The sequence below is a fragment of the Humulus lupulus genome, chromosome 9 (assembly GCF_963169125.1).
Source record: "Humulus lupulus chromosome 9, drHumLupu1.1, whole genome shotgun sequence".
Classification (NCBI taxonomy): Eukaryota; Viridiplantae; Streptophyta; class Magnoliopsida; order Rosales; family Cannabaceae; genus Humulus; species Humulus lupulus.
Genome location: NC_084801.1, coordinates 1,353,131 through 1,425,219, shown reverse-complemented (window position 1 = coordinate 1,425,219; position 72,089 = coordinate 1,353,131). Strand labels below are relative to the sequence as shown.

Here is a 72,089-nt window from a genome sequence, read left to right as displayed (position 1 = left end):
CTCCACCTCCTCCTAAGTTTATTCAACCTCTCCTTTCTTCTGTTCTCAAGTTCCTGTAAAATCAATCAGAATAATTACATGTCAGGAAAACAAGAACAATGAGAATAATTTATACAATCTTAAACAATATCATCCTTCTCTTATAGCATAAAGATCTATTTAGAGATTTAAAAACTCAACACTATACTTCAAAACAACAAATGGGAACCTCTCAATGAAAACTGAACACTTCTAAATATAATAGGCAATAAAAGTCATCTATTTATAACATGCCACAAATATCCTAAAATAAAAGGAAGCAAAACTGACCTTGGTAGTGTCATAGTGACTCTACCAATCCCAGATAAAAGCTGGCCCGACAAGCCACTACTACAAATATAGGTTTTCTCTACGCTTTTTTTCTAGCATTAAACTAAAAATGCAGAGAAAAACAGAGAAAAGGTTCAAATGAGTCAGAAACACGAAGTGGGAAAAAAATAGACTTTTCTCCGCGGTTCCATAAAGAAAACCGTAGAGAAAAGGGTACCTTTCTCTGCGGTTTTGTTTATGGAACAACAGAGAAAAGTGTACCACTTTTCTCTGCAGTTTTCTTTATGGAACCGCGGAGAAAGCCCTTACCCTACATAAAACCCTCGACTCACAGCCTTTACTCATTCTTCTAATTTCTTCCACTTTAGCAGACCTGAGAGGAACGGCGCAACCCTTCTTCCCCAGCCACGGTTAGTGCCCTTTTCACTTTTTTTTTAGTTTTTTTTTTCATTTTCTTCCATATTTAAGCTACAACTCATGTAAATATACATATATATTGATTTGTTTTGAAGTTTTAGGGCAAAAATGAAGATATATTGATTGAGTATAATGTGTTTTGAATGTATGTTTATAGGGTAATTTTCAAGCTTTTTTTTAACGTTTGTGAAGGATTAAAAGACGTTTTTATTGTTCAAATCAGGTATCGATCACTAAAACTTGACTTTTTTTGTTTTTTTTTTAATTATTTTGGTTTTTTGTTATTTTTATATTATTTATCTAGTTTATATGTATTTTGATTATGTTAATATTAATTATGTTTACTCCTTAAAATGTATTGTATTTGACATAATTTTTTATATTTTTTATGAAATGTATATATAATATTGAAAATTAGTTATCAAATTAGGTTATAATATTGAAAATATAAATATATATATAATCGGAATTGAAAATAATTATATATAATCGAAATTGAAAAATATTTTTTTTTTATTAAAATGGCTTTCTTTGCGGTTGCATTAACAAAACCACAAAGAAAGGTACAATTTTCTTTGCGGTTTTCATACAACTTTTCCCTGCAGTCGAATACACTGCGTTTTTCAATACTCTCGAAAACCGCAGTGTATTAAGTAAAAAAACCGCAGAGAAAGACCTTTTTTGTAGTAGTGAGCCCAGCAGTATTTGGGGATTGTGAAAAAGTACCCTCAAGGATCCAGAGCTGAGACAAGCTGAACTCATTTGGCAGTTCCCAAGCATTTTTGTTGCTTTGCTCCAAAGTACTTGTCTCCTTCCAGATAAGCTACTGCAAGATAATCAAAACAGGAATACAGTATTAGAACACAGAGAGAAAGACATCAATTATATACAATTATTTTGAATTTTTGTTTTGAACAATTATTACCTGATAGACCACTCTCATAGAAAAGATCAAGATCTGCAAACCTGGGTTTGGGAATGTATCTGCACTTCTTCTCTCCATACCATTTGACTGACTTACTTCTCTGCACCATTTCCTTCCATGGTCTCATCTAACAAAGCACAATCTTCCAACAATCAGAAGAATGTTCTATTAACCAACAGAATATACAATAAAACTAATGTAATTATAAGCAAAGAAGACAATAATATCAATCTGCCATGTTTTACATGAATTTAAATTGAAAGATAATAGTTCAATTGTAAAAATTGTTTTTCTTGCAATGGCCTTGCCCTGTTGTAATGCATATCTTTATATTTTAATTGGAGTTCATATCTAGTGGTACTAGTAATGTAATTATAACTTAGATCTCAAGAATCTTGTCAATGAAACCAATGCACTAATGCAATGGTTATATGATACAGTACAATCAAATTAAGTATACACGGAATCAACCCATCTTGTTCAGCGATATCTAATGCAATCCTATACCAAAACATGAGTTATTTAAAAGTAAAGACAAGGACATCAAATGCTTTACCAACAAATTCAAAATCTGCCAGTAGTCCTCTACATTTTTTGTTTTTGGTGGGGAGTAGTCACAACATTAAATAATAAAGACCAGGCCAAACTGACCTTGGTAGTGTCATAGTGATTCTATCCAAGCCCAGATAAAAGCTGACCCAACAAGCAGTACTTGGGTTTGGCTTGAAGTCACAGCAACCATATTATAGAAATGGGCTAACCTGTTGTTATCAAATAAAATCAATAAATAACTAGATAACTACAATTTGATTACTTCAAATCTAGAAAGGCTGTGAAAAAAGTACTCGCAAGGATTCAGAGCTGAACTCATTTGGCAGTTCCCAAACATTTTTGGTTGCTTTTCTTCAAAGTACTTGTCTCCTTCTAGATAAGCTACTGCATGATAATCAAACCAGAAATACAGTATTAGAACACGGAGATAAAGACAACAGTTAAATACAATATTCGATCACCGAGATTGTAATACTAACGCAACCAAATCGAGGGTACTCAAGAACTTGGCTCTGATACCATGATAATTTTGCAAAATAGACAAAGGAGATTTGAGAGAGAATCAAAAGGGAGGCTAGGTTTTCATTATGTAATAAGAGTACAAGAGCAACAAAATATATAGCCAAAATAATGAGAGGCTAAAAAACTAAACTACCTTTACATATTAATAAAACTTATATTATTAACATATATATATATATATATCTTTGCCTCTTGTTATAAGCTAAAGCATCGAACAGTAATGGCTACTCTTACTTTTCCTAAAGCATCGAACATAAATTTATCAAGAAATGCTGATCAGACTTAGAAAATGTAAGAAAATGCAAGAAATTCAAGATGTAATTACCATGACTAAGAAGTAGAACCATGTCATTGTCAATAACAGAAGTTATTCGATGTGCGATTGTAATGACCGTGCAATCAGAGAAGTGTTGTCGAAGTGTTTGTTGGATTAGATGCAAAGAAAATGCATATATGAGACTGATCGACAAAGAAAATGCAAGAAAACTTGCCTGTCCTGTGCGTGCTGAAGCTTATTTTAGCAGAGCAATGGTGGAGAAAAACAATGTGAAAAGTGTTTGAACTCTTAGTTAATAAATCCAAAAATTATAATAATCAAGTCACTACTACAAATATAGGGTTAATCTGCGCTTTTTTTTCAATCTAAAATAAAAAGCGCAGAGAAAATGATTGAAGGACACTTAGGAACTATGTTACTGCGGTTTTTTTTTTAAATGCAATGTAAAGTAGGAAAAGTGGGAAGTGAAAACTTTTTCTCTGCGGTTTTCTTAAAAAAAAACGAAGAGAAAAGTTGCACTACTTTTCTCCGCAGTTTTTTAAGAAAACCACAGAGAAATAAAGACTTTTCTCTGCGGTTTTATTGAAAAAACTGCAAAGAAATGTATTGTAATTTTTCAAAACTTTTACCAAGCATAACTTTGTGCTCGATTGTCCGTTTTGGGTTTTTTTTTTTTTTAACTTTGATATTTTTTTGAGATCTATTAAAAGAAAATAGTCTTTTCTTTGGATAGATCTCGAAAAAAATATCAAAGTTAAAAAAAAAACAATCAAAACCGACAACCGAGTACAAAGTTATGCTTGGTAAAAAATTTAAAAAATTACAATACTTTTCTCTGCGGTTTTCTTAAAAAAACCGCAAAGAAATGTCTTTCTCGCGGAGAAAAGGTTCCAAACCTATATATAAACTCATTCTTCCCCACAAGGTTCGTAAACCTACTTCATTTCGCGAAAAACTTCTTCAACAGCGGCGGTATGTCTTTCAACCTTAATCTTACTATTTTTTTCATCATTTTTAGCTAAATCTAAGTTAAAAACTGAAGTAGATGCTTGAAATTTGTCTATTTTCAGGTTTTTGGTAGTAAAAATGGTTAGGATTTGGTCGAAAAATTGTCCATTTTCACTGTATTTTTGGGCATACATTGTGTTCTTGAGCTTCAAAATAGGTAATGATCTATATATCTTTGTTTGTATAGTTTTTTGTTTTTTTTTCATCATTATTTTTAGAGTTTATTTTGTGTGAAATAGACAAATAGAAATCAAAATTTTGAAAGGTTTTTCATAAATCATTAATTTGGTTACTGAATTTTTTTTCTTCAGATTTTTCGATGACAAAACCTGAATTTTTTTTTTCTTTCAGGTTTTCAGATTTTCTTTGTATGCAGCTAGATAGATTTCAAAAAAATACCAAAGTTTAAAAAAAAAACACTAAAAACAGACAACTGAGCACAAAGTTATGCTTCGTCAAAGTTTTGAAAAATTACAATACTTTCCTCTGCGGTTTAGTTCTGAAAGTCACTATTTTATAGATAAATAGTCAATTCCAAAATTCAAAAAGGAAATTTTTGACTAAATTGCTGTGTGTCTATATATATATATATCTTTGTCTCTTGTTACAAGCTGTGCTTGACAGGATCTTAACACTACAAATAAGAGTTTTCCTACAAATCATTACACTATTATAATGTACCTGTCAAATTGGTGCATAATATATGTTTGACTAAATTGTTGTATGTATATATATATATAAATATATATATCTTTGCCTCTTGTTATAAGTTGTGCTTGTATTATAATGTACCTGTCAAATTGGTGCATAATATATGTTTGACTAAATTGTTGTGTATATATATATATATCTTTACCTCTTGTTATAAGTTGTGCTTGACAGGATCTTGACACTACAAATAAGAGTTTTCCTACAAATCATTACACTATTATAATGTACCTGTCAAATTGGTGCATAATATATGTTTGACTAAATTGTTGTGTGTATATATATATATATCTTTGCCTCTTGTTATAAGCTGTGCTTGACGAGATCTTGACACTACAAATAAGAGTTTTCCGACAAATCATTACACTATTATAATGTACCTGTCAAATTGGTGCATAATACATGTTTGACTAAATTGTTGTCTGTATATATATATATATATCTTTGCCTCTTGTTATAAGCTAAAGCATCGAACATAAATTTATCAAGAAATACTGATCAAACTTAGAAAATGCAAGAAAATTAAAGAAATGCAAGATGTAATTACCAGAACAGAAGTTATTCGATGTGCAATTGTAATGACCGTGCAATCAGAGAAGTGTTGTCGAAGTGTTTGCTGTATTAGATGCAAACAAAATGCATATATCAGACTGATCGACAAAGAAAACTTGCCTGTCCTGTGCGTGCTGAAGCTTATTTTAGCAGAGCAATGGTGGAGAAAAACAATGTGAAAAGCGTGAGTGAAATGAATGATTAAGGCTACTCTTACTTTTTATATTGAAAGTGTAATTAACAGTCACAGATTACAACTAATTTAAAGAATATTGCTGTTACAAAGCTAATAACCATTTGGGCTGGTAGCTATATCACTAACACTGCTAGTGCTAGAGCTTCGTTCGTAAAACGAAGCTCTCATTCACGAAAAAATAAAGGTCAGTCAGTACCTACCTATATTATATAGCCTATTGATATGTTTGAACTCTTAGTTAATAAATCCAAAAATAATAATAATCAAGTCACTACTACAAATATAGGGTTTCTCTGCGCTTTTTTTTCAATCTAAAATAAAAAGCACAGAAAAAATGATTAAAGGACACTTAGGAACTATGTTACTGCAGTATTTTTTAAAAACGCAATGTAAAGTAGGAAAAGTGGAAAGTGAAAACTTTTTCTCTGCGGTTTTCTTAAAAAAAACGCAGAGAAAAGTTGCACTACTTTTCTCCGTGGTTTTTTAAGAAAACCGCAGAGAAATAAAGACTTTTCTCTGTGGTTTTATTGAAAAAACCTCAGAGAAAAGTATTGTAATTTTTCAAAACTTTTACCAAGCATAACTTTGTGCTCGATTGTCCGTTTTGGGTATTTTTTTTTTTTAACTTTGATATTTTTTCGAGATCTATTCAAAGAAAATATTCTTTTCTTTGGATAGATCTCGAAAAAATATCGAAGTTAAAAAAAAACAATCAAAACGGACAATTGAGCACAAATTTATGCTTGGTAAAAAATTTAAAAAATTACAATATTTTTCTCTGCGGTTTTCTTAAAAAAACCGCAAAGAAAAATAATGGGAATAGGGAATAAGAGATAGCAGATGGTTGATCTCATATCTTGTGAAGTCCCCACTGCCCTCTCTACAATTTTACTATGTTTCTAACGGAACAAGGAGCACAAATCTGTGTGTATAAGAAAAATAATGAACTTACTGCCACCCGATTCCAACACCAATGCAAAGACGTCGACAGTTGTCTTAGGGAAAGTTTCCAAAATGATAGCACCTTCCAAAGCCTTATGAAGAATTGAAGAAAACTCCTTGTTGTCTGATCCCTAACATATGAGAGCTCAAATATTCAATGCATATTATCAATTAAGGCTAGAGGAAGGTATTGTACGAGTCAAAACGTGATAGACCTAATACCTGTCCACGGATTGGGGTGGCAAAAGTTGTGTAGCTCACATTACAGTTCAACCTTCCAATATCACTGTACATCATTGCCTTCTTACTCTCTCTTGGCCCAAATCTAAAGTGAGAATACACAAGATTAAAGATAGTTATGTCTTTGTTGAATGCTAAAGCCTAAAACAACACATCAACATATAATCACATGTACATAGATAACTCACACAAACACAATGACTTTTGTATTCCCAAACTCTGCATAAGCAGATCCTACAGCAGAAGTTACAGCCCCAGTCCTAAAAACTGCCAAAATATAACATTAATTTACTTTATGAAATGACATGATATCATTGGTATGTGACAGTAAACTAAAACACATAACCAAAAGGAAATAATGAGTTTGTAGAGATCCTCTTCCAAATGAAACATAAGAGTCATAAGGATACTATATTGAGGCAAACCTTAGGAAAGCACCAACCAAGAGAATAATAAAAATTCATTTTTAGAATAGAACAGCTTACAGGCAAGTCTACATTGTTGGAAACCTCGGCCATCGGGTCGGACCCAATCGACGTCGTCGTTTTTGGAAAGGGGAGGTTTCTTTTTGTGGGTTGTCGGTGACGGAGAGTATGTAGTTGTTCCAGCCATTCGGTGCAGTTTTCTTGCATAAACACATGTATCATTATATATTATATATATAAGAATAATATAAATATAAAAGCATTACTAAGGTGCAGACTGGCGCCGAGAGTGGAAGAATGAGTGGCGTAGTCTGATTCAATTGAAGAAAGTACGGCGGCGCCTCCTCACTTGTGGGCGGTGTTTGAGGGTTAGGAATGGCACTCAGTGGAAGAAAGGTGGTCTGGAGAGAGTAACGGCTGAGTTAGTGAAAGTAATAAGTGACTTCAATCACAAAAATGCCTAAAAAACAAACATGAAATCTTAAAAATATTACAAAAATATGCAATAGTAAATACAGAGTTTTTTTTTTAAAACAAACTTTATAAATTTATAATATATTATAATTTTGTGTACAATATATACATACTAAATAGGAAATTATTACAAATTGTTACCTGTATTTTAATATTTTTTGTAAAATTCCGTAATTTTTAATTTTTTTTATAATTCACTAAGGATTGCGTGCAGAAGGCATCCGAGCTCTCGGTCGCACACTGACCGACCTCTAGGATCTTCGCTGAGGCCCTGGCTGGGGCAGAGGATTTTCAAGCTCTTGGGTAGGTTGTTGGCCACCCTCTTAAGCCCTTTGAGCCCCACTTCCTCTGGCACTCGGCACTGAGGGGACCACCGGGGGTACCTACTGGCCTTGAGGGGTCTCTAGAGTCGAAAGATCTACGAGGAGCCCTTATGCGGCCAACGCGACTCGCATGGCGTTCAGGCTTTCCATCAACATGGCCATGTTGTTGGTCTACTGGGCTGCCAACTCCACTTATTGCACTTCCACCTGATTTCGAAGGTCAATTAGCTCCGAGTCTTGAGGACGTCCAGTGCTAGAGATGTCGTCCTTTGAGAGGTAATCTTCATTAGAAACAAAATCATCTTCTGGTCTTGAGTGTATAAAATCATGCACGTTGTTTTTTCAGCTGGCACATCGCCTAGTACTACATGTTCATGCATGTTATCAGCATGAGCTCGAAATTGAGCTTGAGCTTGAGCTGGTACTGGTAGCTTTCCCTAGTGGCAATCGAACTTGAATCCGAACATATTAACAGCTGTGTAAATCCCATCGTCCGTGTTCTGGATTTTGGTACTCCCACTGGGAAGAACATCGCATTGGGTCATATAAGAGAAGGGAACATCACACGTTCCTTTTGTCCCAACCAGATTCACTATTATTTTGGTCATTGGAGCCACTTTGGTGTTGTAGATAGCCTCGCTTGTAGTTTCGATTGTTTTTGTTTCTCCCCACTCAACTGTCGCAGTAACCTTATGTGAAAGTTCTATCTTCGAACCCATGATCTTCGGAATAACTGTAATTTTGATGCTTGTTTCGAAGCTTGACTTCAGCGAAACACTACCACCTATAGTAGTGGAACTTGTTTTCTTGTAGGAAAATGCGAGGCTTACAGTATTCTCTACCTCCAAGAAGTTGTTTTCCTCTGCGTGGCCCTTCTGGATGACTATGAGGATGTGGACCCTGTCATGGTCACAATGAAAAATGATGTTGTAGATACTCCTCGAGATGACGAGCTAAAATACTCAAAGATGTCCAAATATTAGGGAAAAGGTTGGGGAAATTGCCATTGAAAAGTGGAAAATTTTCAAATGTGGGAATAAGGATCTGTTTCAATGCAAATAGAAGCATTTACCCATGATATGTCATGTGGAAAAATATCGAACAAGTTGAACACTAGTATAATACATAATCTTCAATTACCAAAGGGGTACCCCTTTCAGAAAAATTTGATTTCTATATTATGAATTCGAGGAATATTTTTAAAATGAAAACTAAGGAAACTACGAGGGTATTGAGCACGAAAGTTGTATCCATATGTCTTAAGCTTCTAAGTATAAAATTTCGTGCAATTTCAAGGTGTGTGGAAGGAGATACGACCAAAATACTTAGAGATGTCTGAATATTAGGGAAAATTTTGCGAAAATTGCCATCGAATAGTGGAAAATTTTCAAATGTGGTCGTTTCAATGCAAATAGAAGCATTTACTGATGATATGTCATGGAGAAAAATATTGAATGGGTTGAACACGAGTATAATACATTATGACAAAATTAGTGAAATCCTCAAATACCAAAGGGGTACCACTTTCAGAAAAATTTGATTTCTATAATAAAAATTCAAGGAATATTTTGAAACTTAAAACTAAGGAAACTACGAGGGTATTGAGCATGAAAGTTCTAGCCCTATGTCTTAGGCTTCTAAGTATAAAATTTCGTGCAATTTCTAGGTGCGTGGATGGAGATATGATCAAAATACTGAGAGATGTTTGAATATTAGGAAAAAACTTGCGAAAATTGCCATCGTGAAGTGGAAAATTTTAAAATGTGGAATTAAGGCTCTGTTTCAACTCAAATAGAAGAAATTACCCATAAGATGTCATAGGGAAAAATATCGAACGAGTAGAACATGAATGTAATACATTACAGCGAAATTAGTGGAATCTCCAATTTACCAAAGAGGTACCCCTTTCAGAAAAATTCGATTTCTATAATATGAATTTGAGTTATATTTTGAAAATGAATACTAAGGAATCTATGAGGGTATTGGGCACAAAAGTTATAGCCCTATGTCTCAGGCTTCTATGTTTAAAATTTTGTGCAATTTCGAGGTGTGTAGATGGAGATACAACTGAAAAACTGAGAGATGTACGAATATTAGGGAAAAACTTGCGAAAATTGCCATCGAAAAGTTGAAATTTTCAAATATGGACTTAAGGCTCCATTTCAACTCAAATAGAAGCATTTACCCATGAGATGTCATGGGGGAAAATATCGAATGAGTAGAACACGAGTGTAATACATTACGAAAAAATTAGTGAAATCTCCAATTTACCAAAGGGGTACCCCTTTCAAAAAATTCGATTTCTATAATATGAATTTGAGAAATATTTTGAAAATGAGTAATAAGGAAACTACAATGGGAATGGGTACGAAATTTGTAGCCCTATGTCTTAGGCTTCTATGTATATAATTTCATAAAATTTAGAGGTGTGTAGAGGAAGATACGACCAAAATACTGAGAGATGAACGGATATTAGGTAAAAACTTGTGTAAACTGCCATCGAAAAGTGGAATATTTTAAAATGTGGACGTAAGGCTTTGTGTCAACTCAAATAGAAGCATTTACCCATAAGATGTCATGGGGAAAAATATCGACCGAGTAGAACACAAGTGTAATACATTACAACAAAATTAGTGAAATCTCCAATTTATCAAAGGGGTACCCCTTTTTAGAAAAACTTGATTTCTATAATATTCATTCTTGCAATATTTTGTAGATGAAGGATAAGGAAACTAGGAGGGTAATGGGCATGGAAGTTGTAGCCCTATGTCTTAGACTTCTATTTATAAAATTTCGTGAAATTTTGAGGTGTATTAAGGGAGATACGACAAAAATTCTCAGAAATGTACAATATAAGGGAAAAACTTTCGAAAATTGGCATCAAAAAGCAGAAAATGTTAAAACGTGGACTTAAGGCTCCGTTTTAACTCAAATAGAAGCATTTTCCCATGAGATGTATGTTGGGGTTTTATGCCCTAATTAAAACTCAATTTCTCTGTAATCTCATTTTATTATCAATAAAAGAATATAAATCATTTTTTGACTTGGCCAATCACTTTGCTCACATGTTTTATTTTCATGATTATTTGTTTAATATAAACTTCTATTAAATCCCGAGCATATAGCTAATCGTATTTATAGTGACGTAATTATAGTGGAATATAAATATGATTATGTAATGCCTCAAATTTCCTAATAAGGTTGAGGACCTTGATTAGGAGGCCGGGAGGGCCATAATTGATTTATTACGATATTAAATGGTTATATGCATGTTTATGTGAATTATATTATAATATGATGATAAATGCATGCATATGGGTTTATTTTTAATTATAAGGGCATTTTGGTAATTTGGCCCGTTAAGGGCGTAATTGTGTATTTTCGTGCATGTGGGTGAGTTATGAATGGTACCAAATTATAAGTGGATTTGTTCGAGCCTTTCGACATGAGACGATCATGAAATGCAAGTGTTCAGTCTGGTCATAACGGGTTTAAGTTCGGAGCTCGGGGGAGTCTTGGGGTGATTTTAATGATTAGAACATCACCGGGAATTAAAGGGTAATGGGATATGATTTATTGGTATTTGAGAATAGCAGGAATTGGAGGGTGTTAATTATGATTAACGAAATAGGTTGAAAGGACGATTTTGTCCTTGGTGGCTGTTAAGGTTTTATTTTAGACTTGAGGGTATTTAGGTTTTTTCACCCTTAAGAATTTATATCAGCCATTAAGGCTATAGAAGCTTACCAAAAACAGAGTGTTGCTTCCCTTCTCTCCCGATGTTTATTTCTCCCCCATTCCTCTTTGAATTTTCAAGCTCTTTTTGAGGAACCAAGCTGTGATAAGCTAGGGTTATGCTCTACCATTGAAGAGGGTGTGTTGCTGAGATTGAGGTGAGTTTTTAGCCATTAGAACTCTTGTTTTTGCTCTGTTTGCCTAGTTGAGTTTTAGCTAGGTTTTGAGTTGGAAAGTTGAGTTTCAATGGATGTTTTTGGCCAGGGTTCTTGGGGTTGTGGTGCCTAGGACATGTGGGGATGGTTTTTGGGTTCATTTGGGACTTAATTTGATGTTTGGAAGCTTTTGGTTTGGGTTAGAAATGGTGGAATCGAAGGAAGAGGTTTCTGGGCATTTTCTGGCTGAAGGTAGCGCTACAGCGCCTAGAAGGGGGCGCTACAGCGCTACCTGAAGGGGTGCTGGGGCTGTTTTGGTTCTGTGAAGAGCGTTGGGGCGCCCGGAGGGTAGCGCTACAGCACTACCCTATTTCTTCAGAACCCCGTTTTGAGTGTTTTTAAGGGTTTTTGGCTCGGGGTTTCAATCCTTAAGGCCCGGGATCGAATCTACTCACCGTGTGGGTACATTTCGGGGTCCCGAGAGTGGGGTTTGGATCAAGACCCTATTATTTTTTATTTTCATTAATCAGAGATTGTATTTGGTTATGACTAGGTGACCGCTAAAGGATTAAAGGATCGATCGTTCTCAAGGATCGTTCTTGTACTAATTCTCGCTCAAACCAGAGGTAAGAAAATTGCACCCTGTGTATATGTGACATGCATGGTTATTCTTGTTGCATGTTGGATGTTTAAATGTAATGCACGAGAAACATGTGATTAGGACATGCAATGAATATTGAGTATGAGATTGTTCAGAGCTTGAGCCTCTGTGTTTATGCACGATCCTAATTGTGCTAGTAATTATTGAGTAAGCATGTTGAATGCCCTGTATTAGAATATTTGACATATGATATATGTTTGGTAGCATTGCTTACTTGTGTATGGCACTGACTAGTCAGGTTCGGTACTGGTCACGTATCACTGGCCTAAGAGCCAAGAACGGCATAAGCGTCATGGACGCAGAGCCGATAAAAGATTAAATCTAATCGATATCAACGTTGAATGACTCTAGGAGCATTAATGCTTGACCGACCTTAAGTTCGATGAAAATTATAAGCTCTTGTCTAGTCTAAGACTAGTTACTCAGAGCCAGGGCCAAAGGCCTAGATGACTGTTCGTCACGTGGCTAGGGAGCGGAATCCCATGGTTGTGACTCTATGCTCATGCGGTAGGTTATATTGGAGACTAGTTTATCGAACACCTATCTTGTTTAAGTTAGTGAAAGGATCACTTATATATAAAGGGAATGGAACCCACCTTAGCGACTATTACAACTGTCACTCTTCTATTTAGGGCTATCAGCCCGGTATGGTTACCGGAACCACCAGTGTTAAATCACTTATCTGATTGAGATTGACTTGATAGTCATCCACTCAGGAGGGCAGGGTTCCTTATCCTAGATACCCATCATTACGTGGATTTGTTTTCCTACTTGAATAGGGCTATATTTACTAGGCGTGTGCCTTATGATTTGATGTATTGTTATTACTGTTCATGAGCATATTAAGTTTTCTTGTTGGGCTTCGACTCACGGGTGCTATATGGTGCAGGTAAAGGCAAAAGAAAGTTGGACCATCCTTGAGTTGGAGAGCTTAGGTGATGATGTGTGCATATTCGGCTGCTCGACCGCCACGGCCGAGGGTTGAAAGAGGAACTAGTGTTAAACCCTATTTTGCCGCTTAGATCGGCCTGTTGTAAATATTTTCTTGTAATAGACCTTTAAATTATATTTTTTGGATCCTAATGTATATAGTAAACGTTATAATGAAACGTTATATCTTAACCAAAAAATTTAATCCCTAAACCGCTAATCATACTTAGTTACACAATTTTGGCCAAATGACTCGATTAGCGAGTTTAGCACTGTTTATAAGGCACCATAACGGTCCCTGGAGTTTAGGGCGTTACAACTTGGTATCAGAGTGAGCCAACGTTTATGGTTCCAAAAGACAAGCCGGGCATGTACATTCGTCACTGAAGATAGCTTCACTCAGGGAATGGTAACTATTTCTGTAGTTATGTGCTTAACTACTTAAATAGTGTAATGACCCACTAATCTAGACTCTTGGATCATTATCGAACTATACATACAAATTCTTACTAAAACATACATTTGCGAAAATACCACAATTTATTATAAACTTGTAGAAACAAAGGTTACTTTCATAAAAATAAGTAGGATATGGGTACCCATTGTCTTTAAAACAAAAATAACTTAAAGTAAAAAGAGTTACATAGAAAATGCGGAAAATACATTTAAAATCATAAAAAACATAAACAAGACTACATCCTCGAATCGAATAACGCTCGGCCCCTTGACTCCATTCACCATCGATACACATCCTCTAAGCGTCACGAATCTTACCGCCTCTAAAGCTTATTTTCCTGCACATAAAACAGAAAGGAATGAGCCTAATGCCCAGCAAGGAAAATCTAACACATAGTCATAAACATAAACTTCATAATAAACGTAAAGACATATCATAACACATAATACATACACTTATTATAATGGTCATTATTACTTGGGGTCCCATAGACTAAACAAGCTTATGCCCATGAGATTAGTGGGGTCCCACTAGCTAAGTGGGCATATGCCCATAACCTTTTTGGGGTCTTGTTAGTCAAATGGGGCATAAGCCCAAGCCTACAAACATACACATTCATAACATATTCATAGCATGTTTCATAACATAACACATAAAATAACATAAACATAAACATATAGATTCTAGCCTATTTTCCTTACCAAAGTTACCGGGATGTGTGGACTGAGTTGGGACTTTTTGGAACACTCCTAAAACCATAAGAAAGAGTGAGTCTAAAGAAGAAAGGAGATGAAATGAAAGGGATGGAAAAACTAAACCATTTGAGAAACATGCTTACCGAAACTTATGTGCTCAAGAACTTAGATTCCCTAACCAAAATGAAGATTAAGGTTAGAGATTGAGTAGAAGACTATGAGAAAGAAAATAACATAATACAGAAATGAACTAGAGTTTTGGTTACCTCAAAGACTTGAAAGACCAATCTACTCCTCAACCGAAATACTATAGAACCTCACTTCCCAAAGTGTTTAATAAGCTTATGATGTTTAAGCTTATGATTTTCCCAAACCAAGTGTTTACACTCTCACACTCACTTAACACTAGCAGCTTCTGAACTTAGAGCAAAAGGTGAATAATGGCTGGGTACTAGGTCCTATTTATAGAGTTTGGGAATGACAGTATCTTGATTTTACTTGAATAAAAATAATGGCTTTTTAGGTGAAAATCATTTGAATAATCGTTCAGCAGAGGCTGAAGACTCGTTCAAAAGATGCTGGACTTATGGAGGAGTTTGAATGGCTGAAAGGAAAAGAAATCAAAAGTGTTTGAATTTATGCTGGAGGAGGCGATATATCGCCCCCTGTAGGCGATATATCGCCTGGGCTAGTATGCCCGAGGCGACCGTGCATCGTCTCGTGTTTTCCGTATCTACGTGCTGCGATATATCGCCCCCCTATAGCTGCGATATATCGGCACACGCTAAATAATTAAACACGAAATTACACATTTTTAGCTAAGTTTGAATGGAGTAAACAGCCTTGACTAAGCCCTCAACGTATTCAAAGCTGCTGACTGACCCTATAACATTCAAACTTTACTCCTTATTAAATTTAATCCTCAAAAATACTTAATCCTTAATCACCATTCATAACATGTGCTTAAAATCCTATTGGTTGATGTCTAAACCTTATAATATAATAAATATAATCCTTAATATCAGTCACATTAATCAAACCTTAGGTTATACTTAATATTCTTAAACTATAGATTAAACTTAGAAAATCTATAAGTACTACTATGAGTGTCCAAATAATTCCCGGTCTGAACCAAAAATCCACAGTAACAAAGATAATACTAAACATACTATAATACTACTGAACAATTAGCTAAGTAAAGTTCTTGGACTCTACAAATAGAATGTAAATGCTTTACCTGCACATTGTATTAGGGAGCATGAGATTCTGATAAAGCCTGGCTCTTGACTATATGATTATATGCTCCGTGAATATGTATATGAATGTGATTATATGATTACCTGCTCCATGAACATATATAATTGTAATATTTGCATGCTGGAGTTGGAGGCATGGTGTGAATGTTGGAAGAGCAGGGATCTTGATTGATGTATGAATGTCATGGGCATGTTGTTGTTTTTTTTGGCACTGCAAGTGGTTTGAGGATGTGGTGTGGTAAGATCGATCCCGTGGGGGGAAAGCTCTTGATATGCTCATCATGATTAATGGGTCAAGTTATTGACTGTAGATTCAATCAGCAGGTATATATTCAAGGCAGATAATGAGGCCTGGTGGTGGTTATACATAGGCTGGGAGTTACAGCCAGGGTTTCAATTCTTCATCTGCTCCTATGAATTTTCAGTAGATGTTTACAGATTTGCAATCAAGATTGCAGAGGCATGAGGAAGAGATTAGGTGTTTGAAGCAACAACAGAATCTGTTGGGGAGCACCTCTTCCTTTGTTATGCCAGGAGTGGCACCAGCTTTGTCTCAGCCTAGAGTTGAGAGCAGGTGGGAATTCCTCTGTGGAAGATTCCAGGAATATTACCCTTCAGTCTTTGAGGGAGGCCTAGATCCATTCGGAGCTGAGCAATGGGTGGGCATGATTAGTTCCATTCTTGATAGTATGGGGCTAGTAGGTCACGATAGGGTGGCTTGTGCGACATTTGTATTGTGGGATGATGCCCGGACGTGGTGGGAAATAGTACCCCGGACACGAGATACAGCTGTAATGGACTGGAAAGAGTTTAGGCAGCTATTTAATGAAAGATATTATTGTGATGCAGCTAGGACTGCTAAGATGAATGAGTTTCTGAATCTCGTTCAGGGAAGGGCAACAGTAACCGAGTATGTTAACAAATTTGAAGGGTTGGCCAAGTTTTCTTTAGACATGGTACCCACAGATGTAGCTTGGAAGGAAAAGTTTGTTCAGGGATTGAATCCTGGAATAGCTCAGGGCATTAGAGTTGCCCCAGTGCATGAAGTCTCTATTATGCTCAGGTGGTAGAAAAGGCTCTTGCTGTTGAGAGCATAAGAGATGAGAAGAAGAGTGCTAGGGAGCACGGAGCTCGGATAGTGGTACCTCCACTTATTGGAGCAAGCAAGAATGAAAGCCGGAAGACTTATCTAGTATGCGCTCGGTGTAAGAGGCGTCATTTGGGAGAATGTCGAGCAAGGGCATGTTTCTCATGTAAAATGTTTGGACATCATAAAAAGGATTGCCCAATGCGAATGAAGGATGAGAAAAAGGGGATAGATAGCTCGATTCCAACTCGGGTGTTTATTCCGAGGCAGTCAGAATCTGAGACCGAGACTAGTTCCTCGGGGGTAGCAGGTCAACTTTTTGGTCCTGATCTTTATTTTGTGCTGACTAATTTGGTGCCATGATGTTCTTTATTTGTTGCATATAGAGAGGCATAAAGTTGATATGCAGGCCATATGGTTATGCTATGATGAAAAAGTGATACTGTATTGGTAATTTAAGAGATCAAGTGAATTATTGTGGAAAGGACTCATCGGTGGTTTTGATGAGTTGGTTATGACTGACTAGTTTTGGTATGATCGGGAGTATGGATTGGTTAAATAAGTATGGGGCAATTTCAAATGGCAAGAAAAATATAGTAACTCTTGGGTTTGAGAGTGGAAAGCCTTGTGACAATTGGCACTGTGCATGGATTTGATATGTTTATGACATTTATAGTGAGAGCTAGAGTTTTATGGCAGAGGGATGCGTGGAACTCTTAGCTAGTGGAGTGAATACCACCTAGATTGTGCCAGCGAAGTTAGGACAGACTGGATTAGTCAGTGAGTTTCTGGATGAGTGCTTCTAGGGGATTTGCCAGGGTTCCTTTATGTGAAGAAAATAAAATGGTGATTTGATTGGTGCCAGAAATGGAAACATGTTTTAGGGCACTGTATTGAATGGCTCAACAGAGTTGTAAGAATTAAAGGCTAAGTTAGTAAGTAAGATGGTATTCTCTAAGGTAGATCTTAGATCTGGTTAGTACGAGCTAGAGATGAGGGAAGAGAATATGCAAAAGTTTGTTGTAACGCCCTGGTTACCCCAGAACCGTTACGGTGAACCGGAAATTTGACCCGCTACCTGAGTCCTTTGGTTAAAAACGTGTATCTAAGTGTTATTAACAGGCTAAGGTGGAAAATTAATAAAAAGGAAATGATACATTTTATTAAATGAATAAAGTTGTTCATGGGCCCACAAGAACATTTACAAGTTATTTACAACTCAAAATGGTCATTACCGCTTCAAAATTACATACCCGCCGACCTAAGCGACAAAAATAGGGTAAACCCCCTAGTTCCTCTGAGAACTCCTTGGCCGTGGTGGTCAAGCGGTCGCATATGTACACATCACCACCTAAGTTCTCCACTCAAGGCTGGGTGAGCTTTTCTTTCCCTTTACCTGCACTACATAGCACCCATGAGTCAAAGCCCAGCAAGAAAACACAGTAATGCATAAGGATATTAACAACTGATTATAATTATAATCACACAAAGCTTATAGCTCTTATACAGATGAGTGATTCAACACTTGAGGTTCTGATAAACATAATAAGTGACTGACAAGCAAGTCACTAATTTAAACAGATGAGTGATTGCTGGATAAGTCACTAACTTAAACGGTTGAGTGACCGCTGGGTAGGTCACTAGCTTTAACAGATGAGAGACTGATGGGTAAGTCTCTACTTAACAGATGAGTGACTGATGGGTAAGTCACACAAGCGCTTATAGTATTCATCAAACTTGAGGTCGGTCTGGCATTAATGCTCTTTGAGTCATCCAATGCAGATATCGATTAGATCTAATCTTTATTGGCTTGCGTTGAACACGCTAAGGCCGTTCCTGACTTATGAGTCAGCACTGTGTGACTAGTGCCCAGTACCACTGCCGAACTTGACTAATGAGTCACAGTTTCACAGCTGATACTGACACCTTTGCAAATTCTGACTAATGAGCCAGTACCACGCACAAGTGAGCAAGATTTGCTAAGCATTCAATAATCAATCCATGTCCACATTTATATAATCAACATGTCTCATGAACAACCACGCATGTCACGTCTGGGGTGCAGTTTTCTTACCTTTGGTTCGAGCAAGAATTGATATAAGAACGACCCTTGAGAACGACCTGCCCTTTTGCCCCTTAGCGGTTACCTGGTCATAACCAATTATGGGATTCCATCAATAAAATGAATAACAAAGGTTCCCAAACCAAAACCTAGCCTCCGAGACATCGAGTACTACTAAACCGGGTAGTAGGATCGATCCCGAGGCCTAAGGCTAGCATCCTCGAGCCAAAAACTCATTTCTGGTCAAAATGCCACTAAGGACCGCGGCCCTCCCTGGCCATGCCGCGGACCACCCCTCAAACAAAGGCGGCCTCCTTCAGCGCCCCTCAAGAGTCGCAGCCCTCCTTGGCCATGCCGTGGCCCAACCTACAGCTCAGCCTATTCTCTGGTTTTTCCTCCCTTGCGATTTTCCTTGGTACCAACCTTTCAAACCAAGCTCAAACACCTCTCAAACATTCAATACAACCCCTAAGCTTGATCTATATCACACCCTAATCAAAACCCAAGTTAAACCCCAACCAAAACTTCCATTAATTCCAACTATCCACAACAAAATCACAAGCTGAAACTAAACATCAAAGCATAGCAAACCAGGAAACTAGTGGCTAGAAACTTACCTCAAACTCAGGTTGTGATGCTCTTCAATGGTAGAACACTCTCCCAAACTCCCAAGGTCTACTTCCCAAGCTTGCATCCTCAACAAGTGCTCAAAAATCACAAAGGAAATGGAGGAGAAGGAAGGTACGGGTAAGCTCTTGATCACACTCTGTTTTTCCTCTTCTTCACAGCCAAAGATAGTTTATACTAATCCTAGGGGTGAAAAGACCATTATAACCCTAGGTTAGTTAAGGGTTTCTAAAAGCTCCCAAGGGCAAAATTGTCCTTTCCAACCTATCTCGTTAATCATAATTAACGCTCTCCAATTCCCGCTATTCTCGATAATCTCAAACACCAATAATTCATATCCTGTTACCCTTTAACTCTCGGTAACGCTCTAATCATTATAATCACCCCGAGACTCATCCCGAGCCCCGAACTTGAACCTGTTATGACTAGACTGCTAATTAATATCGTCTCATGCCGAATAGCTCGAACAAACCCACATTATAATGTGGTCTCAACAATATATCACCAACATGCATACAAATATACAATTATGCCCTCAATGGGCCAAAATACCATCACACCCCTGTAATTATAATGTGGACCCACATGCATGCATTTAACATCATATTATAATATAATTCACATAAACATGCATATTATCATTTAATGGCATAATTAAACAGGTATGGCCCTCCCGGCCTACTATTCCCGCCATTAAAACACATCGAAGAATTCAAGGCATTACAAGTATCCCCTCCTTACAAAAATTTCATCCTCAAAATTTACCTAAACAGCTCGGGACACTGACCCTGCATATCTGACTCCAGCTCCCAGGTCGCTTCCTCGACCTTACTGTTCCTCCACAACACCTTAACCAAAGGTGTCGTCTTATTCCTGAGGACTTTATCCTTTTCTGTCAAGTATCTAAACGGGCTGCTCCTCAAAGGAGAGATCTAGCTCAAGCTACAGATCTTCATAACTCAAAATATGGCTCACATCAAATACATACCTCCGAAGAGCTGAAACATGAAATACATTATGCACGACTAACAACGTCGGAGGCAAAGCCACTTGACCAATCCTCTCTAGGATCTCAAATGGACCTACAAATCTAGGACTCAGCTTGCCTTTCTCCCCAAACCTTCTCACCACTTTCCATGGCGAGACTCTAAGGAAAACATAGTCTCCTACTTGAAACTCCACGTTCTTGCGCTTGGGATCTGCATAGCTCTTCTGTCTACTCTGAGAAGTTAGCATCCGAGCTCTAATCTTTTCAATGGCCTCGTTGGTCCTCTGAACTGCCTCAGGACTTAAGTATCTCCTTTCACCTGTCTCATCCCAATGAATGGGAGATTTGCACTTCCTACCATACAGCATCTCATAAGGTGCAACTCCAATGGTAGACTGATGACTGTTGTTGTAGGAGAACTCTATCAAAGGCAGATACTTACTCCAAGATCCACCAAAGTCCAGCACACATGCCCGCAGCATGTCTTCCAAAATCTGGATTGTCCTCTCCGATTGCCCATCTGTCTGAAGATGATAAGCAGTACTAAACTTTAGATGTGTCTCCATGGCCTTCTGCAAACTCCCCCAGAACTTGGAAGTAAAAGTAGGGTCCCGATCTAACACGATCGACCTAGGTGCTCCATGGAGACCTGCGATCTCTCTCACATAGAGATCTGCATACTGGTCAACTGTATAAGTAGTTCGCACTAGCAGAAAGTGAGCTGACTTGGTGTAGCGATCCACTATCACCCAAATAGAATCATGCTGACCAACAGTCCTGGGTAAGCCCACTACAAAGTCCATTGTGATGTCTTCCCACTTCCACTCTGCGATATTCAGAGGCTGCAATAACCCTGCCGGCCTCTGATGCTCAGGGTTAGCTAAAGGATCTAATCAAGAGTTAAGGTATGTTCTGAGTTTTGTTTCTGGTGGTCAAATTTTGTGTATATAGCTGAGTTTTAAGTGTTTATGGGTTTTTGCATTAAAGGTTGAATTTGGGCAGAAAGCTTGGGAGATAACTCAGTGAGTGTTTAGAGGATGGATTCTTCAATGAAGGTAAGCTCTAATTTGTGATATAGTATTTGAATTTTGGGTTTTTCTTATTGGTTTTGGAGTTCTTGAGTTGTTGGGTTTCAAAGATGGAGATGTAGTTTTGATGAGTTTTATACTAGGTTTTTGTTGGGTTATGTGGTTGAAATCATGTTAGAATGTTGGGGTAATTGGATTATGTTATTGGGATGATTATGAGAGGTTTTGAGTGGGGTTTGAGAGTTGGAAATGGTGGTTTTTTCTGGGTTCAAAGGGGTCAGGCCGCGACATAGTTCTTGGTGAGCCGCGGCCCTTCGAAGCTGATGGTGCTGGAGAAGGAGGGCGGGCCGCGGCATGGGGCATGTAGGGCCGCGGCCCGTATCTATTTCTGGGCAAGGTTGGGCTCTGTTTGGGGTCATGCCGCGGCATGAGGAGGCTTGAGCCGCGACCCTTAAGGAAATCTGTGTCCTTGGGATTTTAAACATGAGAATTTAACCTAGGGTGCTCGGGATCGATTCCACTACCGTGTTTGGTGGAATTCGATGTTCCGGAGATTAGAACCTTATTTGGAAGCCTTTTACAACTATTGATGGAATCCTTTATTATGGTTGTGACTAGGTTTGTGCTTAAGCTCGGGGCAGGATCGTGCTCGGGGGTTGTCCTTACTAGTTAAAGTGCTTGGAGATTAAAAGGTAAGAAAACTGCACCTAGTTGTGGATTTATATTGGGACTAAGGGTTCCCTGTCTTGTATGCTCTTTAAGAGGATGGTATTATGCCATGTGAATTGCGAATGGATGGTATCATGCCATGTAAATAGTAAACGAGCGGCCTAAGAGCGTCGGAGTTTACACTTACGCACAGGGCGCGGCTTGGCCACTAGACCACTGGTAGCCGAGGACAGCTTAATATGCAATGAGCTCAGTTTAAGCAGGCCGAAGTCAGTGGAATAAACAGGGGGTGCGGCCTAAGTTGTCGGCCCTAATTATCATGTGATTTGATTGTTATTATTCTGATGAAAATGATATGCCGATTATTTGAATGACAGATGGTTAGTTTGTTAACTATTATCATTGAATAGATGAATGTTGTGTACTGTTGAGTACCTAGTTATGTCTTGTGAAATAGTTGGTTATTAATATTGATTGTGTTTTAAATGTTATGTTTTCTTGCTGGGCCTTGGCTCACGGGTGCTACGTGGTGCAGGTAAAGGCTAGGGTAAGACGAGTTAGCCATGGGTTGGAGAGCTCTGGGGGCGAGGTGTACATTGCCAGCTGCTCAGCCGCCACGGTCTAGGGATTGTACAGGAACGAGAACCTAAAACATGTATTTTGCCATTAGAGTGGCTTGGTTGTTTATAAAGTTTGGAAATTCTGTAGTAACATTATTTAAACCCTGATTTGGGATCCCTTATACCAAACACTTATGTTAATGAAAATTGTTTCGTTTACAACCAAAATCTTTTAAACCTAACCTGTTGGTGTCATTAGATTCACGTTTTTATCTAAACGACTTGATTAGCAAGTCTCACACTATTTCAAACACACAGTGTAACGGTCTTGGTTATCCAGGGTGTTACAACTTGGTATCAGAGTGTTCTAGGTTTAAGGGTTCCTGGAGATAAGCTGGACATGTACACTCGCCGCTAAAGACAAGCTCGACTCAGGGTTCTATAATTGAATATATGAGACTATATGTTTAAGTTTTGACTGAAATATGAATGTGTTATGCTGTATGACTATAGGGGGCATGAGAACTGATAGGGCCTGGCCCTTGACTATTGTGTGATGAGATTGAGGCGTGGTGATTAGCATTGCTGTTGCATGTGAATGAATATTTGGATAATGGTTTGCATATTGATTGTATATAGTTAATTGCCTGGATTTAATTTATATGTTATACTTGTTTATTGGCTTATAGGAAGCATGATAAAGTATGAGTATACTTGGTTGTAATAAAATGTGGTAGATAAATGTGTAGAATTGTGGATAGTGGTTATTATGTTTTATGTGTGCATGATTGTTGTGATTATTTGGACCTGGTTGTGGTTTGGGTCGGAGTATTAACCTCAGGGCTGAGAAGTTCAATCAGCAGTGGCAGATGAATTTAAATTGTTAGCGTTCAGAATGGTTAAGTAGATTTGGCATTGTATCACAGGGGATTTCAGATGATAGTTGGAGTTGGAAACCTCCATCCATCCCTAAAAGTCGCGGCAGATGTCACTGGTATATGAGTAAGCTGTGGGATTTAACAGTTGAGGCTAGATGGTGGAGCAGCAGACTTTTTGGAGAAGGAGCTGCTTTGTATATTTTGATAGTAAGGTTGCCGGTGTTGGCTTGATATAAGGGTTCAGACAAATAAAGAGTATTAAATGGAAGGCCTAAAAGGCGTTATCCTCTAGTTTAAGGAGGAAAGTTTGGGTTTGCCTAAGAATTGGTTAGTGGATGGGCAAAGCTAATTCCATCCATTGGGTATATGAAGATGAGAGGTCATAAATAAGGAGTTGCGCTAAGTACTTGTGGTAGAAGGATGCCAGGAAATAATACTCAGACCGAGATATTGGCATGATGGGTTGGAAAGAACTCAGATGGTGATTTGATAAAAGAGGTTATAAAGGCATAGTCTGAGCTGCAGAGACTATTAGGCTTTCAAGCACTTGACCAAAGTGTAGAGTAATGAGGATCACCAACTTGAACAAGGTTCAAAACCTTTGTCCAAAAGCTTATTTCCCCCTATTCTCTAAGCACTAAGGGATCTCTCAAGGAAATAGCTCTCTAGAATAATCAAGCCTCAAGGTGTATTTTTCAGCCAAGTGCTTTGTGGATGAAAAAATGTGTGTCTTACAAGTGAGCATTAGCCTCCTATTTATAGAGTTTTGAGACACCCTTTGAATTTCAAATTCCACTAACCCCATGGCTATTACCAATGATTAATTGGATGTTTTATGGAATTAAAATAGAGATTGGGGAGTTACTTTGCTGTTGGAAACGTTCAAAATTGGATAAAAACTGAATTTGCATGAAGCTGTCAGCCACTAGGGTCGCGGCGCTTGTTACAAGCGCCGCGGCCCTTGGTCATTTTCACCAACCAATTTTTTTTAGTTTTTTCCAAAACGTTCCAATTTATTCCCACTTGATTTTGTAACTTCCAAACACAATATGGGAGTTAAAATCACATCTCTATCAGTCATTTCTCATATGGCTTTATGAAATCCAATCTCAAATGTGTAACATATAATATACACATTATTGGGTAATATTTGGGAGTTACAAATTTGTAACTCCAAAATATGTCACATTTAGGCACACACATGTGTCCAATTTTGTGACTCTCAATAATATGTTACAAGGTGTGACAAATCACATTTGTGTGACAAATCACATTTTGTCACATTTATTTAATCTAATATTATATTATATGAAATAATATAACATAAACTTCATTAGGGATTCTGGGCATTACAATAATCATGTTGGTTTTAGTGCCTTTCATAGGGTTACAAGTCATGAAATACATGCTGAACTTTTCCAATGTATTTTATTTATCTCTTGTGCGAATGTGTCCTACTACGTATCTTTTGTTCTTCTTGACTGGAAATTAAGTTGAAGGCGTCGATGATGTTATTTTTAGTTTTTTTTATTGTCTATATTGGACCACATTTTTCAAGTATTTCTTCATTAGTGAGTGGTCAACGTCCTCATCAAAGTAAAGTGCTACTACGAAAAAAGCTTATTAATAAGTCTAGTGGAGATGATCTGTTTTTTCGCCTTGCACATTCAGAACTACTAGGTGAATAATATAAACCATATACATGATCAAGTGAGATGTAAAATGGTTTATATACTCATCTCTTATGATATCTTCTCATTCAGGTGAAGGAGGGCATTCGAGTAAGACCAAAATCATCACTGGCCTTGTTGTAGCTGCATCTGCTGGCGCAACATTATTAGCTGTTGTAGCCTTCTGTTTGCATAGACGAAAAGCTAAGAGAAAAGGTAAGAATAACATCAAATCTTATACTATTTTTTGGTCATATTTATTCCTTAATATGATGTGTGTTAATGGTTTGAAATCAGCCACTACTGCAACAAATAATGAGTTGATTTGGACAAGTACTAACTTGAAGAGAGGAGATGATCAACCTGAGCTTCATTTTTTTGAGTTGGATAGTGAACTAATAGCCACAAACAAGTTCAGCATTACAAACAAGCTTGGTCAAGGAGGGTTTGGTCATGTGTTTACGCCCAAACGTGACTTCCACTTAGCGGTAGTCGTAATATAGATCGGGCGATCGATTCCACAAGGAGGCAAGGAAATAAGTTAATCAATAAACAAATGTTAGAGATAAATAATGTGAGAAATATAGAAAGAGTGGTATTTTTTTGTTGTTTTTGAGATTTAAATATTAGAAATAAAGATAGATTAAAATGTGATGTAACAATAGGTAACAAGTAGGAATGATCAAGAATCACCAATATGCATACTTATTTATTTGGATCTTTGATTCACAAAAATTACACAAATGGATAGTTCACATCCCAACTATTCATTTGGAAGATTTAACAATGAAGCACAAATATATTTCACAAAAATGTATTCAAGTGATTATTATTCTTTACCATGGAAAGATGAGATAAATCTTATGAGAAATCTAAAAATGACATTATACAATTGGCAATAATGCAATAGAAGATTGGACATAAAACCTAACACAAATATTACTTTTACCATTTATAAAATATATAGAAAGAGCATGACTAATTCTATATAGATTTTAGCAAAAGTAAATATATATGAATGAGATGGAGAAAATGATAAATATATTATCTATATTATTTTCACTAATTTGATAATACATAGAAAGTGCTTGACAAAATCTATATACTATTAGTAAACATAAATATAGATAACAAGATAAAGAAATAGAGATGAAATAAAATAAATCACTAAAATATATAAACTTTAAGCACATGGTGAATCAAAAATACCAAATAAAGTCATAGTGCATATAGGATCATCCTAACATTCCTAAGAAGATTAGCCTATTATGCTAGACATTCTCATGAAATTCTAGAGAGAAAATATGAGAAATGAGACTAAAATTTAGTAGAGTTTTGCTACCTAAAAATTACATAGAAAATGTGAAGAAAGAGTCCATATTTATAGAGGGAGAAAATGACTAAAAAGAAATTAAACAACAAAATGGGGTTTACAAAATAAATCTGAAATATTAATAATAAAATATGAATTTGAAAAAATTAAATCTTATTATAAATATTAACCTAGTTATTTTGGTGTATGGTAAAAAAAAATACTCTTTCTCAAAAACACCAAAAAAGATGAGTTTTAAAGCTCAAAGTAGTAATTTGCAAGGCCCAATACCCACAAAATATGGGTTGAAGGTGGCTGATGGTACAAGAGGGTTTTGACCCACTCCCAGCCAATAGGGATGCGCCACGTAGGCACTGACTAGGAGAGGAGAAGGGCTGAGGCGAGTTTGGGCTGTTGGGTTGCGTTTGGGCTTTGGCTGGGTTGTCACGTTGGAGATTTGGATGGGCTGTTTGGAGGAGGCTTCAGACTGAAGCTGCTGGGCTTGGGCGTGAGATGGAGGTGTTGAAGAGAGTTGGGCTTACTGTGTTGGGCCGCTGGAGGAAGCTTGGTTGGATGAGGCGCTGACTGCTGGGGAGTTGGGCTGGGCGCGAGGAGGTTCATGGCTGAAGGAGGCTAGGCTGGCTGGCTGGCGACGTGGCGGCCTCAGGTTGGCTGGCAGGCGGACGCGTGGCGAGCCTTGAGCGCGCCAAGTGGCGCTGGGGAGAGGGAAAAGGCTGAGCTTGCTGGGCCTATTTTTGGGCTTCAAAAATGCCATTTTTCAATTGATTTTCAGATTCATCTCTTTATTTCTTCTTTCCTTTTATTTATGCCAAAATGCAACTTTAATTCCTACAAAATAATAATAAATTAAATCATGATCAAATATTTTCATCCATAAAATATATCATATTAATTAAATGAAAATAATAATCAAAACTTAATTTATTTTGACATTTAAGATCAATAAATGTGCATATTTCACCTCTAATCATCATGTTTATAAGGTCATTTGGTTTTCAAGAGAAAAGAGAATCTAATATGCATTGCAATAAGAAAGAAATGCAGGTGAATACATGAATGAAGTGATTAAAGTTAGTAATGTTTAGGAATTTGCAGGGACAACTACATGGGAAGGAAGTTGCAATGAAAAGACTATCTAGCAGCTTATCACAAGACGATGAAGAATTTAGAAATGAAATGATATTGATCTCCAAACTTCAACATAGAAATCTTCTTAAGCTCATTGGTTGCTGCATTGAAAATGAAGAGAAGTTGTTAATATACGAGTTCATGCTCAACAAGAGCTTGGATACTTTTATTTTCGGTTAGTTTCTCATCTTTATGCACATTTATATCCTTAATTTGTTAGAAGTATATTTGTTGAACAATGTCACTTATTAACTTTTAGTGGTGTGATTTGGTTTCTTAAATAGATGATAGAAGAAGGGAAGAGCTTAATTGGGCCATACGGTTCAACATTATTGATGGCATTACGAGAGGTCTTGTGTATCTCCATCGCGATTCCAATTTAAGGGTGATACATCGAGATTTGAAGGCCAGTAATATTCTCTTGGATGAGAAGATGACTCCAAAAAATTTTGATTTTGGATTAGTAAGGATTTTTGAAGGCACGTTAGATCTAGCAAATACTCATAGGGTGGTAGGAACAATGTAAGCATCCTTCTTATAATTTGATTTGTTATAGCATCTGGTATCTAATTTAGTGGTGTGTTTATTCAATTGCAGCGGCTATATGTCTCCATAGTACGCATTGAGAGGAATCTTTTCGGAAAAATCTGATGTATTTAGCAATGGCGTGTTACTACTAGAGATAATAAACGGGAAAAAGAATACTAGCTTCCATGTTAAGTAACCAAATATTTGATCAACCTCAACCCAAACAACCTATTTTTACTTTTCAAGCCAGCAGTAGTAGTTATGATCCTTCCACACAAAATGGTAGTAGATGCTCTGCTACTATATCTGTGGTTGAACCTCGATAAAAATAAAATAAAAACAACCAGTTCAACTGTAAATTATTTTAGTGCATATATGATTTACACAATTCAACATTTTCGTTGAAATTTTGATAAAACTCATGCAATTTGATGCATTTAAATGGTTCCATATCAAATTTGACAATTGTTTTAGTGAAATATAGCTTTGCAACGAATTTTTATCATTTTTTTTTCAAAAATTAATTTTTGATGTAACTATCAAAATGCATAGAATATAATTTTTTTTTTTAAAGAAAGAGATCACTTTAAACGGCTAAATAGATCAAATTTTTACAATCCTAAACCACAATCCCAAAAAGAAAAACAAGTTTACTGCTGCTATTTATAGTAAATGTTATATATTATTGTATATAATTTTGTAAATGGGACCTCGATTTAGCCCCGCCTGGTACAAAATCGGGACGCGTGTCGTTTGCAAATTGTGGTCGTTGATTGTATTTCCTTTGATCTAAACGGGTGGAAAGAGTTTGTGAACTTTGTATCCTGGCCATTGTTTATAAGTGTGCCCGTAAGTGGTAGATCGAGTGGATAAGGAGTTTTGCTTGAGAGAAAAATCTACACTGACATTTAACAGGCTACAAGAGTACGGGTAGTCTATATTGAAGAACCCAGGCTCTTTACTGTCAACCAGTTAACCCAAAAAAAGTTTCTATTCTTTTCATATTCACCCATAAACCCAAGTTGAACTTCACAAATGTGCTTCATTGTCTCCTTTGTTCTCTCCCTCTTTATTCTACTGGTCATCTAAAGGTGAGGGTTGGAGTTTCAAAAACAGTGGCGAGAAGGGTGGGAGGTGTTTAACGATCGACTCTTTAGGAGTTCTCAACCATTTTTGGGTATTTTTATTCTCTTTTATTTCGCATTTGCTTGAAGCCCTATTTTTTTGTTGTCTTAAGTTCATTTCTGTGAGCTTATTTTAATGTTGAATATCTTTTTTATCGAGTCTTTAGTCGGATATGTAGACATATATTGAAAGGTTGAACATTTTTTTGTCCCTAGGTGAGATACTGAGACAACAAACTATTAAAATAAATGAGGGGTTTTTGTTCTATTTTTTTTTTAGGAAATGACAAGAGGTAATGTGTTTTGGTGATGACTGGTAATATTTGAGAATTTTTTTTTACTTATATTCTGATTGTAGACGATAGTGCCAGTTTTTACTGAAGATGAATCAAGTGTTAGCTATGGTTTCGTGGCGAGGTTGAGTATAGCTACGAAAATCATATAACTTTGGGACTAAAAAATAAATAAAGGTGATAAGGATGGCATAATAGAGGACACCAAATAAATGGTATTGTTTCAATAAATTTAGATTGAATTTTTTTTTCTTTAAATTGGTAACATTTTTGTTCTAGGGTGACATTGTGATATTTAATTAGACATTCATTTCAGTTGGCTGTGCTGAACAAATTGTTTGCTTTTGACATTAGTGCCAGTGGTTTCTTGTTCACAAATTTTCAAATTGGTTTTGAGATACTATTGTGCAGCTTAGTTTGCCAAATCGCTTTTTTCTTTAATGAAATTCCGTATGTGGGATTTAGTTTATTGTACTTTGATTTAATTACCTTCTTTTCGAATAGTTATATGCTATCATAAAAGGGCTAAGATATGAATGTTCAATTATTGCAACAAACGATATAGGAATTGCCTAGAATACTTTGGTGGACAACCAATATCGTAAAGGTAACACATGAAGCATATTTGGCCTTCAATACTGAATTCTTATATGCAATTGAAAATAACCAAGTTGAATAGATAACAGGCGCTAATTCTAAACAAACTGACTAGAAACTTTTGTTTTTTATTTCATAAAGTTTTTTTTTTTATTTCATAAATAGTTTTTAATAAATAAAGAATTTTGACCAAACACAAGAAAAAATAAGCCATAATATTTGATTCTGAATAAAGTACTTTAGATCTCAGTCCATTGGCATAATAGCATCAAAGACATGGTCAAACAGTTGAAACAAGGGGTAGTAAAGTGGCAAGATTAAAGAGATACAACTTGATAATATATTCTTTCAAAATGAAGCTCACAATGAGAAACCAGAACACATTGAAATCTAAACAAACAATAAAATGGCTAGGAAAAAAATAGTTAGACACACTATAACTATCTTCAGGCGCTTGAATGTCATATTCAGTTTTGCATTTTTCTTCTTAGCCACCTGTCGTCGATCGACCTGTTCGATAACTTTGGTACGCACCACCAGCTGAAGTTGGCCACAACCAACTCCAAAGCTGTCTGTCTCAGACATGTAAACAAATAAAATGGATACATGTTTAATACTTACATAATTAGAACATCCATAAAATCTTTGACCTGGGTTGTTGCGCGTCCATGAAACTCAGATCACTGGTTTTTGGCCACATCCACATTTTCAATGGCTTTCAGGAGCATCATTAATCCCACTGACCGAACCTTCTGTGCTAGTTTCACTAGCATGGTTGATGTTGTTCTCAGTTTGGCAATCTGGGTGTGGGAAAGCTTGTTTCATGTTGATGGGCTATTTGGTTTTTTTGTCTAAAGGCAACAATGCAAAGTATGTCACTTAACTTGTTTCTACTTAAATATTATAGAAATCTGAAGGGGCTCGCTCGGGGAAAATTTTTCAAGGCACCCACCAGTGGTCTACTTTTCTTGTATAATAACGACAAGTGTGGAGGGAAATTGAAATTTTGGAAACATGTGGAAAATGATTAGGGTGAGGGAAATTGAAATTTTAGAAACGTTTTCGTCACCTACCAACTTTATTTATAGTGTTAATTAAACGACATGGCCATCAAGTAAAGTTGAAGATGACATTAACGAATAGATAATTACGGTTTAGTTAATTAATTGGAAGGAAATTAAAAGTATGAGTAAAAAATCAGGCATGGTGTGAAGAAAGTATATATGTTAAAATTATATTAATTAACGACATTTTTTTAAGTTAATAAATGGTTTCTTTAAAATCTGAAAACATTTTTAAAATTGGTGTATCAGCTATTTAATGTCGTTGAATCAAATAAACAAAATTTGTGGGATCTCGGTTAATGCTGGACGTTCTTAGTAATTAGATATAATACTGTGTAGCACACATTTCCTTAAAACAGATTCGTCATCTCTAAAACGACAGGTAACTCAATTACTTCGTCAAACCAAATATGTCTAAACTCTACCACAGTAAGAATATAAATATAATTAATATATATATATACCTTAAGTGAATAGTTACCAAATTAACTATCAAATTGTGAGATATTTGCTTGGAAGTTGCAAATTGTGAGTACAAATGATGTGGTTTCCATGTTATTAGTGCTCTCGAGTAATTAAATGGGATATTAAGGGATATTAGTACTTTTAGTAATACCAGACATAGTCAAATTGTTTAAATGTCACACCTAGTAACTTTATTAGTGAATGGTTACTAAATTAGTTCTCAAATTATGGTAGATTGGCTCAAAGGTTGCAAATTGTAGTACAAATTATGTGGTTCCCTTAATTAGTAGGGTTGTTGGGTGATTAAATGGGGGGTATTAAGGATGTTAGTACCATAAGTAACACTAAACATGATCAAAATAATGCGTGACTCGGTGCATCCAAACGAGTCTAGCTCAGTACTCCTAACTCGAACGTGTGTCTCGGTGAATCGAAACGAGTCCATATCTTGTGTAATCACCCTAACGAGTGCCTCGGTCACCCGTAACAATTTGCATGGAATTCAGTGCACCCGAAAGAGCATCTAGACGGTGTTAATCACACTAATGCGTGACTCGGTGAATCCAAACGAGTCCAGCGCCAGACTTCTGACCCAAACACGTGTCTCGGTGAATTGAAACGAGTCCAAAACTTGTGTAATCACCCTACCTAACAAGTGCCTCGGTCACCTGTAATGATTTTCATGAAAGTCGGTGCACCTGAAAGAGCGTCGAAAGGGTGTTAATCACACTAATGTGTGACTCGGTGCATTCGAATGATTCTAGCTCGGTACTCCTGACCCGAACGTGTGTCTCAGTGAATCAAAACACGTCCATATCTTGTGTAATCACCCTAACGAGTGCCTCGGTCACCCGTAATGATTTGCATGGAAGTCGATGCATTCGAAAGACCACCGAGACGGTGGTAATCACACTAATGCGTGACTTGGTGCATCCGAGCGAGTCCAGCACGGAACTCCTAACCTGAACCCGTGTCTCGGTGAATCGAGACGAGTCCATATCTTGTGTAATCACTCTAATGAGTGTCTTGGCCGCCTGTAATGATTTTCATGGAAGTCTACTTTTGTAGGGGCAGACTAATCTTTATGAATGGATTTATTACTCACAATCGGTTATACTCAAAGGAGGGGTAGACTTTTTCATATTAAAAAAAGTGTTTATGTCTTTGTTCATCTACCCCAACTTTTCATTTCTTCCCTTTATTCTTTCCCAAATACCTTATGACCAAAGCTGATATTGGATTTCTTTGCCATGTTGATGAACTAATTTTATTTTTAGGGTTTTTAATTGAATTTCTTGAAACTTTACAATGATTTAATGCAAAGTTTATATTTCTTTCTTCTTCTTTAAGATCCTTTCAATTTGTTTTTATTATATGTGATTGATTGGCCATCTTTTACATAATCCATGTGAATTTGAGTCAAAATCTGAAAGGTGAGATTTAAACATGCTACAATTGATTGAACATAGATTTTAATATTGAACGAGAGTATCAATATAATTTATGTAGTTTTTGAGTTTTTGATCTTAATGCTTCTTATATGTGAGTTTATCATAAAAATATAGAAAATTCATATCTAGGTCGAATTTTATATATCTTAATCTGAATATAAAATATTTTTGTAAACTTGCTCTCTTAATAAGAAGATTGATAGTGAAATCTAGCATTAATGAAATAGTAGAGTTGATAGAAGAGGATATTAAATTCCTAATTCGCTATTTATTGAAGTAATTCTCTTTTGTTTCTTTAATTTCAGTGTTAAGCTCGTGTTCTTTTTATTAGTTTAATTTTGCAATTTACATTTAGTTTCTGTATTAGTAGGGCTCTCAAGTAACTAAATATGATATTAGAGGATGTTAGCACTATTAGTGGCGTTGGGCATAGTAAAGTATTTCAAATATCACACCTAGTAATCTAATTAGTTAATGGTTACCAAATTCGTTCTCAAATTATGAGAGATTAGCTTGGAGGATGCAATTTGTGGATACAAATGATGTGGTTACCTCATTATTAGGGCTCCTAAGTAACAAAGTGGGATATTAGGGGATGTTAGTACAATTAGTGGAACTATGCATAGTCAAATGCTCTAAATATCATAACTAGTAGCCTAATTAGTGGATCGTTACCAAGTTAGTTCTCAAGTTATGATTTATTAGCTCTGAGGTTGCAAATTGTGAGTATAAATGATGTATTTCTCTTCATTAGAAGGGATGTTGAGTGAGTAAATGAGATATTGGAGATATAAGTAACACTAGACACAGTCAAAATCTTTCAAATATCACACCTAGTAACCTAATTAGTGAATGGTTACCAAATTAACTATCTAATTGTGAGACATTTGCTTGGAAGTTGCAAATTGTAAGTAAAAATGACGTGGTTTCCATGTTAGTAAGGCTCTCAAGTAATTAAATGGGATATTAGTACTTTTAGTGATACCAAACATATTCAAATTGTTTCAAATGTCACACCTAGTATCCTTATTAGTGAATGGTTACTAAATTAGTTCTCAAATTATGGTAGATTAGCTCAAAGGTTGCAAATTGTAGTACAATGATGTGGTTCCCTTCATTAGTAGGGTTGTTGGTCGAGCAAATGGGGTATTAAGGATGTTAGTACCATAAGTAACACTAAACACGATCAAAATATTCCATATATCAAACCTGGTAACATAATTACTAAACCGTTACCAAATTAGTTCTCAATTTATGAGAGATTAGCATCCGAGTGAGTCCAATGCCGCACTCCTGACTCGAACACGTGTCTCGGTGAATTGAAACGAGTCCAAATCTTGTGTAATCACCCTAACGAGTGCCTCGGTCACCCGTAATGATTTGCATGGAAGTTAGTGCACACAAAAGAGCGCCAAAAGGGTGATAATAACATTAATGCGTGACTCGGTGCATCCGAACAAGTCCAGCGCCAGACTTCTGACGCGAACCCGTGTCTTGTTGAATCGAAACGAATCTAGATATTGTATAATCACCCTAATGAGTGCTTCGATCACCCGTAATGATTTGCATGGAAGTCGGTGTACCCGAAAGAACGTCGAGACGGTGTTAATCACAGTAATGCGTGACTCAGTGCATCCAAGTGAGTCCAGCGCGGGACTCCTGACTCGAACCCTTGTCTTGATGAATCGAGATGAGTCCATATCTTATGTAATCACCCTAACGAGTGCCTCGGTCTCCCGTAATGATTTGCATGGAAGTTGGTGCACCCGAAAGAGCGCCGAAAGGGTGTTAATCACACTAATGCATGACTCAGTTCATCGGAACGAGTCTAGCTCGGTACTCCTGACCCGAATGCGTGTCTCGGTGAATTGAAAATAGTCCAGATCTTGTGTAATCACCCTAACGAGTGCTTCGGTCACCCGTAACGATTTGCATGGAAGTCGGTGCACCCGAAAGAGAGCCAAAAGGGTGTTAATCACACTAATGCCTGACTCGGTGAATCCGAACGAGTCCAGTGCTGGACTTCTGACCCGAACGCGTGTCTCAGTGAATCGAAACAAGTCCAAATATTGTGTAATCACCCTAACTAGTGCCTCGGTGACCCGTAATGATTTGCATGGAAGTTGGTGCACCCAAAAAAGCATCGAAATGGTGTTAATCACACTAATGCATGACTCGGTGCTTCCGAACGAGTCTAGCTTGGTACTCCTGACCCGAGCGTATGTCTCAGTGAATTAAAACGAGTTCATATCTTGTGTAATCACCCTAACGAGTGCCTCGGTCACCCGTAATGAATTTCATGGAAGTCGGTGCATTCGAAAGAGCACCGAGACAGTGTTAATCACACTAATGCATGACTCGGTGCATCTGAGCAAGTCTAGAGCGGGACTCCTGACCCGATCCCGTGTCTCAATAAATCGAGACGAGTCCATATCTTGTGCAATCACCCTAACGAGTGACTTTGTCGCCCGTAATTTATAACTATTTAATATTAGATAATGTTATTCAATAAACAAATTAAATTATATAATTTAATTATATAATATTATATCAAACTTTTATTATTTAATTAATTAAATTAATAAAAAATTAATTATTATTTATACATAGTTTTTAAAAATTTTATTAAATATAATTATCAATTTTTATATTCATGTAATTTATATTAAATAATGTTATTCAATAAACAAATAAAATTAAATTATTTAATTAGATAATATTATATCAAACTTTTATTATTTAATTAATTAAATTATTACAAATTAATCAAAAAATAAATTAATATTTATATAATCATTTATTCTTAAGTTTTTATACTTTTATGAAATATAATTATCAATTTCTATATTTATGTAATTTATAACTATTTAATTATTTTTTATTATTTAATTAATTAAATTATTAAAAATTAATTAAAAAATAAATTATTATTTATATAATTATTTATTCTTAATTTTTTATCCTTTTATTAAATATAATTATCAATTTCTATATTCATGTAATTTATGACTATTTAATATTAGATAATGTTATCCAATAAACAAATTAAATTATATAATTTAATTAGATAATATTATATCAAACTTTTATTATTTAATTAATTAAATTAATAAAAAATAAATTATTATTTATTCATAATTTTTTAAAATTTTATTAAATATAATTATCAATTTTTATATTCATGTAATTTATATTAAATAATGTTATTCAATGAACAAATTAAATTAAATTATTTAATTAAATAATATTATATCAAACTTTTATTATTTAATTAATTAAATTATTAAAAATTAATCAAAAAATAAATTATTATTTATTCTTAATTTTTTATACTTTTATGAAATATAATTATCAATTTCTATATTTATGTAATTTATAACTATTTAATTATTTTTTATTATTTAATTAATTAAATTAATAAAAAATAATTAAAAATAAATTATTATTTATTCATAATTTTTTAATTTGTAATAATAATAATAATTTTACAAATTAATTATTATTTGATTTTATGGCTATTTTTTTTTAAATAATTAGATAAATTTTATTAATCTTTATTATTCATTATTTTATTAATAATATTTTAAACTTATCATTTCTGTGCCAATATCTCTGTAATTGATGGTTGTACTCAACAACCATCAATCACAAGCATACTAGGACAGAGAAAATAAATTAACTTCTAATTAACTACTAATTAATTTTTTAATAATTTTCAATTAATTATAATAATACTAATTAACTAAATTATATAATATTCATTACAATTCTCATTATGTTGACATAACATATAACAAAAAAAAACTATTTTACTTAATTAAATTTTACAAAAAACATAAAGCAACATACTAATATATTTTTTTAATTATAAACTAATAAATAAAAAACCACCAATTCAATTGATTCAAAAAAACTTAATCAAATCATAAAATCTACAACTTTCTCACCATACTATAAAATCTACCAAAGTTTTCTCATACCTGAATATCAAGACAGGGTTTAGGGCTAGGAAATCTAGAGTAGCTTTACACTTCAGCAATAAACTACCAAAAACAATATCTGCATATTGAATTATGGAAAAAAAATTAAAATAAACCCAGTAAAATATAGTATAACTGAGCATAAATAAACACTTCTTGATCCATACAAAAATTGGTCGATTCATTCCACTAAAAGCAGAGAGAGAACAAAATCATACAACCATATATACAAGTACACAATTATATACAAACTTTATAACCTGTTCTTCAAGATCCCAAAATTTCACTGCCCAATTCCACCAAGTTATATATTGTTCAAATATACAATGCAAACAGTCCACAAAAATATCATCTCACCACTCGAATATCTATCTCATTAATAAAAAAAAATCCCAAAATAACAAAAGAAAAATGAAAATCAAACCCTAAAAATGAACAAAACTAACAAAATCGAATCAGCCCAATTCAAAAACATAGCTATATTGTCACAAAAGTTCGTAAGAAAAACAATACAGTTGAAAATTTTGAAAAGTAAACAGATACCAAAAGAAAATGATTGGAGAATAGCCCAGTCAGAGATTGAATCTCTCCACGAACACTAAAGCAGTTTCCAAAATGATAAAGCTAAAATAAACATAAACTAAACCAGAGCAAAATTAGAGTACTTCTCAACGAAGAAATTAAAAAAACTTACTGAGAGAGAAAGAGGAGAAGATTCAGGATTAGAGAGGAAGAAGTTGAACTCGAATCGAAGTACTGTTAAGAAAAGAAAAATCCAAAATCAATATGCAATTAGTAGAGTGATATATATAAATATATGTATATATATAGCAGCCAAAGAGAAGAGACTCTAAAGCAAATGGTAGAGTCTAAGCTAGAATTGAAAGGCCTCAAACGAGGGGAACTCAGTACATGAAGATTCAAGGAGAAAGCCTTGAGACAATGGCACCAGAAATCTTGAGTAGAAATTTTTGGTGTGAGTAGGGGATATCGTGAGTGATCAGTGAAGAAAATGGAGAAAATGGAGAAGGGTTTTGACAGAGAGAAGGGAAGAGAAGAAGGAAATTGGGCTGCGAAATTTTAAACCGTCAATGTATTAACGGCAGGGTCCCGCCGCTATTACTATAGCCCGCTGCTAATAAATGAGATTATCCGCTGCTAATACTATTAGCGGCGGATAATCCGCCTCTAATAAAGGTGATTATCCGCCGCTAATAAAACTTAAAAAAATAACCATCTGTTTCCTGGGCATTTCATCTGTTGTATTAGCGGCGGACTACCCGTCGCTAATAATGGGTAGTCCGCCGCTAATACATATTATTATATATTTTTTAAATAATCACACATAATTAGCAGCGGACCCCCTAGTCCACCACTAATAGCCTGTATAATAACGGCGGACTGAACTCGCCGCTAATAGCTTCGCCGCAACTAACATTAATTGTTGTAGTGAATGTATCCTACTACATATCTTTTGTTCTTCTTGACTGGAAATTAAGTTGAAGGGGTCGATGATGTTACTTTTAGTTTTTTTTATTGTCTGTATTGGACTACATTTTTCCAGTAGTTCTGCGTTAGCGAGTGGTCAACGTCCTCATCAGAGTGAAGTGCTACTACGAAAAAAGCTTATTAATAAGTCTAGTGGAGATGATCTGTTTTTTTGCCTTGCACATTCAGAACTACTAGGAGAATAATATAAACGCTATACATGATCAAGTGAGATGTAAAATGGTTGATAGACTCATCTCTTATGATATCTTCTCATTCAAATGAAGGAGGGCATTAGAGTAAGACCAAAATCATCACTGGCCTTGTTGTAGCTGTTTCTGCTGGTGCAACATTATTAGCTGTTGTAGCCTTCTATTTGCATAGACGAAAAGCTAAGAAAAGGTAAGAATAACATCAAATCTTATACTATTTTTTGGTCATATCTATTCCTTAATATGATGTGTGTTAATGGTTTGAAATCAGCCACTACTGCAACAAATAATGAGTTGATTTGGACAAGTACTAACTTGAAGAGAGGAGATGATCAACCTGAGCTTCATTTTTTTGAGTTGGATAGTGTACTAATAGCCACAAACAAGTTCAGCATTACAAACAAGCTTGGTCAAGGAGGGTTTGGTCATGTTTATAAGGTCATTTGGTTTTCAAGAGAAAAGAGAATCTAATATGCATTGCAATAAGAAAGAAATGCAGGTGAATACTTGAATGAAGTGATTAAAGTTAGTAATGTTTGAGAATTTGCAGGGACAACTACATGGGAAGGAAGTTGCAGTGAAAAGACTGTCTAGCAGCTCATCACAAGACGATGAAGAATTTAGAAATGAAATGATATTGATCTCCAAACTTCAACATAGAAATCTTCTTAAGCTCGTTGGTTGCTGCATTGAAATTGAAGAGAAGTTGTTAATATACGAGTTCATGCTCAACAAGAGCTTGGATACTTTTATTTTCGGTTAGTTTCTCATCTTTATGCACATTTATATCCTTAATTTGTTAGAATTATATTTGTTGAACAATGTCACTAATTAACTTTTAGTGGTGTGATTTGGTTTCTTATATAGATGATAGAAGAAGGGAAGAGCTTGATTGGGTCATACGGTTCAACATTATTGATGGCATTGCGAGAGGTCTTGTGTATCTCCATCGAGATTCCAGTTTAAGGGTGATACATCGAGATTTGAAGGCCAGTAATATTCTCTTGGATGAGAAGATGACTCCAAAAATTTTCTGATTTTGGATTAGCAAGGATTTTTGAAGGCACGTTAGATCTAGCAAATACTCATAGGGTGGTAGGAACAATGTAAGCATCCTTCTTTTAATTTGATTTGATAGTACATTGTTGTTAGAGCATCTGGCATCTAATTTAGTGGTGTGTTTAATCAATTGTAGCAGCTATATGTCTCCAGAGTACGCATTGAGAGGAATCTTTTCGGGAAAATCTGATGTATTTAGCTATGGCATGTTACTACTAGAGATAATAAGCGGGAAAAAGAATACTAGCTTCAAGAATGAGGATCAATACCAAGGCCTTATTGCATATGTGAGTAGTTCACAAAAGAAACCTCTCAAATTGTGTTATTATGTTTGTGTGTTGTGGTGGAAAATTGAGGCTGATATCAATGTAATGAAACAATCATGGCAGCTATGGAGTGAAGGCAGAGGAATAGAGTTGGTGGATGAAGCATTAGGCGAGTCATATAATGAATCAGAGGCATTGAAATGCATACACATTGGGCTTCTGTGCGTTCAAGACTTTGCCACATATAGACCTTCCATGGCTCAAGTAACCTCCATGTTAAGTAACCAAATATTTGATCAACCTCAACTCAAACAACTTATTTTTACTTTTCAAGCCAGCAATAGTAGTTATGATCCTTCCACACAAAGTGGTAGTAGATGCTCTGCCACTATATCTGTGCTTGAACATCAATAAAAATAAAATAAAAACAATTGTTCAACTATAAATTATTTTAATGCATATATGATTACACAATTCAACATTTTCATTGAAATTTTGATAAAACTCATGCAATTTAATGCATTTAAATTGTTCCATATCAAATTTGACAATTGTTTTAGTGAAATGTAGCTTTGCAACGAATTTTTATTATTTTTTTTTCAAAAATTAATTTTTGATGTAACTATAAAAATGCATAGAATATAATATTTTTTTGAAAGAAAGAAATCACATTAAACGGCTAAATAGATCAAATTTTTACAATCCCAAAAGGAGAAACAAGTTTACTGCTGCTATTTATAGTAAATGTTATATATTATTGTATATAATTTTGTAAATGGTATATGAGATATTATTATAGTAAATTTTTTATATTGTTGTATGTAAGTAAAAAATGCCAAAAAAGTATCACATCAAAACTTAATAAAAAGAGAATGGGACATCCATAATTAAAAAGAAAATATGGACCTATAATATTTTCTCAATAAATAAAGCAAGAAAACTTGAAAAACTTACCCAACTTTCTTGCAAACCAAACAACAAAATATTATATTCAGATTTCAGTAACCATGGCGCTGTTGGAATCTGTTGAAAAAATATGCAACATCATTTATTACCTAATCATCAAAGCCAATGATTTTACTGTTATTAAAGAGCTTTGAATACTATTTAATCCACATGCACACAAGTTTCCATAAAAGAAAAATTGAAATAATAAGTCCCCGTTGTTTAGAGACTAAACTTTGGCTCCAATAATTTTCTTCTATATAACAACTTCATTTGGAACTTGTGATGAATACAATATAGATTCCACCCTCAAGTTAATGCAAGAAAAATTAGTGACCTCAAGTTAATGTAAGAGAAATTAGTGAAAATAACATATTCTTTAAGTGGTTTTGCAATTTGACCTACTTTTGATAATTTTTTATAAAATTGTTTATGTCTAAATTTTTGGACCAACTGTCTAAAATTTTTGATCGGTTGTTTGAATTTTTTGACCACCTGTCTAAATTTTCGACTAGCTGTCTAAATTATGAGATGTCATTTTGCAAAAAATTATTAAAACTAGGTTAGTATATAAAATAACTTTAAAAAATAAGTCATTTTACCAAAACACATTAATGTAATGATCTAAAAGGTTGCAAATAGTGGTAGAAGTCACTACATGTGCAGGAACTAATCATAAATTCATAATGAAAAGAAAGAAAGACAACAAATCATACTCCTTTGCACCCAATGTAGATTAAATGAATATATTTTTTCTAAAACTTTACATACTTATTCAAACAAATTTAGTAAGATTCCTATACCATGATTTCAATCACTATGTGCTTATTCCCAATCATCTTGTGCATTGACCCCTAGAGATCTGGGTTACTTAGAGCAGCTCCAACTCAGTGGCTTAGATGAGTGGTAGTTGACCAAAATTCTGACAGGCAACAGCTTTCAGTGTTGGAGGCCTTGGTTGCTTAAACAAAATTAAGGCACCGTTGCCTCACAGTGGCAACGGTGCTTTCTCTCTCTCTCTCTTTAAAAAAATTATACACATATATATATATAAATATAATATTTTACATATATAACATTTTGTTACCGTTTTTTTTTAACCGTTGGTGACATAATTTTTATTTTTTATTTTTTCTATAAATATTCATTTATTTCATTCAATTTTCACACCATTACATACATCTTCTTCCAAATTATCAATATCACAAAATTTCTTTTCTTACCAATGAATTCCCAAAATTCTCAAAATTCTCCAAATACCAACTCCCAAAATCTAAATTTTCAATATTCTTAAGTTTTTCAAAATTCATCATTTTCTCCACATACCAATCCCCAAATGATCAAAATTTGGAAATCATTTTAATTAGCATTTTTTTAATTATGTTAGATTGATTAATTATGAGTATGTCATTTTATAAGCTCCTTTAAATTTTGTCTAATTTAAATTTTATGTAATATTTATTTATATTAATATATGGATTTAAAAAATTTAGTGTGACAATATTTATAATTACAAAATAATATATTAAATAATAATATGTGAGACCATAGTTGGCAACTTTTGGGGTGGCTTAGCATTGGAACATTTTTATAAAAAAAGTTGCCAAATGTGATGTAGATGAGAGAGAAAATAAAAAATTATATTTTGGGATGATTTGGACATGTTAAACAATTAATAGGATAAACACTATTAGAGTTGCTCTTAGCAATTTGTACTTGTCAATGACATGTCCTACAGTTGCACCATATTCTATGCTGGAAAAAAATCATTATATAAATGCAGTTCAATTATTTAAAAAAAAACACACACACAAATTTTGCTTTTGTAAGGATTAGAGCTCACGTTAAAGACATGTTCACCATCAAAGCAATGATTAGTTTGTTATTAAGGTGATTTTTTCAGAAAAGAAAAAGTGAAATAGTAAGTCCCACATTGTTTAGAGACTAAACTTTGGCTCCAATTTTCTTCTATATAACAGCTTCATCTAAAATTATAATGAGTACAATAAAGATTCGTCGAAATTGTTTAGGATAATATTTTTACTTCATATTTTATATTAAAATAAGCTTTGAATACTATTTAATCCACATAAACACAATTTTCGAAAAAGAAAAAGTGATGAAATAGTAAGTCCCACATTGTTCAATTTTCTTCTATATAACAACTTCATCGGGAGATTATAATGAGTATAATATAGATTCTTTAAAATTGTTTAGGATAATAATTTATATTAAAAAAAAGCTTTGAATACTATTTAATCCACATAAACACAATTTTCGGAAAAGAAAAAGTGAAATACAATTTAAAATAAAATATTGAATAGTGTAGGTGTAGCCCAATATACATTTAACATAATTTACAATTGAAGTTTTTCTTTTTTATTTCTTTTGTACTGAGGTTCAACCACTGATATTCTAATTTGTTGAGCTCACTGTAATGTAAAAAGTGATGTGGGACACAAATGGTTCATAAATGTAAATATTCTCGTTAAGGGGATCATCGAATTTATTCCCGTGCTATTATCATTATCATCATCTTCTTCGTCTTCTTTTTTGGGAAATTGGCCAAGTACTTTATACTCATCTTTGGTAATGTTGTATAAGCAAATATTAGAGTTGCGTACCAAGAAAATTTGATCTCCATTGTTGGGATGCAAGGCAAGAACATTATTGTATTTGTCCTTACAAGTAAGGTCCATGGAAACTTCACTTTATGATAAACTCGATCCCATCTGTCAGCCTCATCATCATTGTGGAGTTAATTCTTAAAACTAGCCATGTCCTTTAAGTGACTAATTGGAAAGTTTCCAAGTGTACAAGTCAGCCACCTCATCTATGCAAGTTGTCACGAGTAGTTTTGACTGACTTTACAAAATTAGAACTTTTGGGCATATACATATATATATATATATTGTCCATGTTCTTAGTTAAGGGCTAATCAAGTTTTATTAGAGTTGTAAAGAGAATCAAAGAGAGAGACTTGTGAGTTGAGTGCAAGGGTGTAATTTGGGTCTTGGGTAAGAGTGTTTTGGGAGAGTGTCACTATACGGAGATGCATCTACTGCTCTAGAAGACTTGTCTAGTTCTTGACTGTATTTTTCTGTAATTGTTCTTGATCATAGTGGAAAGAGCTCGAGTTTGTGCTCAAACTGGATGTATGCAAATATTTATTTGCTAAACCAGTATAAATTGTTCTGTGTTACTTTTCTTTTATGCTTTTATTGTTTTGGGTCATTTTATTTTTTGATTACTGTTATTGTTGTGTTAGTTCTGGAATATTTTTTCTAAAATTGTTGCATCTGTGAATCTTGGTGTTGAATCTCTCAACACATCAGAGTCAAGTTCAATCCAAGAAGTAATCAAGATTCACAAGGCATTCAAGTACTATATATGACTCCTACAGCAAAGTTCGAACTTGAGAAGTTCGATGGTACAGGATAGGGCTATGCAAAAAATTTTACAACCCGCCCAACCCGAATAATCCGCTCATCATCCCCGCCTTTGTCAGATGCACCATCATCATTGTCATCTTCATAATATCTGGTGACCAACGATTCCTGGCACTCATTCAGCTTTTGTCGCTCCATATCTTCAACCAAAATAATTGAGAAAGCATTAATAATTATCTTAAATTGAGGAAAATAATGGTCATAATTTCATGACTCTTTGTCTCCGTAATTATCATTAGGTGAGAATAATATTTGCAAAAATAAATATTTATAATTACCAAAGAAAATGTAGTTAATTATGATTTCTTATTTTTCAAATATAAAATTATGATGTGTTATGCAAGAATAAATTATTATGTCATATGCAATTTTATTTTTTTCCTTATAAGTAAATTAGTAATATTATATTACAATTAAACTTTTATTTAATGTTGACCCTGATTTTGGTCAACTGACACGGAGTCAAAATATGCTTGACGTGGATGAATGAGTTAAAAAGAACGTGATGACGAAAATAATAAGAACACGATATTTTATAGTGGTTCAGCCCCAGGATCTGGTAATAACTTACGTCCACTTAGATTCTTATTGATGTGAGAATCAAATGAGTGATCAAAGAACTAGGGTTCAATGAGTTTCACTAACCCCTGAAGAACAATACAATATCTCAAAGAGAATTACTCTAGTCTCAAATAATTCGAAAGCCAAAAGTCCCTTCCTTGAGCTATCTTTCTCTATTTATAGGCTCAAGGGGGATTACATGCATGTGTTACAGATATTCTCTCCTAAATAATCGGATACTCAGGAGATTGTGGGAGTCAATTTCGGGATTTACAAAGATCTTTATAGAAATGTCATGAAGCTGCGGAACCTGCGACCAAGCTGGTCGCAGGTAAACTTCGGCTGCTTGCTGCTTATAATTTGTCTTCTAGTCGATATCCTAGCATAGTTCCTCCAAGTGTCAGCCACGTGTCCGGGAATCACTTGCCACGTCATCTATGCCAGTTTTTTGGATAACATTTGCCCCCCAAGTTTATTTATTACGAGCAATAAATAAACTTTTGAGGAAACGACCCTTCGATGACCCCGCCATACGTGATAGAACCCTTCGTGTGTTCTTGGAAAAAGCAACCTACTCTTGTCTAATCATGACTTTTCGCTTCCCTAGTAATAATTCGACAGCTATCTCGTTTCCCCATGCTTCGAAAAAGGGGAAGCTGATGATTAATCCCTTTTAATGCTACAGACAAAACTTATATATAACATCTCCGAAGTTCTCTTTTTCTTTTTACGCACGCCATTACTCTTTCAAGATACCCTAAAACCAGAGCTTCCATTTTCTTCTGGAGATCGTCCCTCTGCGTTTTCAAGACTCAACCCGAGAGTTCCCTGATCTCCGAAAACTCTTACTAATCTCCACGACCACATTATTTTTATGATAACATTAGTGGACGATTAGCCATGATAAGGTAAATTATGTTTATAATCGTTTTGGTTTCAGTGCCTTTCATAGGGTTACCAGTCGTGAAAAAAAAAGATGGCAATGAATGAAATACATGCTGAACTTTTCCAATGTATTTTATTTATCTCTTTCACGAATGTGTCCTACTACATATCTTTTGTTCTTCTCAACTAGAAATTATGTTGAATGCGTCGATAATGTTATTTTTAGTTTTTTTATTGTCTGTATTGGACCACATTTTTCCAATAGTTTTACGTCAGTGAGTGGTCGACGTCCTCATCAGAGTGAAGTGCTACTACGAAAAAAGCTTATTAATAAGTCTTTTATTAGGTTGCACCTGTGTGGCTGTGGAAGGACTAAAGTGTCAGGGTTTCTTCCTTGATTGAGTGGACTGACTGACTCAATATCCATGGAGCCGTCTGTGTCTTTGTTCATCGCACTCCAAAATACCGTTAAAGGAAAGAAATAAAAAACAAAAATACTCATTTAGTAAGTAAATTATTCTAGTAAGTATATATATATATTTTTTATAAAAACTAAATAATCATCATTACCAATCAAATATTAGAAAATTAGAATTTTTCCATGCAACATCTTGAATAAAAGCTTTTTAAAAAAATATTAATCTTAACACGATGCATTAGTTTCTTTATATATATAAGCAACATATGTTTTAGTTTTATTTAAAAACTAGAAAAGTGCTTCATGCAGTCTTTTATAATTATTAAAAAAATATACATATTTTAAAATATTTTTTGGGAGATTGTACGGTAGGGATTCATTTTCACCCTACTCGTACAACATGCTTTTTATATGGACACGTGAGGGCGTCTTGACCACAATTTTTTTTCACAATGGTGTTCATTGTATAACAAACCTCTTGCATGATTTGGAAAAATTCTAAATAATTAAAGTGTCGAAAATAAAGTTAAAAAAACTTGTTGTACGTGTCCTTTTATTATTATTATTATTATATGCATTGCGTGATTTTTTTTTATATAAAAAATCTAAATTATGTATAAGAAAATTAATGTTTTGTGTAAGACTTATTTTGACCGATTACCCGTTTGAAGCCTTTATTGTAAAAATTAACTTTTAGATCTCGTGTTTTGTCAAAATGTTAAATATAGGAATGAATACACTACTACAAAATACCATTTACGAGACACTTTTTTAGGACACGCACCTAAATGCAAGTCCTTAAAAATATTTATTGAGTTTTTAGGACACTCATTGAGAGTCCTGAAAAAATACAATTTGAGGACTCGCAATGAGTGTCCTAAAAGAATATGCGAATCCTAAAAAAATCTGGGCTAAAAAATAAGTGTTTTACTTAACAATTTTAAGGACTTGCTTTGTGAGTCTTTAATATTATTGGGAGTGCTTTGGGAGTCACAAAGCGAGTCCTAAAAAAGTATTAAAGACCCCCAAAGCAAGTCCTTAAATTTTTTTTAAGTAAAAGAGCATAAAAAAATATCATTTTTTCGAAAATATAGGGTTAAAACACACAAAAGAGAAAACTCATCAGCACATACTACAACATTTTAGAGTATATATAACCCATTAAAAGATGACATTCTTTTAAAAGTGGTATTATTAAAAAAATAAAAGTTTGGCCTATATGTTGAAACATGGGCTTAAAGTATTAAATATTGGGCTTACATAATAGTGATATAATATTTATGGTAGAAAAATAAAACCCTATACTGCAGAGAAGATCGTTGGTACCATTTTCGTGGAGAAGATTCTCGAAGCTTTCACTGCTCCTTCGTTCCCGGCGGCGGAGACTGCTCTGCTCTTTCGATCATCTTTCTTCTCCTCCACCATTGTTCCTTGCTGGTTGGTCTCTCTTATCCTAGCTTCTTTTTTTTTGGTTTTTTTTCTTTATCTCTCTTACTCCTTAATCTCTTCAATGTGCCTAGTATTATAGATCTAAAAAATGTTAATTAATCTTTAATTTAAGCTCATTTCAGAATTATAGATCTGAAAATCTTTGTTTGTTTCTCAATAAGTTATTATATTCATATATCTAGCCATTTCCTTAGCTATGGTCGAAGCATGTTACACAACAAAATCAATATATTTATATAAATGCAATGATAATCGAGAGAAACAGAGACTTGATGTGTGAGAGAGTTTTCTTTTAGTATTACCCTAGTAATAAAACTTGTGAAATGCTATTATCTTTTAGTATAACATGTATGCTATTTTCCTAGTACAGAGCCTCCAGATTAGGAACCCATTCCCTGGAAAATATGTCACACTTGTGTGTCGACGGTGACTGTATTTTAATATCCCAATCACCGTCACTAGAAACTGACGACGAAGTAGTAGTAAAGAAAAACGACGAGTAGTTTATAGAAGGGTGGTAGATTGGGACGGTGGTGAGGATAACTAGGAAGATTAGTGCTAAGAAAACCTCTATTTTGGTACTACCAGACTTGTAGTTTTTGATGATTCCATAGGGAAACTGATGACGATGTTCTTTGTTAGCTTGATTGTGTTTCATTGGTGAATGATTAGAGAGAAAGGTTCTGTAGTTAACTTGCTACGTTAATTTAATTTAATTTTTATAAATGGAAAATATATAAATAATTTTATAATATATATGTTGATTTATATATATTTATATTTATATATATATATATATTGTTTTTCCTATATGCTAGACGCCAAAACGTTCTGGACGATTATGGGGTAATGTTACACATCTGACCCTCTTCATCTTTAAAAAAATATTAATAAAATTGTTATTATTAGTAAGTACCCAAATATATATGGTAAAACTTTTTTTCTTTTTTCTTTTAACAATGATTAGCATTTGAATGGTATATTGAGTTGTGCTATTTTTTGCATGTGCTATCATGTAGTCAAAATATTAATTTATTCCAAATTCCAATATATACATATATGTTTGTATCTGTGATTGATATATATATATACATATATTCCAATGGAAAAAGACAAGTCTTGAATGTGATATATCTTTATGTATAACATAATATATGTCTTATCATCATTGTATTTTTTTTTGGAGCAAAAGATTGGTTTCAATGAGTGTGTAGATGGGCTTATAAGATCAAACACTAGGTTGATTATCATCTCTTTCAAGAGTTACCTAGAAGTCTAATTATTTTTTACGTTATTGCAATTTTTATTTAGAGAATTAGTTCCTCTTCAATAGATAGAAAAACAAAAACGTCATTATTTTATAAAACTATATAATAAAAGAAACATAAATTATCTAAATTAAATGCATGTATATATTATTTTTAAAAATTAACATTTGGACTATGTATTTATTCAAAATATTAAAAATTCTTTATAAAAAGTAAATTTGTGTTTTCTATAAAGGTTCACACTATTTTTAACTTTGTATTTTAGCCGATTACCCATTTGAATTCATTATTTTTTAAAATTATCTTGTGAATCTTGTGTTTTATCAAAATGTTGATTACCTGTTTAAATCCTTTATTGTTACAAATTAACATTTAGATTTCTTGTTTTGTCAATGGGTTAAAAATACAAATAGATAAATTATTTATTTACTATTATTATATATTATATTTTAAATTTAGTGTTTATAATAATTTAAATTTTAGTATTTTTTTATGTTTTGATTTATATATTATATATGGTAATTTTAATTTTAAAATTAAATACTTTTTTTTTCTAATTTTCTTTTAGAAAAAAGATTCAATATAATAAAATATTAAGAAATTCTAAATTAAAAGTATGAATTTAAAAAGTTTATTTGATCAAATTTTAATTATTTAATTAAAAAAATATATAACACGAACAAAAATTTACATATAAATATATATTATTCAATTTATTTTCAATTTGTTTACCTTATTTAAGTAGCTTTATTATTTTTAATTTATTTATCTTATTTACATAACTTTATTTAAAACTAACAATGTTAAAAACAATAAAAAAAAAGTGTTAAATTTAACGAAAACCAACAATTTTCATTAAATTCACATTTATAATATATAAAGATTATTCAATTAATGGCTAGAACAGTTCAAATAAGTAATTGCTCATTAAAAATACTAAATGAAAAAATAAGAAATACGTATATTTATGTCTTATGTCACTATTGTATGGTGATTTCCTACAATTGATTAAATGGGTATCAACAATTTGTCAAGAACAAAGAGAGACAATTGGGAGCACCGGTGGGGTGTCAGCCAAAGGGACTCCGATGCTCAAGTCAGTTAGATTGCTAGAGAATAATAAGATGGAGAAATACACAAAGAAGCCAATAATGATAAACAATAAGTAAAAGAAACAATTGTGAGGGCAGAGCTTGGGGGTGATGGCTGGGTCGATAGATTTGTCAAGTTCGCTCAATATGAGTGATTAGTTTCAGTATTGGATATCTCTTGACCTGAGGACTCCTTCTCGTTTTTCTTATAGAGACTTCTCAGTTGATGTTCCTACTGACTCGTTCCCAGGTCTCACCCTGGAATCTTGCTAGCTGGATAACGTCCCTCTTGACTCATTCCTCTTGACTTTTTCTTTAACCCGTTTGGCTGACTGAGTATACTTAGGCCCGAGTGCAGGTTAAACTTGAGCTCTTTCCACTATGATCAAGAACAATTACAGAGAAATACAGTCAAGAACCAGATTGGTCTTCTAGAGTAGTAGATTTTTTTTTTTTTTTGAAAAAGAGACAGAGGTCAAAAGAGACCTCTACTCAATACCCTTAAGAACCCTCACTTATGGCAGAAGAATACCGTGGTAACAACAGAAAGAAATTATGACCACAAAAACTCCCACTCCCTACACAAGTCCAAAAAATCAACTCTATCAAAACCTTTCAATCTATACACCCACGTTGCAACCCAAAAACCTAATTTTATCCCAAAGAGAATCCACAGAACAAATAGACTTCAAAAATCCTACTGTTTCTCTCCAACCAAATTGTCCAAAAAGTGCCCAACACGATACTTTTCCATAAACGGGCCTTCCCCCCCCCCCCCCCCCCCCCCCCCCCCCCCTCTAACTGGCATAAAAACAATTGAGATCACGATGAAGGCATACACCAAGAGACCTCGAACTCATTAAACACTTTACCCCACAAAGCGCTGGAGAAAGAGCACTCCAAAAATAAATGGCTCACTGATTCACCCGCAATCTTACAACAAACACACCAATTAGGCGACAACAAATGCAAAGGTCTTCTCCTTTGCAGATTATCATGGACATTTAACTTTTCCAAGAATAACAACCAACCAAACACTTTAACTTTCGAAGGAACGACACTCTCCCATAACCTCTTAGCCTAAGTCACCTTTGGGCCTAAATGAGTGTAGCTCAAACTATGAAAGGCAGTCTTACAATTGAAAACACTGCTAGTATCTGGACTCCAAATTCTCTTATCCTCCAGAATTGATGGGATATCCACATTCTGAAGCAATTGCAACAACTCAACCAGACTAGGAACCTCCCTATCAAATAAATTACGTCTAAATCTCAAATCCCAACCTCTGTCGCTCGAACTCCTACTGTCCTCCGCAACTACAAGGTTTTTGATCAATAAGTTATTGGTTTTGGACACCCTGAACAAATCAGGGAATTGCGACTTCAAGGAGGTATCACCAATCCAAACATCCTCCCAAAAACAAATTCTATCTCCCCTTCCCACTTTAAATCTGACCAAGCGCCTATAATCCTCATACAAAGTTGTGACGTCTCTCCATGGACCCCGAGCAGACAATCTCCCCCCAGAATTTGTATCCTAGTGTCCACCATCTACACAATACCTACTTTTAACCACCCTATGCCACAAAGACTTACTTTCCAAAGGAAACCGCCACAATCATTTCATAAGAAAAGCCTTGTTCCTCAACACCAAATTTCCAATTCCTAAACCACCATGGCTCCGAGACTTACAGACTTCCAACCACGATAACAAGTGATCGCCCCCTGACTGATTTGTGCCTTCCCACAAAAAATCACGCATTCTTTTCTCAATAACCCCCGCCACACTCTTTGGGATACGAAAAAGCGACAGGTAATACACTGGAATAGAAGACAAAACTGATTGAATAAGAGTTAACCTACCACCTCTAGACATAAAAGCACTCTTCCAGCTATCCAACCGCTTAGCACAATTGGAGACCACAGGTTCCCAAAACACTTTGGAACGAGGAGAAGCCCCCAATGGACGACCCAAGTACTGAATAGGCCATTGTCCCACTTCACAACCAATCCCACTAGCCTTCTGATCTACTAACTCCTTCCACAGATTAATCCTCAACAACTGACATTTTTGCAAATTAATAGATAATCCAGACACAATGCTAAAGACCTTTAAAATATCCAAAAGCACAGCCAAGGACTCGTCATCGTGAGCGAAGAACATCGTATCATCTACAAACTGAAGATGACTGACGTCGACTTTATCCTTCCCCACTATAAAATCTCTAAAAGCCGAGACACTTTTACCCTTATCAATCATTCTGCCCAAAACATCCACCACCAAAGTAAACAAGGGGGACAAAGAGTCCCCTTGGCGTAGACCCCTCGACCCTTTGAAATTTCCCCGTGGGCGACCATTTAAAAAGATTGAAAAAGACATGGAAGACAGGCATCCTCTCATCCATTTCCTCCAAACTTCACCAAAACCTTTCTTATCCAAGACTAAATCCAAGAAACCCTAATCCACAGAATCATATGCTTTTCTAAAATCAATTTTAAACACTCAGCCTATTCTACCCTTGCTTCTGTATTCCTCTACCGCCTCGTTAGCAATCAGAATTGTGTCCAAAATCTGCCTACCCTCCACAAAAGCTCCTTGCAATTGTGTCTGTAAGAACTCCTCGAAGCCTATATAAGCCAACACTTTTGATATAATTTTGTAGAGACTAATAGGCCTAAAATCCCTAACCCGACAACTGTTCAATTTCTTTGGAATAAGACATGTAAATATTTCATTGGTCCTCCCATGAATGACACCGTCATTGAAAAACCCTGAAAAACTTCCAAAAGGTTACTCTTCACAGCATTCCAATTGTTCTGATAAACTCCCATGAAAAACCATCAAGCCCAGGGGCCTTAGATCCATCGCAATCAAAAACTGCTTGTCTAATTTCGTCCTCCAAAAAAGGCCGCTCGATGAAAGAGGCCATGACCTACTGAATTGGAGACTAAGAGATCCCATCCACCCCAATGCAAATTCTGGAAATTGCCGAATACAAAGAAGAGTAAAAACCCACAATAGCTTTTTCAATGTCCACCTCATTTTCCAAAACAGTTCCATCCTCTTCCTCTAACCTAGAAATGAAGTTTCTAGCTTTTCGAGCACTGAGAATACCATGGAAAAGTTTGGAATTAGCATCCCCTTCCTTAGCCCATTGACACTTCACCTTAAACCAAACACTTCTCTCTTCCTCCAAAACAATCTGCTGCCATTCTCCCTTCACCTTAGAACGTTCCATTTGAAGATTCTCATTCCACGCTCCCCCTTCCTCTAATTTATCCAACGCAAACAATCTCCTTTCCAGCAATTGTTTATGCATTTTCCTATTCCCAAAGACTTGCCGACTCCACTTCTTAATCTTTTCTCAAACGAAAGCTAGCTTTGACATAAACTGAAAACCCGACCACCCTTGCACCTTAGCCGAATCCCACAAAATCTGAAAATTACTAGAGAAATCCTTGTGTTCCAACCAAGTGTTATCAAACCTGAAAGGGGAAGGCCCCCAAGGAGGGCAAGAATCTAACACCATCGAGCTATGATCAGACACTACCTGAACCAAGACTTCCTACCGAACGAAGGAATAAATTCCTGACCATGAGGGAGTGTACAGGAACCTATCCAGCCTACAACAAATAGGCTTATGTCTGTAATTCGACCACGTGAACCGACCATTGTGAAGTTTGGGGTCCACTAATTTTAACTCTCTAATCATAGAATCAAACATCTTCATACTCCTCGTATTAGACCTGCTATTCAATTTCTCATAAACTCGCCTGACCACATTAAAATCTCCCCCAACACACCAATTCTCTCCACAAATAGCACTCAACCCTGCTAATTCATCCCAAAAGCTAACTATATTACCATACACTACAGGCCCATACACTCCAGCGAACCACCAAGGAGCCTTCCTTTCAGCCTCCAAACAAACAGAAACTGAATAATCTCCAACTAAGGAGTCAACAACAGAGACAGTCCTTGTATCCCAAACTACCAGGGTACCTCCCGAACGACCAATCGCCGGCTGACCACCAAATGCTCCCTATGCATCTTCTATCTACTGAAATGTTTTTAACCTCTTGTAGAACGATTATATCTGGATTAACTTTACAGATTGATTCCTTAATTGCTTTTCGTTTTTCTTTGTTGCCACACCTTCTCACATTCCAAGACAGAATCTTCATAAGTCATAATTAAACCCCACACCTCTCTTCATACTTTTATCATAATTAACATTGAAACTCAGCTTCCATAATTCCCGGTAACTCTTCTGAGACAGACAAACAGAACTACCTATTTTCTTCTCCCCCTTGTCTCTTGGAACCACCGAAATACCCCAAGAGACCGTGGTATTAAGAATCCTGGAAGACTCATCCACCATATCTTCTTCCTTTCTCATTAAAGACTCAGAATCAACTTGCTCATTCTGCTTAGTATCTCCCTCCAACAACATACCCTCATGCTCACCCCTATCTACAATACTAAACCTAGATCCTTCTTTAGTACTCTTATCATCCCACAAACATTCTCATATGTATCACATTTTCCTCATCATCCACCTTTTCACCATCACTAACACCATCCATATCTTCATCTTCCGAACTACCCGAATCAAGCTCTTCAACCACAGGATACACAAAGCCATCCTCTTCCAAAACTGGGTCAAGAACAGTCATACCACCCCCTCCTGTTCTTCTGGAATGGTCATGTTTGTTGCACTAGTCTTAGAATGTTTACGAAAATAAACTTTCCAGGTAGCCATCTTCGTATCAGATTCTGAATCAATCTCCTCTATATTCTCAAACTTTCCGGTCCAGTTGCTTTTTCTAGGAAAGATCTTCGTTGGAATAAACCCAAAAACATCCTCAGCCACTTTAATGCAAGCACAGAAAAAATTCTTCCCCTCTGAAGTGTTTTTATCAATATCTAATAATCCTCCACGGAATGAACCAATCACCTTAAAAACATGATGATTCCATATATTCAAAGGGACCCCTTCAACACCTATCCATTCATGTTTACATGAAATTCTCCTCTAAAGCATTTGATTTTTCCTTCCCTACCAAGGACACCATATTTAAATTCCTCTTAACTATGGAAGCCCAAGAAACTGATTTATTCACCATCTTGCCGAATTCCCCTTGAGAAATAAAATCTTTCTTCCTAACCAATTGATTCAAGCAATCCACTAACCCTTTCCAACCCTTTGCGAAATCCTCCTCAGGAATAATAATCGAATTAATAGCCCTGTTTTTGAGGACTGAAATCTTCAAAAAATCTCCTCTGACATTCTGAAAACAATCCAACAACACCCTCATGGAATTATTTCTGAAAGTTCTCCTATTTACCCTAAGATTGACTTTTGCACCAATCATCCATTTCACCTCTTCTAACAGCCACAAAGATGCGTCCAGAGTTAATGAAATCTCATAGCCCGTTAACCTTGTCCTCTCACAAATCCAAACTGAACCTCCATCCCAGGAAAGGGTCAGCATGAACACTTTGTGTGCTGTTCTAACACTCCAATACTTCAGAGCAGAAAAGTTTACAATTTTCTTCCCATAACCAGTAGGGTTATGGTGCACATTTGACCTTGACATCTTTTTTTTGGATTCAAGGAAGTGATATAGCACGCTGAATACATGCCAGTGTAAGAGGAAAATTGTTTCTAATCAGCAGTAAAAAAAAAATAAAGAACCATTAAAAAATTTATTTCCATATAAAGAAAACAGATGAACAATATTCTCAATCTGCTGCATATCCAGCAACACTGAAAGGGCAAGTCCACTAGAAGGAGACCAGAGATTGGCATTGTCAAAGTAGCGGAATAAAGACTCCAAGACTCGTCGTACAGTTGTAGCTTCATTGGCTAACTTTGCAATGTTATGCAGGCATACCCTTGACCAAAATATGGGATTCTTGGCATCCTCCCTATTATTAAAACATAAGGACACAAATATTAGGTCATACACAATCTCAAGCAGAGGGGTGCATAACTACATACTACATGTTGTGATCAGTGGAATTACATAGACACATTATGTCCGCCTTCTAGAGCAGTAGATGCATCTTCGCACAGTGACACTCTCAAAACACTCTTACCCAAGACCCAGATTACACCCTTGCACTCAACTCACAAGTCTCTCTCTATGTGATTCTCTTTACAACTCTCTACAACTCTAAAAAAAACTTGATTAGCCCTTAACTAAGAACATGAACAAATATATATGTATATATATATATACCCAAAAGTTCTGGTTTTGTAAAGTTAGTCAAAACAACTCATGACGACTTGCATAGATGAGGTGGCTGACTTGTACACTTGGAAACTTTCCAATTGGTCACTTAAATGACATGGCTGGTTTGAAGAATTAACTCTACAAATTTCCACCTGCATTCCTCAAACCTGACAATGTCCCAACTTAGGTACTTGAGTTTGTATAGCTCATTAGCAACTAGCAACTTTCACCAACATATAGCAGCTTTAAGCAATGCTTAAGCTTGCTGAATGGTAAGACTTTTGTGCCAAGATCTGCAGTTTTTTCATCAGTTGAGATCTTTTTCAAAGCAATAACTCCATGCTCAATGTTTTCTCTATTCCAATATAACCGATTGTCAATATGCTTACTTTTCTCGTGATACACTGGATTTCAACACAAATGAATGGATGGCTGACTGTCTGAAAATACCACCCCTTTCTCTTTGAGTAACTTCAATTGTTGTAGTAACCCTTGTATCCAAATGGCTTCTTTCAAAGACTCTAAGGTAGCCATAAATTTTTCTTCTGTTGTAGATAAGGCAATCACTTGTTGTAGTTGCGATTTCCAACTTACACAATTTTCACTTACAGTATATACATATGATGTAAGTGATCTCCTTGTCTTCTCTTATATATGAGACCATAGTAAATGGTCCCTTTCAAATACCTCATTATCCATTTTACTCCCAAACAGTGTTCTTGTCCCGGATTGGACATATAACGACTTAGAACACTCAAAGAATGAGCAAGATCAGGTCTGGTGCTTACCATAACATACATTAAGCAGCCAACAGCCATAACAAATGGGATCTTGTCCATCTCTTGCTTTTCTTCTTCATTTTTAGGACATTTTTCTGCTGTCAAATTAAATTGCCCAGCGAACGGTACCGACATAGCTTTTGCTTCACTCATATTGAATTTCTTCAAGACTTTTCTGATATAATTAGCTTGACATAAAAATAGCTTTCCTTCTGTCTGTTTTCTTATTATCTCAATCCCAGGTATTCTTCTAGCAATTCCAAGATCCTTCATTTGTAATTCCTTGTGCAATCTATCCTTGATCCATTTTATTTTAACTTGATCCCTGCTCATTATGATCATGTCTTCAACATATAGAAGAAGAAAAGTCCTTGTTGTAGGTGCCAAATTTTCAAAATATAAACATGAGTCATAGTTTGATCTTATGAAACCAAGCTCTTGGACAAAGGAATTGAATCTTTTGTTCCATTGCCTTGGGGATTGCTTAAGTCCATACAAGGACCTCTTTAACAAGCATACCAACTCTTGTCCTTATTGCTTTTCCACCTTGAATCCTAAGGGTTGCTTCATGTAGATTACTTCTTCCAAATATCCATTGAGAAATGTTGTTTTTACATCTAGTTGTTCTATCTCCATGTTGAGTTGAACAACTAATGAAATGAGAAGTTTGATAGTCTTATACTTGACCACGGGAGCAAAAATTTATGTATAATCTACACCTTCTGGCTAAAACCTTTAGCAACAACTCTGGCTTTAAACTTCTTTGGCTCAACATTTGTAATTCCTTCCTTAATCTTCTATATCCACCTACAATCTATAACCTTTTACCTGCACGTTTAGGAACTAAAACCTAAGTCTCATTTTTGTTGAGTGACTCCATTTCTTCTGCGATAGCCTGCTTCCATTCCGTAGCATTCTTACTCTTGATAGCTTCTTCATAGGTTTGTGATTCAGTCTCTTCAATTTGTTGTGCCATCATTAGTGCATATGCAATACAATCAACTTCTGCAAAACAAGATGGAGGTCTGATTGTTTTCTTTTCCCCATCCCTTGTTAGTTGATAGTCACTCGTGGGATCTTGAATGTCGTATAAACCTTCAGTTTCATGCATCATCTCTTGACTTGTGCCTCTATTTCTGTTTCAACCATTGCCTTTTGATATGAAGTTCCAGCTTCAGATTCACGTGTTGCATTTTCAGCTTCAGATTTTTCTTAAGGATTTCTTAAAATCACTTCTAACTCAACTAGTTCTTGGTATTTGTTTCCTGCATCACAAGAGCCACTACCTTTCTTTTTCAAGTGAGGATATTCAACTTCATTAAAAATAATATCTCTAGATATAATAATTTTGTATTTTCCATTTTCATTAATACAAATTTTATAACCTTTTACTCCCAAAGGGTAGCCTAAGAAAGTGCCTTTTATTGATTTAGATTCTAATTTATCCCCTTTTTTGTGTGCATAAGCTGCACAACCAACAATTCTCAAATGCTTAATATTAGGTAGTTTTCCATGCCATTTTTCATAAGATGTTTTGGAATCAGTGGAACTATTTGGACTCTTATTGACCAAATAACAAGTTGTATGAAGAGCTTCACCCCAAAAAGGTTTGCTTAAACCAGAACTAATCAACATGCACCTTACTTTGTTTAAGAGTGTTCTATTCATTCGCATAGTGACACCATTTTTTTGTGGTGTATGCCTCTATTCATTCGCTTAGTGACACCATTTTTTTTGTGGTGTATGCCTAACTGTTCGGTGTCTAGCTATACCAAATGTATCACACAAAGCATCAAATTCATTATTAATGAATTCTAATCCATTATTAGTCCTTAAAGTTTTCAGTTAAGATTGGTCTGATTTTCAATTAAATTTTTCCAACTTTCAAACTTTTTTATGCATTCATCTTTGGTTTTTAGCAAGTAAACCCATACACATTGACTAAAATCATCTACCAAGGATGAGAAATACCTATAACCACCACGTGTAGCTACTTTACTTGGCCCCCAAAGGTCAGCATGTACATAGTCCAATCTTTCCTTTGTATTGTGCTTGGCTAGTGTGAATTTGAGTCGATGTTGTTTCCCCATTATGCATGTTTCACAAAATGGCAATGAACCAGATTTTTCTAGCACTCGCTTGCAAAGCTCCCTTAAACCTTGTTCTCCCATAGGTCGCATTCGTTTATGCCACACTTCAAACTCAGTTTCTTTCTGCTGAACCACAAGTGCCTCTGCCGAATTCACAGTCTCCCCTTTCAGCACATACAACCCTTGATCTTTTACTCCTTTCATGACCACCATTAACCCTTTAATAATCTTTAATACACCATCTTGAGATTTGTAGCTTTAGCCTTCATCTTGAGATTCCTTCTTAACTCAGGTATGTGCCTGACATTCTTTAGTATTCTCACTGAACCATCAAATTGCTTTATTGCTACTGAGCCAACACCAAGTATCCTACAAGAAGCATCATTCCCCATTAAAACTGAACCTTGATTAATTTTCTTATAATCAAAAAATGATTCTTGGTTCGGGCACATATGATAAGTACACACCTCGAATCAAGAATGCACTCCCTTGTATTTTTAATTTCTGAAATGGTGAAAAGTTCTCCATCTGAGGAATTGTCTTCTTTAGCTACTGTAGCAGTGCTTGATTGCTCTTTTGAATGATGTTTCAAAGATTTCTTGAATTCAAAATAGAATCTCTTTAAGTGTCCTGAGTTTTCCACAATAATAGTACTTTTGAGTCTCCTTTCCATCTCTTTCTCTTGACTTTGAGTGAGATTGAGATCTATAGAATGGCTTTGATGAACTTCTCCTTGGAGTTATTCCTCGGGCTAAGTACAGTTCATCTTTCTTGAGCTCCTTCTCCAACTGCAACCCAAAATCTTTAGATTTCAAGGCTTTTAGTACATCTTAGAGTGTAATGACATTCCTTCCATATTTGATTGCAACCTTGACTTCTTGATAAGCTATAGGTAACGATCTAAGCAATATAATGGCTTGACTTTCCTCATAACCTGATGATCAATGTTAGCTAAACCCATAATAATTTCATTAAATCTATCTATATTATCATCTAAAGAAAGAGGGGAATTCATTCTAAAACCATATAATCTCTCTAAGAGATTTATTTTGCTTGAGATTGAAGGTGTCATGTACAGCTCCTCAAGCTTTTTCCATACTCCTTTTGCTGTATTCTTAGAACCCAATTTTCTTCTAACATTATTTGACAAATGCATTATGATGGTGTAGTAGGCAAGCTCTTCTTTTTCTTCTATCTCATCAGCTTTGAATTTTTCAACAAGGGCTTTTGGATCTTCAAGTACTTTGGCAATCTTTTGGTGCACAAGAATGCCTTTGAGACTTTCCCTCCATAATCCAAAGTCTCCTGTACTAGGGCTGATCATTGGGCGGGTTGGTCGGGTTACAGGTCATTTTTACCCGCCAAATGTCATAATCGGGTTAGGAAAAGTGAACCCGTAACTTGCTCAAATAAGAAAAATATCATTTTAACCCGTCCAATAGTTTGGGCAGGTTGGCCGGGTCAACCTGCCCAAACCGAAGTGAGAATAATAGTGTGAAATTTATTTATTTAAGCTTAAAACAATATTTTAAATTTATAGTAAAAAAAACAAAACTTAATTAATTTATATATTTATTTGGATTAATTGGCAATATATTAATAATTGCATCAACATTAAAAGTATTAAACAAAGTAACAAACTTATATCCTTAAAATGAAAAGGAAAACTAATATAGTCTAAAGTCCAATTACAAACCAAAGTCCAAATACAATTAAAAAATATATAAATTTAATTATGTAGATAATATATTAATATATTTAAATGTATTAAAAATTAGTAGGCTTTTAATTAGACGGGTTGGGTTATATTGGGCAGGTTGATAATTATTTTCAACCCGCCTAATGTAACAATTGGGCGGTTTAAATTTTTGTCGGTTTATTCGAGTTGTGTTTTTTGGCGGTTTTTTCGGATTGATTTGGGCGGATTATTCGAGTTGGGCGGGTTGTAAAAATTTCTGCACAGCTCTATCCTGTACCATCGAACTTCTCAAGTTCGAACTCTACTGTAGCAGCCATATATAGTACTTGAATGCCTTGTGAATCTTGATTACTTCTTGGATTGAACTTGACTCTGATGTGTTGAGAGATTCAACACAGAGATTCACAGATGCAACAATTCTAGAAAAAATATTCAAGATCTAACACAACAATAACGATAATCAAAAAATAAAATGAACCAAAACAATAAAAGCATAAAAGAAAAGTAACACAGAACAATTTATACTGGTTCAGCAAATAAATATTTGCATACATCCAGTTTGAGCACAAACTCGAGCTCTTTCCACTATGATCAAGAACAATTACAGAGAAATACAATCAAGAACCAGACAAGTCTTCTAGAGCAGTAGATGCATCTCCGCACAGTGACACTCTCCCGAAACACTCTTACCCAAGACCCAAATTACACCCTTACACTCAACTCACAAGTCTCTCTCTTTGATTCTCTTTACAACTCTAAAATAACTTGATTAGCCCTTAACTAAGAATATGGAAATATATATATATATATATGCCCAAAAGTTCTGGTTATGTAAAGTCAGTCAAAACAACTCATGACAATTTGCATAGATGAGGTGGCTAACTTGTACACTTGGAAACTTTCCAATTGGCCACTTAAAGGACATGGCTGGTTTTAAGCATTAACTCCACAGGGATGATGAGGCTGACAGATGGGATCGAGTGCATCGTAAAGTGAAGTTTCCATGGACCTTACTTGTAAGGGCAAATACGATAATGTTCTTGCCTTGCATCCCAACAATGGAGATCAAATTTTCTTGGTACGCAACTCTAATATATGCTTATACAACATTACCAAAGATGAGTATAAAGTACTTGGCCAATTTCCCAAAGAAGAAGATGAAGAAGAGGATGATAATGATAATAGCACGGGAATGAATTCGATGATCTCTTTAACGAGAATATTTACATTTATGAACCTTTTTGTCCCACATCACTTTTGCATTAAAGTGAGCTCAACAAATTAGAATATCAGTGGTTGAACCTCAATAAAAAAGAAAAACTTCAACTGTAAATTATGTTAAATGTATATTAGGCTACACCTACACTATTCAATATTTTATTTTAAATTTAATGAACTTCATTTTGTTAAAACTTGAAAGGAAATTACTCTAATGATTGCAACAAAACCAAATGTTCTTTTTGTAGAGTCAGATTTTGTACAGTTATAACAATACTCAACTCAAGCACATTATGTTACTGATTTTTAGAGTCAGATTTGTTCGGTCTCTAGCTGTACTATAGAAAATCTGTTGAAGTTGTAGTTGTACTATGTGGAAAATCAATTAAAGCATGAAATTGTTAAATATTTGGTAAATTATAAATTTAAAGATGTGTCTTGAAAATGTTATAAATGAGTATTTGGTAAACTAGATGATTGAATTACTGTGACATATAAAAAGACTAAATAGACATCGTATATTTATATTTTATTTTCACTTTTTTTTTATATAATATTGATCAAATTTATTATTTTTTACAAATAATAATTTAAAATGTGAAAATCTTCCTTGATTCAATTATTCTCTGCAATCAATCGCTTTTGTTTGATATTAGTTTTAAAATAATTTAGCAAACTGTTGGATAAAATACTCAACAACAAGGTTTGCAAGAACAACAATCACACACACGATCATGGCTATAAGCAAATATCAGAGTTTCAAGTTTTAACAAAATAGAGTTCATTAAATTTAAAATAAAATATTGAATAGTGTAGGTGTAGGTGTAGCCCAATATACATTTAACATAATTTACAGTTGAAGTTTTTCTTTTTTATTGAGATTCAACCACTAATATTCTAATTTGTTGAGCTCACTTTAATGCAAAAAGTGATGTGGGACACAAAGGGTTCATAAATGTAAATATTCTCGTTAAGGAGATCATCGAATTTATTCCCGTGTTATTATCATTATCATCATCTTCATCTTCTTCTTTAGGAAATTGGCCAAGTACTTTATACTCATCTTTGGTAATGTTGTATAAGCAAATATCAGAGTTGCGTACCAAGAAAATTTGATCACCATTGTTGGGATGCAAGGCAAGAACATTATCGTATTTGTCCTTACAAGTAAGGTCCATGGAAACTTCACTTTACGATGCACTCGATCACATATGTCAGCCTCATCATCCTTGTGGAGTTAATTCTTAAAACCAACCATGTCCTTTAAGTGACCAATTGGAAAGTTTCCAAGTGTACAAGTCATCCACCTCATCTATGCAAGTTGTCATGAGTTGTTTTGACTGACTTTACATAACCAGAACTTTTGGGCATATTCATATATATATTTGTCCATGTTCTTAGTTAAGGGCTAATCAAGTTTTTTTAGAGTTGTAAAGAGAATCAAAGAGAGAGACTTGTGAGTTGAGTGTAAGGGTGTAATTTGGGTCTTGGGTAAGAGTGTTTTGGGAGAGTGTCACTGTGCGGAGATGCATCTATTGCTCTAGAAGACTTGTCTGGTTCTTGATTGTATTTCTCTGTAATTGTTCTTGATCATAGTGGAAAGAGCTCGAGTTTGTGCTCAAACTGGATGTATGCAAATATTTATTTGCTGAACCAGTATAAATTGTTCTGCGTTACTTTTCTTTTATGCTTTTATTGTTTTGGTTCATTTTATTTTTTGATTATCGTTATTGTTGTGTTAGTTCTTGAATATTTTTTCTAGAATTGTTGCATCTGTGAATCTCTGTGTTGAATCTCTCAACACATCAGAGTCAAGTTCAATCCAAGAAGTAATCAAGATTCACAAGGCATTCAAGTACTATATATGGCTGCTACAGTAAAGTTCGAACTTGAGAAGTTCAATGGTACAGGATAGGGCTGTGCAGAAATTTTTACAACCTGAATAATCTGCTCATCATCCCTGCCTTTGTCAGATGCACCATCGTCATCTTCATAATATCTGGTGACCAACGATTCCTGGTACTCATTCAGCTTTTGTCGCTCCATATCTACAACCAAAATAATTAAGAAAACATTAATAATTATCTTAAATTGAGGGAAATGATGGTCATAATTTCATGACTCTTTGTCTCCCTAATTATCATTAGGTGAGAATAATATTTGCAAAAATAAATATTTATAATTACAAAAAAATGTAGTTAATTATGATTTCTTATTTTTCAAATATAAAATTATGATGTGTTATGCAAGAATAAATTATTATGTCATATGCAATTTTATTTTTTTCCATATAAGTAAATTAGTAATATTATATTACAATTAAACTTTTATTTAATAATTTAGTTGATTATTAATGATTACAATATTATTTTAAAAAATCATTTAATTATTTATTAATTATAATTAAAGTTTTACTAATTTATTTAGTTAAATTATTATTATATTTAATTATACTTAAACTTTTGTTACATTAACCTATTAATTAGTAAGTAATAACAATTTTATTTTTAAATTATTTATTTACTAATTAACTTAATTATTATTTTTACTTTTTAAATAATAATTAAATTTTAACTTATTTATTTAATTAAGTGTCATTATATTTGCACCCCAAAATTTGATTAGTACACACCATTTTCTTAAAAATTAATTTATGTTAAAAAAAATTTCAACTTGTGCTTATATTTTTTCTAATTTTTTTTTCTATTACATATTGTAAAAAATACATAAAAAATATATTTTTAAATGTCTAAATAAACAAATTAACATAAAATATAATATATAAAGTTTGGTTAAAAAGATTTGTTTTTTCTAAAAAATTATACATTATTTTAAATAAAATGATGAAAATAATCAAGGATAATAATTAAGTATTTGACTAATTAATGTTAATTTTCCCAAGTCTAAAAAAATTTGGATACTACTACAAAATTGGGCTTTCCCGACACCCAACCACGATAGTCAACTCTGTTGACTATTGTAATTGCTTTGCAGGACTCTACGTCGACAGTTAAAAATTGTAGGCATAGAAACCAATGCCGACAGCTAATAACTGTCACCATTGCTTTTTACTGTCACTATTGACTCCAACGTCGACAGTTAATTCGAAACCAATACCGACAGTTAAAATGTGTCGCTATTAACCCCAACGGTGACAGTTAATTCGAGACCAATGCCGATAGTTAAAAGGTATTGCTATTGACCCCAACGTCGACAGTTAATAAAAGTCCAATACCGAAAGTCATAAAATGTCGCAAAAATTCAAATAAAAAACTAAAAATATAATTAATGAATAATTTAATTTAAAAAAGCTAAATTATGTAAATATATATTTATAAAAATTATCTATTTATTAAAAGCTTTTGCCAAAGTCCAAATTAATAAAAACAAAGAAACATAATTAAAAAATAACTAAATTATATAAATATATTTATAAAAATATGTATTAATTAGCTTTTAAAACACTTCAACAATCTTAACCAAATATTACATTAAAGTATTACAAAATTTAACAAATGCCATTAGTAATGGTTTATATTAAAATATGTGAGGAAAAAACGTGGACAAAATTTTGGAACAAAACAAAATTATAGGTGGCAAATGAAATAATAGGTGCCATATGAAATCAATGCATACATTTGAATGCAATTTTTCAGAAAAAAAAAAAGTGAAATAGTAAGTCCCACATTGTTTAGGGACTAAACTTTGGCTCCAATTTTCTTCAATATAACAACTTCATCTAGAGATTATAATGAGTACAATATAGATTCTTTGAAATTGTATAGGATAATATTTTTACTACATATTTTATATTAAAATAAGCTTTGAATACTATTTAATCCCCATAAACACAATTTTTGGAAAAGAAAAAGTGAAATACAATTTAAAATAAAATATTGAATAGTGTAGGTGTAGCTCAATATACATTTAACATAATTTACAGTTGAAGTTTTTCTTTTTTATTTCTTTTGTATTGAGGTTCAACTACTGATATTCTAATTTGTTGAGCTCGCTTTAATGTAAAAAGTGATGTGGGACACAAATGGTTCATAAATGTAAATATTCTCGTTAAGGGGATCATCGAATTTATTTCCGTGCTATTATCATTATCATCATCTTCTTCGTCTTTTTATTTGGAAATCTTCTTCGTCTTTTTTTTTTGGAAATTGACCAAGTACTTTATACTCATATTTGGTAATGTTGTATAAGCAAATATCAGAGTTGCGTACCAAGAAAATTTGATCTCCATTGTTGGGATGCAAGGCAAGAACATTATCGTATTTGTCCTTACAAGTAAGGTCCATAGAAACTTCACTTTATGATGCACTCGATCCCATCTATCAGCCTCATCATCATTGTGGAGTTAATTCTTAAAATCAGCCATGTCCTTTAAGTGACTAATTGGAAAGTTTCCAAGTGTACAAGACAGCCACCTCATCTATGCAAGTTGTCATGAGTTGTTTTGGCTGACTTTACAAAATTAGAACTTTTGGGCATATACACACACATATATATATATATATATATTTGTCCATGTTCTTAGTTAAGGGCTAATCAAAGTTTTTTTAGAGTTGTAAAGAGAATCAAAGAGAGAGACTTGTGAATTGAGTGCAAGGGTGTAATTTGGTTCTTGGGTAAGAGTGTTTTGGGAGAGTGTCACTGTGCGGAGATGCATCTACTGCTCTAGAAGACTTGTCTGGTTCTTGACTGTATTTTTCTGTAATTGTTCTTGATCATAGTGGAAAGAGCTCGAGTTTGTGCTCAAACTGGATGTATGCAAATATTTATTTGCTAAACTAGTATAAATTGTTCTGTGTTACTTTTCTTTTATGCTTTTATTGTTTTGGTCCATTTTATTTTTTGATTATCGTTATTGTTGTGTTAGATCTTGAATATTTTTTCTAGAATTGTTGCATCTGTGAATCTCTGTGTTGAATCTCTCAACACATCAGAGTCAAGTTCAATCCAAGAAGTAATCAAGATTCACAAGGCATTCAAGTACTATATATGGCTGCTACAGTAAAGTTCGAACTTGAGAAGTTCAATGGTACAGGATAGGGCTGTGCAGAAATTTTTACAACCCGAATAATCTGCTCATCATCCCTGCCTTTGTCAGATGCACCATCGTCATCGTCATCTTCATAATATCTAGTGACCAACGATTCCTGGCACTCATCCAGCTTTTGTCGCTCCATATCTTCAACCAAAATAATTAAGAAAGCATTAATAATTATCTTAAATTGAGGAAAATGATGGTCATAATTTCATGACTCTTTGTCTCCGTAATTATCATTAGGTGAGAATAATATTTGCAAAAATAAATATTTATAATTACCAAAGAAAATGTAGTTAATTATGATTTCTTATTTTTCAAATATAAAATTATGATGTGTTATGCAAGAATATATTATTATGTCATATGCAATTTTATTTTTTTCCTTATAAGTAAATTAGTAATATTATATTACAATTAAACTTTTATTTAATAATTTAGTTGATTATTAATGATTACAGTATTATTTTAAAAAATCATTTAATTATTTATTAATTATAATTAAAGTTTTACTAATTTATTTAGTTAAATTATAATTATATTTAATTATACTTAAACTTTTGTTACATTAACCTATTAATTAGTAACTAATAACAATTTTATTTTTAAATTATTTATTTGCTAATTAACTTAATTATTATTTTTACTTTTTTTAATAATAATTAAATTTCAACTTATTTATTTATTTAATTAAGTGTCATTATATTTGCATCCCAAAATTTGATTAGTACACACCATTTTCTTAAAAATTAATATATGTTAAAAAAAAATTCAACTTGTGCTTATATTTTTTCTAATTTTTTTTTTCTATTACATATTCTAAAAAGATATATTTGGAAATGCATTTTTTTTAATTATGTTGCACCATATTCTTCGGCATATTCCATGCTGTAAAAAAATCATTGTATAAATGTAGTTCAATTATTTAAAAAAAAAGCAAACACACAATTTTTGCTTTTGTAAGGATTAGAACTCACGTGAAAGACATGTTCACCATCAAAGCAATGATTAGTTTGTTATTAAGGTGATTTGAATACAATTTTTCAGAAAAGAAAAAGTGAAATAGTAAGTCCCACATTGTTTAGGGACTAAACTTTGGCTCCAATTTTCTTCTATATAACAACTTCATCTGCAGATTATAACGAGTATAATATAGATTCTTTGAAATTGTTTAGGATAATATTTTGACTACATATATTATATTAAAAAAAAAGCTTTGAATATTATTTAATCCACATAAGAAAAAGTGATATACAATTTAAAATAAAATATTGAATAGTGTAGGTGTAACCCACTATACATTTAACATAATTTCCAGTTGAAACCATTGATATTCTAATTTGTTGAGCTCAACTTTAATGTAAAAAGTGATGTTGAGCTCGCTTTAATGTAAAAAGTGATGTGGGACACAAATGGTTCATAAATGTAAATATTTTCGTTAAGGGGAACATCATCGAATTTATTCTCGTGCTATTAAAATAAAATAAAATATTGAATAGTGTAGGTGTAGCCCAATATACATTTAACATAATTTCCAGTTGAAACCACTGATATTCTAATTTGTTGAGCTCAACTTTAATGTAAAAAGTGATGTTGAGCTCGCTTTAATGTAAAAAGTGATGTGGGACACAAATGGTTCATAAATGTAAATATTCTCGTTAAGGGGAACATCATCGAATTTATTCTCGTGCTATTATCATTATCATCATCTTCATCGTCTTCCTTTTTGGGAAATTGGCCAAGTATTTTATACTCATCTTTAGTAATGTTGTATAAGCAAATATCAGAGTTGCGTACTAAGAAAATTTGATCTCTATTGTTGGGATGCAAAGTAAGAACATTATCGTATTTGTCCTTACAAGTAAGGTCTATGGAAACTTCACTTTATGATGCACTCGATCCCATCTGTCAGCCTCATCATCATTGTGGAGTTAATTCTTAAAACCAGCCATGTCCTTTAAATTTTTATTCCTAAGTCTAATTTTTTTTGGATACTACTATAAAACTGGGCTTTCCCGACACCTAACCACGACAGTCAGCTCTGTTGACTATTGTAATTGCTTTGCGGGACTCTACGTCGACAGTTAAAAATTATAGGCATAGAGACTAATGCCGACAGCTAATAACTGTCTGTCACCGTTGCTTTTTACTGTCACTATTGACTCAAACATCGACAGTTAATTCGAGACCAATGCCGACAGTTAATTCGAGACCAACGTCGACGGTTAATAAAAGACCAATGTCAAAAGTCATAAAATATCGCAAAAGTTCAAATAAAAAAACTAAAAATATAATTAATGAATAATTTAATTTAAAAAAGCTAAATTATGTAAATATATATTTATAAAAAATATCTATTTATTAAAAGCTTTTGCCAAAGTCCAAATTAAAAAGAACAAAGAAACATAATTAAAAAAATAACTAAATTATGTATTAATTAACTTTTAAAACACTGCAACAATCTTAACCAAATATTACATTAAAGTATTACAAAATTTAACAAATGCCATTAATAATGGTTTATTAAAATATGTGAGGAAAAAACGTGGACAAAATTTTGGAACAGGCGGCAAATGAAAATGAAATAATAGGCGCCATATGAAATCAATGCATACATTTGTGTTTTTTATATTATTTCATTTATCAATCTCTCAAACCAATCTAACCTCTCGACTCTCTCACTAAAAGCTCGACGAAGACGACGACGGGGCTCGACGGCGCGAGGGATTGACAATGTCGCACTGCTTTCGTCCTTGCAGGTCCGACGGTGTGCGGGGTCGAGGTTGGCTGAACGGTAGTGCATGAGGTCGTTTGCGACAATGGTACTGGAATGGTGGAGGTTTACATTTCAAATTTCGGCATCGTCTGTGGTCACACGAGTTCAGAGGTTGGGAAATCAATTGCTTGGGTTCATAGATTGTGTTAATAGATTGAATTCAGAGAATGGGAATGGTGAAGGTTAGCATTTCAAATTTTTGTTTTTTAATGCATTCTTTGATTAGTTTGCTTTGGCAGTATCATTTGGAGGCTTGGTGGAAGAGGACTGCAGAGTGGCTGCTGAGAGGCTGCGAAGAGGGTTGGAAGAGATGGAATGGTGCAATAGAAGTTCTAGCAACTGTATGTTAACTGTTTATACTTGGAAAGAATCTTAACAAGTCCATTTGACCAGTTTGTTTGCAAATTGGTTCTTATGAATAAAATGGCTGATAATGATTATGGCCTCCTCTCAATTTAAGTATAGTTTGTCCAATAAGGCATTTCTAGTTTACGCAGCATGTATTTAACTCAATCAACAACATTAATCTTAAATGCATGCAATGCAATTTTAATACACTTCAAATTGTTTAGTTCATTGTACATACTTTTAGGGTTAATGATTTTTTTTCTTCCCCAACTATTACCAATTTTACGCAACTCTATGAAAATATTATTTCTATACATCTATTTTACAATTATAATATATGTAAAATACTATTACTTTGAATCAATGGAGGGTACACGTGGGGTGGAGAATATTCTATCTACTTGGGATTTTCATTGGGACCACTTTACTGTATTTTAATGTTGTTTTTGTTATTAAATTTGAAAAAAAAAAAAAGATTGTTGTGGACTCTTTTATAGGGAAATGTATTGAATTGAAATAGTTAAACAATGTGCTACTTTTATTTTGGACTGTAACTTTACCCCTTTTTCTTAGATCCACAATCCATCCACAAGGGTGAATTTGACTGAAAGTCAATGTTGAGTGCCTGAAACTGATGCTGGTGTGGGTGGTTCAAGGGATTTTGATGTTGCAGACAGTGGTGGTTTAGAGGTATGTTTTAGCTGTTCTTGTTGGCTTGAGATCAATAAAAAGTTGTCAGGAAGATAAGACTGAATAGGTAACCTGTTAATGTTATAATTTTATAGTTACTGAATTGCTGTAATATATGAAACTTTTTAATACTTTTGGACAAAATTCATGGACTTTCTTAGGATATATATATCATCAAGTCTCAATTTGTGACTGGAAAAAATATATAGGATTAATGTGCAGCAGTATATTCACTTGACAAAGACATATATATATATATAACATATCTTTTCAACCACTTTGCTTGTATCTGCACAGCAAGCTAGCATTTGCATGCTTTGGGAGAAGGGAATAGAAGGTGTCACCATGCAAGAAATATGAATGGAATTAATAAATCAAATAAAAGAGTTGGCTTATAACTTAGCCTCATTGAGTGTTAGGCCCGACTACCTGCAATTCTGAAAATAACCCAATAAAACAGTACCAAAACAGAAAGAACAGAACAAATAACCCAGGCTGATCAAGAAGCTGTGAAATGTGTATTAATCAACCAAATTGATACTGGTTCCACAGGGATTCGAGAGCCTGGGACTCTCCAGCTGTAATTAGCAAAAGCTAGTACATGCATGACCTTCTCTTTCCTCCTCACTCAATATATTCAGCTACTCCTCATTATTATCTACAATTACTAAACAGCCCCTTCCTATAGACCAAACTACCCCTGGTGCGTGGACTTGGTTCTCCTAGCATAAGTGAACCGAATAGGAGGCCGAACATTACCCCCCCTATATCATTAACTTTGTCCTCAAGGTTAAAAGACAGAAATTGATGGCGAA

At 34.3% G+C, this 72,089-nt stretch overlaps 5 protein-coding genes and 1 long non-coding RNA gene across 6 annotated transcripts; 4 read left to right on the top strand and 2 right to left on the bottom strand.

The window, feature by feature from the left end:
* Positions 1-27,760: 27,760 nt before the first annotated feature.
* Positions 27,761-28,498, top strand: LOC133801377 (G-type lectin S-receptor-like serine/threonine-protein kinase At1g61500). The gene is made up of 3 exons (XM_062239564.1): positions 27,761-27,964; positions 28,074-28,311; positions 28,387-28,498. The coding sequence occupies exons 1-3, from the start codon at positions 27,784-27,786 to the stop codon at positions 28,403-28,405; spliced, it is 438 nt and encodes a 145-aa protein (XP_062095548.1). The 5' UTR covers positions 27,761-27,783; the 3' UTR covers positions 28,406-28,498.
* A 537-nt stretch (positions 28,499-29,035) lies between these two features.
* LOC133801522 (uncharacterized) lies at positions 29,036-29,771 on the top strand. The gene is made up of 2 exons (XR_009876889.1): positions 29,036-29,494; positions 29,722-29,771. It is a non-coding gene; the product is annotated as an uncharacterized LOC133801522 (long non-coding RNA).
* Positions 29,772-39,216: 9,445 nt separating this feature from the next.
* LOC133801898 (G-type lectin S-receptor-like serine/threonine-protein kinase At1g61500) lies at positions 39,217-40,719 on the top strand. Its single transcript, XM_062240112.1, has 4 exons — positions 39,217-39,429; positions 39,542-39,749; positions 39,859-40,097; positions 40,187-40,719. Exons 1-3 carry the CDS (start codon positions 39,235-39,237, stop codon positions 40,026-40,028), a joined length of 573 nt encoding a protein of 190 aa, XP_062096096.1. The 5' UTR covers positions 39,217-39,234; the 3' UTR covers positions 40,029-40,097; positions 40,187-40,719.
* Positions 40,194-40,730, top strand: LOC133802008 (G-type lectin S-receptor-like serine/threonine-protein kinase SD1-13). The gene has a single exon (XM_062240243.1). It carries the CDS (start codon positions 40,194-40,196, stop codon positions 40,728-40,730), a length of 537 nt encoding a protein of 178 aa, XP_062096227.1.
* Positions 40,731-51,999: 11,269 nt separating this feature from the next.
* Positions 52,000-53,311, bottom strand: LOC133802006 (uncharacterized). Its single transcript, XM_062240242.1, has 3 exons — positions 53,221-53,311; positions 52,921-53,153; positions 52,000-52,839 (listed from the first exon to the last, which is right to left on the bottom strand). The coding sequence occupies exons 1-3, from the start codon at positions 53,309-53,311 to the stop codon at positions 52,000-52,002; spliced, it is 1,164 nt and encodes a 387-aa protein (XP_062096226.1).
* Positions 53,312-53,329: 18 nt separating this feature from the next.
* Positions 53,330-55,058, bottom strand: LOC133802004 (uncharacterized). Its single transcript, XM_062240241.1, has 5 exons — positions 54,924-55,058; positions 54,589-54,823; positions 53,976-54,333; positions 53,798-53,867; positions 53,330-53,740 (listed from the first exon to the last, which is right to left on the bottom strand). The coding sequence occupies exons 1-5, from the start codon at positions 55,056-55,058 to the stop codon at positions 53,330-53,332; spliced, it is 1,209 nt and encodes a 402-aa protein (XP_062096225.1).
* Between the last annotated feature and the right edge of the window lie 17,031 nt (positions 55,059-72,089).

What these genes read in the sequence shown, in the direction of transcription:
- LOC133801377 (XM_062239564.1), top strand. Translation starts at nt 27,784, where the DNA reads ATGAAAAGACTATCTAGCAGCTTATCACAAGACGATGAAGAATTTAGA. An exon ending in CTTGGATACTTTTATTTTCG is followed by an intron (nt 27,965 to 28,073) that starts GTTAGTTTCTCA and finishes TTTCTTAAATAG; the next exon opens with ATGATAGAAGAAGGGAAGAG.
- LOC133802008 (XM_062240243.1), top strand. Translation starts at nt 40,194, where the DNA reads ATGTCTCCAGAGTACGCATTGAGAGGAATCTTTTCGGGAAAATCTGAT.
- LOC133801898 (XM_062240112.1), top strand. Translation starts at nt 39,235, where the DNA reads ATGATGTGTGTTAATGGTTTGAAATCAGCCACTACTGCAACAAATAAT. An exon ending in GGTTTGGTCATGTTTATAAG is followed by an intron (nt 39,430 to 39,541) that starts GTCATTTGGTTT and finishes GAGAATTTGCAG; the next exon opens with GGACAACTACATGGGAAGGA. An exon ending in CTTGGATACTTTTATTTTCG is followed by an intron (nt 39,750 to 39,858) that starts GTTAGTTTCTCA and finishes TTTCTTATATAG; the next exon opens with ATGATAGAAGAAGGGAAGAG.
- LOC133802004 (XM_062240241.1), bottom strand. Translation starts at nt 55,058, where the DNA reads ATGACTGTTCTTGACCCAGTTTTGGAAGAGGATGGCTTTGTGTATCCT. An exon ending in AGGTGGATGATGAGGAAAAT is followed by an intron (nt 54,824 to 54,923) that starts GTGATACATATG and finishes ATGTTGTTGGAG; the next exon opens with GGAGATACTAAGCAGAATGA. An exon ending in TTTTGTGGGATTCGGCTAAG is followed by an intron (nt 53,741 to 53,797) that starts GTGCAAGGGTGG and finishes GTTTGAGAAAAG; the next exon opens with ATTAAGAAGTGGAGTCGGCA.
- LOC133802006 (XM_062240242.1), bottom strand. Translation starts at nt 53,311, where the DNA reads ATGGCCTCTTTCATCGAGCGGCCTTTTTTGGAGGACGAAATTAGACAA. An exon ending in TAAGGCCCCTGGGCTTGATG is followed by an intron (nt 53,154 to 53,220) that starts GTTTTTCATGGG and finishes GAAGTTTTTCAG; the next exon opens with GGTTTTTCAATGACGGTGTC. An exon ending in TTCTGATTGCTAACGAGGCG is followed by an intron (nt 52,840 to 52,920) that starts GTAGAGGAATAC and finishes TCTGTGGATTAG; the next exon opens with GGTTTCTTGGATTTAGTCTT.